Source organism: Erigeron canadensis, chromosome 3, assembly GCF_010389155.1.
Source record: "Erigeron canadensis isolate Cc75 chromosome 3, C_canadensis_v1, whole genome shotgun sequence".
Lineage (NCBI taxonomy): Eukaryota > Viridiplantae > Streptophyta > Magnoliopsida > Asterales > Asteraceae > Erigeron > Erigeron canadensis.
In genome coordinates this window covers 28,499,575-28,571,663 of record NC_057763.1, presented here as the reverse complement: position 1 = coordinate 28,571,663, position 72,089 = coordinate 28,499,575, and the positions used below count along the sequence as shown (strand labels likewise).

At 32.1% G+C, this 72,089-nt stretch overlaps 5 protein-coding genes and 1 pseudogene across 5 annotated transcripts; 3 read left to right on the top strand and 3 right to left on the bottom strand.

The window, feature by feature from the left end:
* The first annotated feature begins 5,782 nt into the window (after positions 1-5,782).
* Positions 5,783-8,472, top strand: LOC122593584 (protein CHUP1, chloroplastic). Its single transcript, XM_043766014.1, has 5 exons — positions 5,783-6,488; positions 6,683-6,999; positions 7,220-7,331; positions 7,507-7,638; positions 8,161-8,472. The coding sequence occupies exons 1-5, from the start codon at positions 5,877-5,879 to the stop codon at positions 8,239-8,241; spliced, it is 1,254 nt and encodes a 417-aa protein (XP_043621949.1). The 5' UTR covers positions 5,783-5,876; the 3' UTR covers positions 8,242-8,472.
* A 17,467-nt stretch (positions 8,473-25,939) lies between these two features.
* Positions 25,940-27,339, top strand: LOC122593661 (protein SOB FIVE-LIKE 5-like). The gene is made up of 4 exons (XM_043766095.1): positions 25,940-26,447; positions 26,718-26,807; positions 26,895-26,968; positions 27,068-27,339. Exons 1-4 carry the CDS (start codon positions 26,070-26,072, stop codon positions 27,096-27,098), a joined length of 573 nt encoding a protein of 190 aa, XP_043622030.1. The 5' UTR covers positions 25,940-26,069; the 3' UTR covers positions 27,099-27,339.
* Positions 27,340-33,784: 6,445 nt separating this feature from the next.
* LOC122591844 lies at positions 33,785-39,358 on the bottom strand (annotated as a pseudogene).
* A 6,876-nt stretch (positions 39,359-46,234) lies between these two features.
* LOC122591843 lies at positions 46,235-50,828 on the top strand. The gene is made up of 2 exons (XM_043764073.1): positions 46,235-46,808; positions 50,449-50,828. The coding sequence occupies exons 1-2, from the start codon at positions 46,235-46,237 to the stop codon at positions 50,826-50,828; spliced, it is 954 nt and encodes a 317-aa protein (XP_043620008.1).
* Positions 50,829-51,253: 425 nt separating this feature from the next.
* LOC122593691 (serine carboxypeptidase-like 17) lies at positions 51,254-55,405 on the bottom strand. The gene is made up of 13 exons (XM_043766135.1): positions 55,172-55,405; positions 54,761-54,906; positions 53,865-53,941; positions 53,593-53,715; positions 53,405-53,507; positions 53,150-53,187; positions 52,921-53,022; positions 52,737-52,823; positions 52,399-52,572; positions 52,242-52,313; positions 51,971-52,119; positions 51,712-51,883; positions 51,254-51,615 (listed from the first exon to the last, which is right to left on the bottom strand). The coding sequence occupies exons 1-13, from the start codon at positions 55,330-55,332 to the stop codon at positions 51,532-51,534; spliced, it is 1,488 nt and encodes a 495-aa protein (XP_043622070.1). The 5' UTR covers positions 55,333-55,405; the 3' UTR covers positions 51,254-51,531.
* A 2,980-nt stretch (positions 55,406-58,385) lies between these two features.
* LOC122593692 (serine carboxypeptidase-like 13) lies at positions 58,386-65,421 on the bottom strand. Its single transcript, XM_043766136.1, has 13 exons — positions 65,199-65,421; positions 64,951-65,096; positions 60,884-60,960; positions 60,664-60,786; positions 60,477-60,579; positions 60,349-60,386; positions 60,149-60,250; positions 59,970-60,056; positions 59,577-59,750; positions 59,422-59,493; positions 59,168-59,316; positions 58,909-59,080; positions 58,386-58,815 (listed from the first exon to the last, which is right to left on the bottom strand). The coding sequence occupies exons 1-13, from the start codon at positions 65,333-65,335 to the stop codon at positions 58,732-58,734; spliced, it is 1,464 nt and encodes a 487-aa protein (XP_043622071.1). The 5' UTR covers positions 65,336-65,421; the 3' UTR covers positions 58,386-58,731.
* Positions 65,422-72,089: the final 6,668 nt, after the last annotated feature.

Genomic DNA, 72,089 nt, shown 5'->3' with positions numbered 1-72,089 from the left:
TGACGATTTACGTACTGGTCAATGGGCTTACAATTATTTAGTATCTAATTGGGTTCCGAGAAGAAGTCCAAGACATGGCCCATAAAGGGGAGAACTATTGGAACTCACTGAACTTTTATCTAACATACATTTGATTTGGGCTTGAACATTGGATTTTCGTTTTTCACCCTCGAACATCCCAGGATGTTGGAATACTCGTAGAATAGGCTCAAAATCGAACTTATCAAGACCCGTGGATAAATGAAGGTTCATTCAAGTACAAGTTTAAATGAAATTTATATATTATGCTTTAACACTTATATACCTTTTATAGCACATATGCATGTATATATGCTTTTCTTTCTTATATCCACACATACATCATACATGTGCACATGGGTGGTACCACATGGGGGGCAAAGGGGACAATTGCCCCCCTCAAAATTTAGATTTTGTCATGTATTTTTAAATTTTTTATCGATTTAAAAAATTTCTTATAGGTTTCTAACATTTTGACCCTTTTTATATTTATATTTCACGGATTTTTTAATTTTGCCCCCTCTGAAATTTTTTTCTGGTACCGCCTCTGCATGCACGAACACACTAAAGCAAGATGTAAATCTTTCTTTAATGTAGTGTTGCTCAAAAAGACCATGACGAGAGATATTTAATAGGCGGAGTATTTTGGAACCGTGAATGTTTGAATTAATTAAAAGCTATCTTCCATACACCAAAAGTTCTAACTTCTTACATATATCCTACAACTCCAGTGCATCTACATTTTGTGTGTTCTAAGTAAATGAATAATTTCCATTAAAAAAGAAGTAAATAAATACTCGTATATAATAGGCCATTTGGTCTTCAACTCTTTGCGTACAATGTGTCACTGCTTCAACTATTGCCAACAATTTCATGAACCCTCCCAATATGTTAATGGATATCTTGTTTGAAAAAAATCTGTACTTCCATTGACAACATAATAACAATAACGATTAATTTACAAATATAGTTTATCGATATGCTTAAAAAAATACCCAAAAAAGACAAGAAATAATGTGTACCCAAGATTAAAACTTCCCTTGTACTTGGGGCATATGGCACTTAAATGTCCTTAATAAATTTGCTCAACTTTCTAACAATCCACTACTACTCAAATCAAAGGCCAAAAACAAAGTAGACCTCACCTCCATTACTATAGTGAAAGTTTCCTTCACCACAAGGCAATTGAGATTGTTTTCAAGAAAATGATAGGCCAAATAATGGGCCATCTTTTGAATGTGACCCATAACCCTCATGCATTAAAAACCAATTTGACTTGGCTTCAATCTTTGAAAATCTGTCTAGGAATACATAGGTATTATAAGTATTGTGTAATAAACTTGCAAGACATGATATTAACGAAAGCGAAATCCAAATGGTTCGCCTCTCCAAGTCTTAAAAAGACAGTTTATAATTAACCTAACTACTTAAAATATTGGTGAAAATTCTTTTTGGTTTTAATATAAAAATTCTGCTCAATTGATGAAAAATGTACACTTATAACGCAAAAGATCGAGTATAGGACATTTATAATATAACATTTTAAAGAATACATCTAAATGACAAGAAAGAAAGTTTTAACAAAATTTCAAAAATGATTAATTAACTAACAAATAAAAAAGGCCCCGTAAATCTTTTACACATGCCCAAGCCCAACCCCCAAGATAAGGCTTTGTGTAATTCCCCCCTTTTAATTTTTTCTTTCACTTTTTCTTTTACAGGGAACAAAATAAAATCACGTGGGTTTGACTAGGGGTGTAAGAAATGAACCTTCAAAATTTCTCACTAATCGAACCGAACTGAAACCCAAAAAACGGTTCAAAATTTCTAACTAACCGAACCGAACCGTTTACAGCCCTAGGTTTGACAAACTTTGAGGCGTATAAGATCTTACCTTTTGCTAACTCCTAATTTCACCAAAACACATAGGTCATGTTTAGGTATACGAGTTGATGATAAATTGATAATATTCATAATGGCTATCGAAATTAAACTAATCACACCACGGTGATTAGAAGTTAGACGTCATGATGTATTCATAAGACGTATTACATTTTAACGTTTATAAATACACATTTTGGGGATGGTTAGAAAATAGGGTTTAGTGCGACGGAATGCAACTAACCATGCTCAAAAAGTTATAGTGTGCACCAACTAACGTTTTTGTTTATTGTATGCATAAACTTAGTAAAAATGTTTATATCATGTAACTTTTTGTGACCGACCAATCAAAACCTTACACGTGGTCTGTTTTAAAATTTTTTTTTTTACACGTGGCAGCTCATATGGGCTGCCACGTATACACATTGCATGATTTAAATATTTTTACTAAGTTTATGCATAAAATAAACAAAAATGTTAGTTCATGCATACTATAACTTTTTGGGCATAATTTGTTTCATACCGACGCACTAAACCCTAGAAAATATGCTCGAGAACAATCACAAGTAGAGTGGTTGGCAGCATATATATAAGTTAAAGCTCGTCCTACTCTGATAATTTAATATAGAAATAGGAAAATGATAAATCATCCGTTTATATATCTTGCTAACGAAATTAGACTAGTTCTTTACTTTTAATAATCATTATGCAAAAATACAAGGTATTACTAACCATTAAGTTCGTCTTTCAGCTTTAACAAATATACTAGCAAGTAGTTAAATGTTATGAGTTTAATATGATAGAGCTAGCATCGACACTCGACAGTCTCTATCTTGGAGATTTTTCCTGTTCTTTATTGTATATCTTTGAACTTTGGCTCCACTAGTTTAGAAGAAATTGCTAAGACAAGTTACAAAGATTTGGATTACTCAACTACAGTACATTTTTAGTATCTATTTATATATCGAAAATCAATTGTCTATTGTTTATCAAAAGTTAAGTATCGCTATAATAATTGATTGTTTAGAGTTATATTAGAGGTTGGGTAAGATGTATGAATCGAGGTCGGCTCCTTTTTCCAATAAAACGTCTTAATCACTTATGAAATTATTTCTACTTTTTCACTTTTTAGGTTATTGCTTCACAAGTAGTAAAAGAATATTAAAATATCATGACTCATCATTTCCATAAAAGTGCCACTCTACCAAGGGTAATCCGTCCATGTGGTTTGTCTAAATAGTTGGGTTTCGTCATTTAATTTTCAAAACCTCATAGACCATCCTTTATAGACGAATAATGTTCACACTTGATCCTTTTCGAAAACGGACATCAAATGGATTCTGTTAAGTCCCTCACGTGCATTTTACGTGAGGGTACTTTTGTAATTTATTACCCTTTGACTTCAGTCTCTTCTTTCTTTTTTCTTCCTTTATTCTTTACACATATATGTGCATATATCCTCTCTTTTTTTCCCCTTTATTCACTACTGGAAAAGAATCATCTTCACCTAGATCTCAATCCACTGCCATTCACAACCACAACCATGTACCATCTCAATCTACATAACCAAATCTATAACTATATTTGTGCGTATATATGTATGTATATATAAACCCATTTTTCAGATCTATAACAAATAAGGAAGAGGAGGAAGGAACAGAGGGCGACGGTGGTTGTGGTTTATAGAAGCTTCGGCCGGTAGTGGTTGTCTGGTCACAGGCGGCGACGGTGCTCTCATCTATATATTCACTCGGTATATATACCCGTGTGTGTTATCGTTGAAAGTATGGTCCCTGACGGTAGTGTTGTTTACTCGCCGTCCATCATTCGCCGCACCACCATCATCGACCTTCCTAAATAGTGCTAGATTAGTTTTAGAAGTAAGCCACTTGAAGCAACGGGCTATTGACATGACTGATTCTCTCTCACTCGAATACATGTGTAAGGCGCGTGTCTACTACATCCATGTCATTCTTTTTTAGTTGTACTTCAATCAAGTTGGCCGGTGTTACAAATTTATAGTAGATTAATGTTACATTATTCTAAGGTTTTCGGGAAACCAATGGTATTATAAATTGATAGTGAGATTGAGAATAATGTGATGAATGTAATGAGAATGTAACGTGATGAATTTTGGAGTGGTTTTTGGTGGTGGTGTGGTGACTAGAAGTAGCGAGTGAAGACGACAATGGTGTGGAAGACGAGAAAAAAAGAAACAGAGATATAAGGAATCATTCTTATTATTACTAAAAAGTTTGTGTGTGTGTGTGGATTTGGTTGTAAACAAAAGTCCACCCGTAATTTTGGAATGTAAGTTTGCACATGAAATTAGGCCATGCTTGTCTCTGTGTAAATCTGGAAGAGATCTAAATTTTTAGATCTTATAAATGTATAATATTTGAATATGAAATTTGTAGATTCTTAACTTATGTATTTGAATGTCTACTTTTTTAGATCTTAAAATTTTCCAGTTAAATTATCATAAATGGTCCTTTAGCATTGGAAAAGACTCAAATACCCTCATGCGGAAGTCACGTAAAGGTGTTAACGGATTCGAGTTGACGTCCGTTTTCAAAAAGGATCAAGTGTGAACATTATCCGTCTATAAAGGATGGTCTCTGAGGTTTTGAAAGTTAAAGGACGAAACCTGACTGTTTGGACAAACCACAAGGACGATTTATGTCGATCACTCTTTATAATAACTTAAATAACCAAAAATTATTTTAAATATATTAAAATGTTTAAATTCTTTTAAAAAATATACTCACTAAATCACAAACACCGCAAGGTTGTGATTTAGACTTTTTATAATTTTTCGAATAAGATTTTTTGTAAGCTTGATTGGACGAAACATGTATCATGGCATCTAACAGTGCAAAGTTAATTAAAGCTTTAAGTCATCATTCAAGTAAATTACCTATCACTATATTAATAGAGTTTATTTGCGACTCTCTTCTAGAGTGGTATTTATAAAAAAATTAACGTTGCAGGTGTTATTTGTTTAACATTTTAACTTATTATTATTTAATTTCACAAAAATTCATGGGAAAATAAATAAAAAGCCAAAGGTGCAATAGCGCAAGGAAATGTTACGAGTACATTTTTGGTCAAAATGACAAGCACTATTTACGATTTGCAGTACCATTTTTTGGTATTACGGCCCCAAGTCTCACAAACCAATAAAAGTGAGCACCATTCCTGGTATCATTCTTCATTCGGTACTACGAGATCGAAACTGTGTTGAAACGAAATCGGAATTGAGAAATTATATTCATCCATACATTTTCAATAAAATGAGTGATGTATTTTGTTTTCTAAAGTCAAGTTTTCACACATGTATTCACGGATAAGAATTAGGGTTAACTATCTGGAAGTGTAATTAACTTTTACATTTTTTTCTATTGTGTGAATGTAACTTTCATTTGGTTCATTGTATGTAACTAACCCGCTAAATTTGAATTATTAATGTAAAATTTTTACGTTGATCGACCAATCAAAAACTTCTATGTGGCAGCTCATATGGTGTGCCATGTATACACTTTTACATTAATCGTTTAATTTACCGAGTTAATTACATACAATGAATCAAATGAAGGTTACATTCACACAATAAAAAAAGTGTAAAAGTTGCTTATACTAAAATTAAATACACAAATCTTTTGTTTAATTGTTCATTTCGAATATCATATTAACAAAAACTTTTGCCCTATACACACGAAGTCTAGCAAAAATAACAAAATATGAATGATGAGGTATTGTCTAAAATACCCCCGACTAATGTCTATCAAAGTATCAATCCATTCCAAAACAGCCAATTGGCAATTTAGTCAAACTACACCTTTTGTTGGTGTAGGTGAGAACACTCGGAACTTATATTAGAAGCAAGTAAACACTTTGGTAACATTTGGGATCCCAAACCATTTCCCTTTTCTAGTCTCCATTCAGTGCCATTGTCACAAAAAAAAAAAAAAAAAAAAATGCCGTCTGGAGACGATGGCATCACCATCACTTTCCTAAAGAGAGAACTCGAAGCATCGTTGATCAAGATCGGTTCGTTAGAGAAAGAAAACCATGAACTAAAGCAAGAAACGAGTCGTCTCAAAACACAAATAAACACACTTAAAGCACATGATCTCGAAAGGAAAACAATGTTATGGAAGAAGCTACAAAACACAATGGATTGTGGAAAACTTGCTCTAGATGAATCATCACAAAAACCAAAACCTCTTCAAGTAGACGTGCAAAATGCACAAATGAAGAAACCGAATTTAGCCCATATAGAAACAACCGTGAAACCAACTTTAAACCATACAGAAACAACCGTGAATTTGCCAAAACCACCACCTTCGCCACCACAATGGTTGCAAAGACGAGTAGCCGGTCCACCACCTCCACCACCACCCCTACCTTCGAGTCCAATTGGATCAAAGGCAGTACGACGTGTGCCAGCAGTTATGGAGTTTTATAGATCATTAATGAAAAGAGACACGCAAAAAGATAATAAGAATGGGGCGACAGGGTTCGCCCCAGTTACATATTCCCGAGACATGATTGGAGAGATAGAAAACAGATCAACTTATCTTACATCCGTAAGTTCATTTGGTCATTCTGCAAGTATATATACTGTTACTTGCAGAATACGGCTATTATTTTGTTTTCTTAATATACTACCGAATCCTGTTTAGTTTTTAAAAAAGTTATTCATATATATATATGTATGTTTTGAAACTTATGTAATTTTTTCTAATCTAACGATTAAAAAATATAATCTTGTGCCGGCCAGATAAAATCAGATGTCGAAAAATATGGTCAGCTGCTAAATTTTTTGATAAGGGAAGTCCAGAGTGCAGCATTTACGGAGATTTTGGATGTGGAAGGATTTGTTAAGTGGCTAGACAGTGAGTTGTCGTGTTTAGTAGACGAAAGGGCTGTACTAAAACACTTTCCACAGTGGCCCGAAAGAAAAGCTGATGCATTACGTGAAGCTGCTTTCAGTTACCGAGATTTAAAGAATCTAGAATCTGAAGTTTTGGGTTTTAAAAGCAGTCCAAAACAACCATTGATTCAATCTTTTAGGAAGATGCAAGCACTGCAAGACAGGCAAGTATGTAGCAGAGTAGTATATATAGAGTAGTTTTGACATTAGTTTAAATACTATACTTATGTTTTCACTCTTAAAAACTTATAAAACATAATTAACTCGTGTGGAGATCAATTTGGTACTCTTGATTTCCTAATACTTTATCTCAAGCGAGGGAGTTTGGTATCAAAAACAGTTTTTACAAGCTTATGAAATCTAATATGTATAATATGCATACAGAGTGGAGTCAAGCATTAGCGGATTGGAAAGAACGAGAGAAGGTATAAGCAAGAAATACAAGGAGCTTCAAATTCCATGGCAATGGCTGATGGATACAGGAGTTGTTGGACAGGTAAGTGCAAACAACCTACGAGTATACTTATTATTCCCTTTATTAGCAAGCAAAGCTTAATTAAATGATAATAAAACTTAATTAACACGAGATTCACAAAATCCCCTGTTATCCTTATGATGAGTAACCATAAATCTTGGTTGTAAAGCTAAGTTTATGACATTTTTTGTGACAGATAAAACTAAGCACACTTAAACTTGCAAGAGAATGTATGAGAAGGGTTGCGAAAGAATTAGAATGCAATGAAGCTTCACGAGACGGGGATCTTTTACTTCAAGGGGTTCGGTTTGCTTTTCGGGTTCACCAGGTAAGAAAACAAGTGATTGCCGGGAAGTCTCTAAGACAGAAATGCAACATACTTTCACTTTTTCAAGTATACAAGTAATCTACATCCGTTTAAAAAAAAGCTAAATGGGTTGAAACCATCTTGTCCCACGTACCATCTTGGTACTAAGAGCACACACACTGCATAGAACTTATTCTCGGTGACTTACCATTTTCACACATTAATCACAAGATATAATTTTTCCACTTGTCTTTGGCAAGATTTGAACGTGTAACTTACACATTCATCTGTGAGGCTCATGTGATCATATGATAACGTACCGGTTGATCTATGATCAATTGATATCTACTTCTGTTTTTTACCACTTAATATACCATATTTACATTTTGACGCACTTGTATGTGATATAATCGGCCTCAAAAACCAATGGCCACATAGGTATATATATAAAGAAATATTGTAGTATGTTATATCTGGACAATTAAAATTGGAAGTACGTTACATACAGGGTAAACAATATGGTAAAAGTATGTTGGTTTCCAGTTTGCAGGAGGTTTTGATACAGAAACAATGAATGCATTTGAAGAGTTAAAGGAGATTGGAAGCAACATCTACAACAAGTAGCAGTATAGGTTAAGGATATGAATGGCATGGTTAATGTTGTTTTAACTTAATGTATATGTGTTGTATGTATGTATATGCATATGGAGGAAATGATGAAGTGGCATATGAATGCATATCTTCAAAGGAAGCAGAGTTATAGTAACAAAAAGAATTTGGGCATTCATTAGCCAAGTAATTATTCATAATTGACATTGGTTTACCATGTTATATATATATACTAGCAGCTATAAACATCTTTGCCTATAACTTTAGTAGTTAAACAGTTTGATATATTCTGTAGTTCAATATGTTAAACTATATTTTGTTGCAATTGGGTCATCTAATTTGTAAATTTGTCTCAACTTAAAACCAGATGAAATATAAGTTTTGCGTTGCATACTGATAAAAATCTAATGAATACATACATCAATTTAGAATCGTCTATGCAAAGCATCCTACTTATGAGTTTGAAACGAAACAGAAGCTAATATTTGGCATGGGCCATGTGTCAAAAGTCAAAACCCATTAGCTATAGGATAAATTGACAAAAATCCCCCAACAAACCCAAATCATACCAATCATTTTTGCTTTCTAGAAATCTATCCTAGCATTGAAACTAAATTCGGAAGGGAATATAAACATCCTCACTTACCATTTTCTCGATACATTGCGCATCATTTATCTTTTGACAACACACTTGAATGTCTTTATCTAGACAAGACACAATTTTAATGGACCAGACCTAATGACAATATAGATAGTCTTTTTTTTTTCCGGATAAAAACCAAAGTTGATGCAAAAGTTGTATGTTTTTTATTCAAGCGGACACTTATTTTAGGACAAACTTAAATGAAAGGCAGACACTTCGATCTTTTAGGACGGAAGGAAACATAAGCTAATATTGTACGTAATTAGACACTGACACATCATCCACTGGCCACCACCATCCTTGAAACCACCTACAAACGAGGGTCGAATTTTACTTCGCTAAGGTGGGTTATAAAATATGCAAGTGAAAACCTCTTCACATCGAATTATGTCTGCACTCGATGCCATGGGCTTTTCAACACTCCATTGCTCATTATCTCAAGCAAATCGCCAATATTGACTAGCAAAATAAAATCGTTGGGCAAAATTAGGGTGGCCCAACCATAGCCCTTATGTACAGTGGCTCCAAGTATACTTTTAAATTGCTTAGAAGTGTATGCTTAAGGAGCACAAGCTCTTAAATTGTTTTATTAAAAAATTCAGATTGTAGTAATAATATGGTTCTTTTAGCATAATTAATGTATTAGCTATTTAATCTAAATTTTTATGATATATACACTGAAAAATATCCATTCCCAACCCATTTGTTCTTGGTTTGTGACCCAACTGCCCAATCAATCATGTCAAATGTAATTCATAGCTATTTCATTTTTTTCAACAAAGAAAGTCAGTCGAATAAGCTAACATTTGCCTATAAAAGTAGCTATATAATTTATATGTTTATTATATATCCTGATAAATGATCCATTTATATTTACATCCCAACCCTTTTGTACCTGGGTTGTGACCCAACTACTCAAGCAATGAAGCAATCATGCCTTGCAGCAAGTTTTCTATGAAGATATATCATGAGAAACAATAAGTTATTAGTTCTCCTATAAAAGTAGAAGCATTACTATGTGTGGTAGCTTTTTTTGGATACAAAGAATTCACCGGCAAGATTTGAAAGTATAGACTCAGTATGTACGAGCATCCAATCAAAAGCAGAAGAGGATGACAAGATGAGCAAATCCATGAAGAAAGTCTTACTTGTTTTGAACTGCATAATTCTAGCTGTAGGGAACTCTGGCGGCCCTATGGTAGAGCGCCTTTACTTTGTAAAAGGAGGTAAATGAATATGGTTGTAAAGTTGGTTATACAAACAACCTGACCATCTATCTATCTTTATCCGAGTAATTCTTTCTTTTGTTATATCGAAAAAGATATGGAACCGTGAAACCAAGTTTTTTAGTATGACGTCAACTATTTTTATTCATTGTATTGTCATTGGAACTTTGACTGTTTTGAAATTTTATTTGGCTGCATATGGTGTGTTTCTTTACTGCTTGTTTCAACATATACTCTTATTATTGCCACCCAATGACCATTAACAATTGAATGTTTCACAATCAATTTCATATATAACTACAAAGTTACTAATTGTGAAAGCAGAGAACTTTTGTTTAACTAGAATAAACGTAAATTCAATCAAGAAACACCATATGCAACCAAATAATCATCTAAACGAGTCAAAATTCCAATGACGGCATAAGGAATAAAGATAGTCGTAGTCATGGTAAAAACTTGGTTTCTCGTCTTCCATATCTTTTTCGATATAAAAAAAAAAGATTTTTGGGATAATGTTAAATGGCCAACCGGGTGTTGGTAACCAGCTTGACAACCAAATTCTTTTACCTCCTTTTACAAAGTAAGTTGTTCACCAACAGGCCGCCACAGTTCCCTCTAGCTAAAATTATTCAGTTCAAAGCAAGCAAAAATATTTCTTCACGGTTTTCCTCATCTTATCGTTCCCTTCTGCTTGTTGGATGCTTGTACGTACCGAGTCCATACTTTCAGATCTTGCCGGTGAATTCTTTGTATAGAAAAAAGAGCTATCATATTATACTAGAACATGTATACAACTCTGTATGCATGCATATTGAACACACATAGTAACGCTTCTATTTTTATAGGACAACTATTAGCTTATTGTTTTTCATGATAAATATTCATAAATAACTTGCTTCAAGGCATGATTGGTTGAGTAGTTTGGTCACACACAGTGAAGGAGTTATGTGGTGGCCAAAGGTGGCCATAATTTTTATAAAACTTTATATTTCTAGTACTATTTCTGAGTATTTAATCAGTTTTAAAATAATTGCCAATACTATACTAAAGTAGTAAAGTATATGAATTTTGTAGTTTAATTTTACACTTCTTAATATCATGAAAATTGTTTGGCGACTACATGATAAAACTCCTGGCTCTCCTACCTGCCATAAGCCAAGTACAAATGGGTTGGGATGTAAATATAAATAGATCATTTATTAGGATATATCATAAAAATATAAATTAGATTGCTAATACATTAATCAATCTCAAAGAACCATATTATTACTACACTCAAATAGAGCAATTTAAGAGCTTCTGCTCCAAGTAGACTTAGGCATAATATTCGGTTCCAAAAAAACCGATCCCGATTATCCTAGAACCGGAGCCGAAAATAACCGGTTCCTTAAGAACCGATTCCGATTTCTTGGTTCTTGAGGAACCGATAGATCCGAACCGATTTAGGGTTTTTTCAAAAAATCGGTCCCAAACCGATTCCTCAGAAACCAGTTCGGAACCGATTTTTTTGTCCCTGATGGAACTAGCTGTTAGAAATAACCGTCTTTGGTCCTCAGAAACCAGTTCCAGAAATCGATCCGAGAAAAAAACGTTAGTTACCGTTTTTTGACCCAATAATTACTATTTTGCCATTATACAACTAGTATATATATGTAGCATCATTTTGGATTGTTTTTACGCATCCATCACTTACAACCACTCTATATCTTTTACAAAAACACTATATATTCATATATCTCTTACCAAAATCACTATATCTCTACATATTATATATATATATATATATCACAAAATATACACTATATACACTATATATATAGTATATATCAAATCTCTTACAAAATAGAGCATAATTTCGCTTCACAAACGCAATCTACTGGTATTGGTTCCACAAGTGAGCCAACGGTGGTGGCTGTAATAACGGATCATAAAAGAATGGCTCCCGTGTTTGAACACTTTCAATTAGTTACGTTGTCGAATGGTGATGTTGAGGCTCGGTGTAATTATTGTCACCATTTTTTTTATAAAAAATGCAAACTCGACTTTGGGGAAACATGTTAAAAATCATTGTCCGGTGAGAAAAGCACAAGAAGCGGGTACCTCCTCACAAGGTCAACAAATTAACATTGGCAAATGATGACACTATTTTTCATTATTCGACGGAGTCGGTTCGTGAGACACTTTCCAACCTTGTCATTAAAAAAGCTTGGCCATTCAACCATTGGGATGATCCAGATGTCACTTCCGCATTTCAAAACGTACTCCAACCAAGGTATACTACTCTAACTCGCTCTACATTAAAATGTACATGTATGAATAATTGGAAATTGGCTAAACAACTACCTATAGCGGAATTTGAAAATTTAAATGATAGTTTAAATTTGACAACCGATGTTCAGAGTGCTCCTCATGGTTTTCCCGGTTCTTACATATGTGTTACGGCGCATTGGATAGATCCTAGTACTTGGCAAATTATGAAGCGCACGATTGCTTTTGAAAATTCTGAAGAACCTCATACAGGTGAAAATCTATACTGTAAGTTAAGAGATGTGTTTGCATACTATAAATTGAACAAAAGATTTTTTCAATATCATTTGATAATGCAAGTAATAATACAAAAGTGGTTGACCACTTGAAACTAAAATATACTCCTATTTGTGATGGTATTTTTTTATATCATGGTCGATATGTTGCACATATTCTTAACTTGGTTGTGCAAAGAAGTTTGGGTGAAAAGGTTATTGAAATTGGTAAGCATGACTTTGTAAAAATGTTAAAGGAAGTGTTTTTATTGTGTCCCAGAAGAGTATCAATATACCAAAGTATAATGAACACATACAGTTGTAGAGGGGGGTGAATACAATTTTTTCTTTTTCCTTAACTAACTTTTGATAAATAGTTTTAACGACTCAAATATTAATATAAGCAATGTAAATAATATGAATCAATAGAACAATAAATCAGTAAATAAACATTCTTGAACACAGATTGTGATTTTCAAATGTAATCTTTTATTAAGATAAAATTTGTACAAAGAATTACAGGGTTGTTGCGGAATAAAGATAGCCTACAAATATCTAAACAACCCTTTGAAATGACAAACAACAATCAGAAAAGTTCTCTCTTAAAAGAAGCAGCCCAAGCTGACTTCTTACAGACTAAGTTGTGTGTAAGAGCAGAGAAAACTTTATGTGAAGAATGATTCAAAGTTTTGTCACACATATGCATACAAGGAGTGTAGCTTTTATAGGCGAAAGCTCATTCTTCTCTTGGTATACAATTTAGTCACGTATTCTTCTATTGTTGGACGATCAAGGAATAATCAATCGTGCCTTCATCGTACTTGTGGTCCCCCACGTATAGCTGCACATTCTTCATCGTCCAATAAGAATATGAACACGCATATGTATATCTAACCACCAACCTGGATCCTAGGATTCTTCCTAGTCACGTCATTTATCATTATCTTCAATTCAGGTTGTTATATTCACTTGATTGTCAGACACAGATTGGGCTGTTTGTCAACGCACCAATCTGCCTAAGTGTTCCAAGCTGACTGCTAGTCCCAAGCTGCCTTCCACTACCAGCTTGGTCCTTTATCTTCAATCCTCCTCTTCGAATTGGATTGAATGCTTTAACAATGTTGATGCAGCTTGAATAACAATTGCTTCCATAAGATATAACATTACAAAACATGAAGTCTGATCTGGGTCAGTTACAGATCACAAGCTGTGTCAGCTTAGTCTGACCCAGATCAGATTATAAGAACCAAAAGACTACTAAGTGCTTATAGGGCAGATTTGTCATCATTAAATTTACAATTAACATTGGGACTCAACAGTTTTTAAGGGGTAAGATTAGAAATAAGAAGTATATCAAATTGTTGAGTCTTACCCCCGATTCGATATATTTGACACCTCATTGGGATTGTCCTACTAGATGGAATTCCACTCTTACAATGTTTGAATGTGCTTTACGTCAAAAAACTACTTTAAAACATTTTCATGATGATCTAGTTGACAAACGTTTGACATCTTCTAAGTTTGACCATTGGGAATTTATTCAAACTTTAGTAGATTTACTTCAAGTGTTTAAAAATGCCACGATTTGGTTTCGGGGGTTTATTATTCTACTAGTTATTTGGTGCTTTATTAAATTTATGAAATTGGTGAAAAATTGGTAGAATATGAGTGTATGGATGATGGTATATACGAAGTCATGGTGAAAGCCATGAAAGATAAAATGAAAAAATATTTTATGGAAATGCCCCCAATTTTTGTTTGTGTCGCCGCAATGAACCCCACTTTAAATGTTAGCGGCGTTGAGGCACTTATTGAAAAATATGTGATAGTTTGGAGTGTTATGGAAAAGGATGTAAACTTTTCCATGAAGGCAAAAAGTGAGTTTAATGCGAATTTAGAAAGATTGTATAAGGTTTATAAAGCTAGATATGACTCAAGTTCTTCTACTACTCCTAGTCCTTTTGTTACTACCAAAAAAAAGCAAGGATTCAAAGATAAACCTATACAATTATGTTGTCCAAGCAACCACCAAACGTCAAAGAAATGAGGCTTCAAGTTCCAACAAGAACACCGATTATCATAGGTATATCAGAACCATCTTTTTGGTGAGCCTCGGAGTTGATGATGTATTGAATTGGTGGAGGGAAAGGGAAAGTCAATTTCCCATTCTATCTATCATGACACATGATTTACTAAGCACTCAACCTTCAACGGCGGCTAGTGAATCCGCATTTTTAACTAGTGGAAACGTTTTGTCCATAAGAACAAAACTTACACCAACATCATTGGAGATGTGTATTTCCTACAAAGACCACTTGGACCCCATGGAGCGTAAACAAAACGTATCAAGCCTTGAAGATACTTTGGACCTTGAAGAACATATTCACAATGAAGAATTTGAGGAAGGTACATCCTTATCACTTTCCGATGAAAAGATTCAACTTGATGAAGCTCAAGCTCAACAACAAGTGACCCCACTAGACTCTGATTGAAGATGAAGATGAAGACGAAGACTTTTATTTGATTGAAAAGTTTTTATTTGTTTCAAGACTTTGTATTTGTTGCAAGACTTTGTATTTGTTGCAAGACTTTGTATTTGTTTTTAGACTTTGTATTTGTTTCAAGAAGACCATTTGAAGACCAATCAAGACAAATGAAGATAAATGAAGACAAGTTGAAGACAAATTTGAATACAATGAAGATTGAAGACTTTGAAGAAGTTGCAAGACTTTGTATTTGTATCTAGACTTTGTATCTGATGATATACGCCATACAGAGCCCTACCTTCGTATGTAAATTTGCTATAATGAATGCTGCTTAAGGATGTTTCCGCTAGAAATACGGAGCTCACCTCCGTCAGAACGGAGCACCTTAGTCAGGATAACAGAGCTCACCTCAGTCAGGATCATGGAGCTCCCCGTCAGAATGGAGCTCCGACAAATATGGAGAAAATCTCTTATTTCTTCATCCTAAAGAAAAGGTATTTATTCATATACCTTCACCATTAAAATATATTAAATTATATGGCACGTAAATCCCCTAAACATGTCATACGTATCTTTACCCCAAAAGCCTTAGCTTTTCCTCCAAGATTTTACCCTTTATATAAAGAAGAGATATCATACGGCACATCATCATATACAACCCTAAAAACACATAACCTCATTCTCTCCAACACCTAAGGTGGTCGGCTTCTATACTATGGTGAAGTCTCCACCCCAACATAAACACTTCCAACACAATGGCGTAAAGTGGCTCTATAGCTCTTTACCGGAAGGGAATCGCCAATAAATCATTCAAACCCCTCCTTGTTCTCTGTTAGAATATGAACACATAAACATATAAATAATCACAAGTGCGCAACAGAATAAATCAAATATGAAATCATATTAATTCATAAAGAGAGAATCGAATGGTGTACCTTATACAAAGCTTCCAATAATATTATTAATAATAAGATTATTATTATTGTAGGGTTTTCAATAATGTATCTCTACGATCGCACACTAGACACCCCTATACCGTATGCTAGTACCCAAATCATGATCAAAACCCTTTGTTTATATCCCTAAAAGTCGAAACCCTAAAACCCGAACCCCTTGGGGTTTTCCTTGGTTCGACCGAAAGAAGAGAGGGAGAGGAGAGGAGAGAATTTCATAATTGATTGTATTGTGAAGATGTGTAAAACCCTTAAACCTATGTCTCTATTTATAGGCTTAATTAGGAGAGTTTTAAACTTGATGGACAAGTAATATCAAGGCCTGAAGCCCTTGAGAATTCTGGCCTTATGGTGGAAATTAGGAAGTTTTCGTAACCCCTAATTTTCACTTCCTAATTTCCACTTAAGTCATCCTCTTTTAATTAATTAAATACTATTAACCATTTAATTTAGTTTAATTAATTAATTCGTGATTATATATTAATTAATATATTACTTTAATATACTAATTAATAATATAGAGTTATCGTATCATTTCGTGTGACCCCGTAGGCTTAAATTATTTTCGGACATACGTTTATTATAACGTGATCACATACCAACATTCCCAACCGAAGGTCCATCCAATCCTTGGATCAAACAAATTGGCGTCGTGGTACCTCACGTCACCTTTTATTAGGTCCATATTTACTGGACTCCCTCCAGACGAGACTACTGGAGCCCTCTGAAGATATGTCCAGAAATTATGTGAAGACCAGTGAACCATTTACTTATACATGAATCTGGATTCCACCAGATTGGTTCACTAGACTTCACTCTAGTCAAGATCTTTCCACTGAAGAACATCCTCACTGAAGTCGAAGACTGAAGTCTAAAGAAAGAAGTCTGACAAATAGCGGAGCTCACTGGCAAACTTACCAGATCTCCTGACTGGAATCCTTGACAGTGTTTTAGACCTTACAAGTCTGAACACTGATTACGAGGAATTGACTTTATGCCTTTACATGCTTTTACCCGGACAATCCATTTGTCCTTTGTTAAAAGCCTTACACGCATGTAAAGGTGGTTGGTTAATTAGAAGACAAGTCACTATCAAGTGACTTTATTCTTGTACTTTAACCAATGCATTTAAGGAATTAAAGTAGTTTCCTTAAATGCATGTAACCATATTTGTATGACAAATTAAAAGAATATTATATTTATTCTTTTTGCCTATAAATACTAATTCATTTCCCTCGTCCAAATCACACTTTTGCAATTTGGTGCATTTGCTTAAATACTCTCGATCTAAACAGTTATACTTCACAACTTTAAGTATTTCGATCAAAAGAGTTTATTTAGCAAATATTAGATCACTTGTAATTCATAAGGTTGTTTAGATACTTACTTTGTAATATCTTAGTTCCGCAACAACCTTGTATTTTATTTAACATCAATAAATAAAATACACTTGAAAATTACATTGTGTCTCACCATTACTTTAATTGCTTATCTTTATATTGCTTAAGTTACATATTACTTTATATATATATATATATATTCTTGCATTTATATTTATTGTAATACTAGTTCAATCTAATGCATACTTGACTTGTTTATTCTACACTTATGGGTTAAACCATCAAGTGAGAGACTTCACACCCTTTTTCTTCCAATCGTTTTCTGACCAAAATTCTTTTCACAAACAAGTTGGATTAAAATAATCCATTACCCCATCCATCCATGATACCACGACAAAATAAAAAAAGAGTCTAAAAATCTTGTGTCACCTTCTTTCACCCCATCACCTCCCGGCTCCCGCTAACATAATGAAACGGCTCAGCCCGAGCCCGATGAAAAGGCTGCTGTTTTCAAATAACTTTAAATCTGGGGGCTGTCAAGGATCATTAATTATACATATTGGACGTGGCTAGATGGAGCATTATACAAGTTTATTATGGAGTCGGTTAATATCAAGAGGAAAGGATGCTACAGTATCGAAATATAAGTGGCCGGTGATGGTCTTGTAAATTACTAGCCAATTAATTTGTCAAGATCATAATTTAAGAAGTTTGATCGTGATGTGGAGCTGCCAAAAGCAAAAGGCTTTTCGTCTACTAGGAGCCCAAAAAGAGAGAAAGCCCAAAGAAAGAAGCAACGGCCCACGTCTGGAAAGAAGGAAGCCCATCAATCATATGTCCTTAACGCACTAGCTCTTGAACCACGGGAATCTTGGTGGTATTAAGTTCATCATGTTGGTCTATAAATGTGGCCTCATGAAAATAAATGTCTTGGAATTCTTCACTGATAAGTGTGGCTTTAATTAAAAATGATTATATGCAATTAATGATATGGTTTGTAATTGGATCAGAGAAGACAAAATGTGGGACCAAATATCTTTGACCCCTTCTCACATGTAAATGATGATGAACACTATCACATTACGGTATTCGCTCAATGGGCATTGGATCGGAACCGGTTCCAGTCAACGTTGACTGAAACCGGTTCTTCAAGAACCGGAACCGGTTCTTAGTCAACGTTTGACCATATTTTTTCCGTTTTTTTCGGTTCGGAACTGATTGGAACCGGTCGAAGTGATTTTTGGATCCAAAAGTGGAACCAGTACCAAACTGACAATTCTTGAGGAACCGTAACCGGTTCGGTTCCAGTTCTTAGATAATCCAGAACCGGTTTCTTGGAACCGTTTTTTTTGTTCACGTCTTATGGCCTTAGTAATTAATGAGGACTATAATTGAGCCATGATCAATCTATCTTGGCCCAAAAATATGTAAATGGTTTAGTCCAAATATTATAATCAAGCTTGAGTGCTTGACTATTGAGATTTGAGAACTCTGATCTGGCATCATATAGCGACAAGCCCATCAGTTATGATTCAAGAATAAGAACCATTTAAAACGTCATTTACGTGCCATATCGTTTATACCATTTTATTAGTTTTGAAGCGTTATAGTTTCTGGCCATGCAAACATCATATATATATATATATATATTTTTAATAATAAATACATTCACCCACACACGTATAGTACAAAATAAACAAAATAAATAAATAAAAATACCCATGCTATAAACTTGTAATCGTGGTGTTTATACTAAGAAATATATATATGGGGTACTCTCTATTTAAAGAGGAGAATTACAATTTGGTGAAGAGCAAGATATATATATATATATATATATATATATTATACTTCTTCCGTCTCATTTTAATTGTCCAATTTTGACTGGTCAAGTTTTTTTCTTCCGATTTTGACCGTAAATATCTTTGTTTGTGTATATATTAGTTGACGAAAGTTATATCAATGAAAAGTACATGTAAAACTTAATCAATTCATATATGTTATATCAAATATTATATAACACAAACAAAATTATTTACGGTCAAAGTTGGAAAAAAAACACAAAAAGTCAAAATATGACACTTAATATGGGACGGATGGAGTATGTGAACTGCACATTAGTCCTGAAGATTTGATTGAGTCAACTACACCCATTGCATCCTTAATTCTTGTGTCTCTAAAAACATTATCACCATATATTAATTTATATGGAAAAAGCTGCTTAATCTTCAGAATTAATCACTCATCATATCCAACTTAAATTGTTTTTTCCGAGTATTCTACCATGTGTCGGTTATATATTTATATTTATTGATCAGTATTGTAGTTAATCAACGAACAACAATGGTGACTTTTTTATTATATGTAACTACATATATATGTACGTGTAATTATGCATTCCTATTTAATATTACACTAGTATATCTACCGGGCGTTGCCCCGGGAGAAAAACATAACTCTGGTGATAAAAGTTACAAAAACATTAAGCCGAAAAACAAAATTTGCGTGACAAAAGTTAAGAAAATAAAAGTTGTGGTTCAAAGTAAAAAAAATGAAACTTTGGTAATAAAATTTAAAAATCAAAAGTTATATTGTAAAAGAAAATAAAAGAAACTTTCAGAGCAAAGTTTAAAAACAAAGTTATATGAAAAAAAGTATAAAAGTTAATTAACTTTATACCTAAAAACAAAGTTTGTATGTTGAAAGTTTAAAAAGTAAGAACTATGTGACGAAAGGTAAAAAGGGAAATGTAAAAAAAAATTTGGTGGAAAGTTTAAAAAGTAAAAGTTATGTAGTAAAAAAAAGAAAATAAGGGTCGTTAAGTCCGTCACCTAATAGTCGTTAAGTCTGTTATCTAACCGTCGTTAAGTCCGTTAATTATGTTGGATGATTTAAAGGCTTGTACCTTATGCTAGGGGGAGTACTTTTAGCTACACTAATTCCCCCTCACATCCCAACTTTAGTTTTTAGTGTATATATATATATAATTTATTCTTTTTGTAATTGTAATGAAGCCACAACATCTATTTATTTGTCCCTTTTTGTTTTTCTACATTGTCATTTAGAAGAAGATATGGTTAATGAGTTTTAATCTATTAATAACTTACGAATAATTGTTTGTTATTAATTAGCTTTCGCGTATCTATATCTATCTATACTATATTAGCAAACAAACTATTCTCTCCTCTTTTCAATTCTCTATCTTTAAAATATCCAAAATATCATTAATTTTCAACATATTTATAACTCACACGCTAAATCTACCCAATATATCTTTAAAATATTTACACCCATTTTTATTTAAACTATCTATCTTCTTTATTAATTAATTTAAATATTTCCATCTAATATCTCTATAATATTCTTAATAAAGTTATTTATAAAAGATACATCTTCTAACCATAAAATAACTACGCTACCATTTATGCCAAATACTTTTAGATTAATAATCACATCGTTACCACCACCGCAGCTAGCATCACCCGTTGCCGTCACCGCCGCCGCATTGAACGGGTACGTATCTCGTTTTCTTATACATAAAGTAAACTATCAAACAAAGAAATCTTTCGAATAGGTTTTTAACTAAATCTATTAATGATCCCATACATATAAAAATTTAGTTTCAGTTAACGTTCAATTTTTGAATCCGGGGAAGTTTACATAACCCAACCAAAGAATTTAAGGAAAAAAACTCATAGACTTGTCACTAATTATTAATGGAATCGAAATCAAAACCTATGAAGAAGCTTTCTCACAGTTTCAGGCATTTGCCGGTTGATTAGCCCCTTCATTAATTAAAAGTGGGCATGGTTCTTGCACAATTTAGCAGCTAAATTTGTTAACTATGAATAATGATAAGTTACCGCAAGTTTTGATTTATCTAAATTATATTCAATTTCTATGATAGACTGTAGAAGTTAGTGATTCATAATTAGGATGGATTTCTACCAACGATACGTAGCTCAAATATTGGATAAAATTAAAGAGTAGGGACAATTTTTTAATTGATAATATAAAGTTTTGAGTTCGATCATGCTTCAAATATAACCATTGAGTTCATCATGTATATTTCACATTACAATTTACAAATAAACCGATTATGAGCCTATTTGGTTGTCCGTTTTCGGTCCTTAATCTGCAAAACTTGTGGTAGCTTGTTAAACGAATATATGGTATAAGTATCCGCTCTCGTTAAATATTAGTTACTCCAAGTAATAAAAAGAAGTAAATAAGTAATCAAAAGGTATGAAAAAGGAAAATAGAAATAGGGGTGTGTGTTTCAATTCACGTGGTTTCATGTGTGACGAAAACTGAAACCTAAAACTTGCCATGGTTGCATATGGCACACGTGGACGCATGTGTTTGTGTGTGCGAATCCGTGTGTACTAAAAAAAAAAAAAAATGGCATGTGGGATTTATGAACAAAAACGCAGAGTCAAGAATGACAGTACTCCACGCTCCAAGAATTGTACCTTCCAATTAATACTAATATTATTGTGTTAACCTAACTTTTTCAGTAAAAGAATGTTGCCCACACGTGCATTCCCACCTTCCACGGATCCTCAAGTGTCACTCGATCTTTTCTACTATACAAATATTTTCCCATAAACGTTGTTTTAACATTTTTTATTTAATTAATCCCAATTTATATATAGCATTTGCTTGATTAATCATATATGATCGATTAGCTTTGTACCAAACAATAGATAGATGTGTGCTTGTAGAATGTTTATATCTTTCTTGACCATGATATATATTCATATACAAATATGAGGTTTTCAGTTTGTGTGTTTTATCTGGCTACTATTGGATTTGAACCAATGAATTTCGTCATATGAAATGATACTCTAATCATGTGCTTATAGAAAACTTATTTAACTAATCCCAATTTATATATAGCATTGCTTGATTAATCATGTATGATCGATTAGCTTTGTACCAAACAATAGATAGATGTGTGCTTATAGAATGTTTGTAACTTATATCTTTCTTGACCATGATATATATTCATATGCCGACAAAAATGAGGCTTTCAGTCAGTGTGTTTTATCTGGCTACTATTGGATTTGAACCAATGAATTTCGTCATATGAAATGATACTCTAATAGTTATTATCAGTCAAGTAGGCAGAGTCAAGTAAGAGAAAACTTATGTGATGTATTACAATGTTTATGTTGACATATTGTGCTTTAAGAAAACAAGTTCCTTTTAATGAAAACAAACGTTTAGCTAGCATTGCCGACGACATCAATATTTGTGCCTGCCCTAGTAATTGGTCCTCAAAGGTAGACATTGCAAGGCTAATGGATGAATATAAATAATGGTGTTCTTTGGAACCACTTTTGGCCTCCAACATAGACTTGCAATTAACTTTATTTTGCAAGGCTAATGAATGTAGATAGTATTGCTTCTATGATCATCTTATGACGTACTCTTACTATTTACTAACCAATAGGAATTAGTTAGTTATTATTTCGTCCATCCTATTTTAATTGTCCTATTTTGACTTGTCAAGTTTTCCTTTTCTGATTTTGACTGTAAATATCTTTGTTTGTGTTATATATTAGTTGATAAAAGTTATATCGATGAAAAATGCATTTCAAACTCAACCAATTCATATATGTTATATCATGTGTTCTATAACATGCACAAAAATATTTACGGTTAAAGTTGAAGAAAAAGACTCAAAAAGTTAAACTAGGACACTTAATATGGAACGGATGGAATAATTTTACATAGAAGGTTTTTGCAAGACTCTACACATCACATTAAAATACGGTATTTGCATTATATTTTTTAATTATACCTATGAGGAGGCTATGATCAAGTATATCTATACTTGATTTACCTTATAGGGTTGTCTAGATCATATTTAAGAGAATGACTCGATGATAAGAAGCTAGATTAAGGGGAGTAACTACTATTTAGTGCATGTTTTATACAGCAGTAGTGTAATATGTACATTTGCTTTACATGATTAAAATATTTTGTAAATTTATCACTCCCATAAATTAAAGGATAAATGTGCTTGTGTGATGATTAACCACTACTTGTTAAGGAGTCATCCAAAATTCAATGTTTTTGTCGTTTCGACATAGGATGTGTCATTTTCTTTGCATGACAAGATAGAAAGTTACAAAACATATGGTCAATTAATAACAATTCGTGTGCAGCAGGCACATTATATACATTTGTGCTTAATATTTTGGCAAGATACACGAAAAACTTTCTTCATTACTAAAAACATTTAAAACACTTTTAAAAATATCTAATCGAGCTCACACGTTTACAAAAATTTGAAATTGGTTAATTTAATTGTGTAATATTTGTTGGGTACTTCATTTTGTTAAATAATAGTTGTTGATATGTGATAATTGATGGAGATAATGATAAAAATCAGAATAATATAAGAGTTGCCACGTAAAGAAGCCCATGAAGTGGGGGCGTTTGTCTAGGTTCATCTGATCTTTTGTGGCCCATCTTCATGGTCCTAACACCAACTACTACTAACCTTAAGGTGCTTCAAAGTGTACAACCCTTAGTGTCATATGTACAACTTCTTATTCCATTCATATAATTATTGACCCGAAGGCCACCGGGTATGGATAGGTGGTGAAAGTGTTTGGCCATGGCTAGTACCACTATGCCTAGCTGTCCTCCATGTGATTGTATTTGTATTTCTTTTAGTAGCTATTTTTGTTTTTTCCTGTGATATCTTGTTAATTAAATTTATAATCTAATTAATTAGATGTGGATATGCACAAATTTATCCATAACCACATATAACCATTAACCACATATATTAATCAAATAACTGTGGTTGATTAAAATAAATAGTCAAATTCAGACCATGTCATGGATTTAAGTATGTTACCCGGGTTCCTCCTTTCAACGCCCTATTCATATATACCGAAATTTTAAATAAATTATTTCATTGCATGAAGCGGAAGGAAAGAATAAAAGAAAGAAATTGTCAACTACCGTTTTCTGTAGATTTTGAGCCCGATACTTCGACGGTGTATGGAGAAGTTCCACCTAAATGATATGATAAAAAATGGCCTCCAGATTCTTTCTTTCATTTTATGAAAAGAAATATATATATATATATATATATATATATATATAGCTTTAATCTAAAGTATAAATAAGAATGAACCTTTTAATTATCTCTTGTACCGCATCGATATCTACATAACCATTCTGTAAAGTTTTGGTGTATCCAGGTGAATGCACCTAAGTGGATGTCATCACATGAAGTCGATTAAATCTGGTCTGAAACGAAAATAGAAGCCACACCAGTTTTTTGTTAGGCTACACTTACAATGAGGCTCCATATAAGTGATGGGAGATGGTAACTTGATCTATGGCCAAGTGGTTAATATGACATTAATCTAAAAAAAAAAAATGTTAATGGGGAGAACCTTAACCACGACACTACAAATTGAATATCCACCGACTCACCCCATGATCCATATGATGCAGGTTCAATACCTTAATCCTAATTCCCACATGATTTGGACAACCCAAATAATCGAACCTGCATCTTTAGAGCTTCACATGTGGACTTAGGTTCATTGTTAACGAATACATTAAAGAAATTATTTTTTGTGTCAAGTAAAGATCAAACTTGAGACCTTAAAGTTACCAAGTGCTTCTCTTATCACTAATGATAAGATGATAATATATATGTTAATAATTTCATTATCAAGTTGTCAAATTCAATTTTTGGAACGAATGTTTCACTCGGATCGGATGATGATTAATCTTAGTGATTAGTGAAAGCTTGCATTTCCAATTATCTCATTTTACTACCATGTTAATTTTAAAAGAAAATAAAAATAAAACTTGAAACAAAATTTTGAACTTCTTTTCTTTTTCACAGATCAAATATCACAATAGAAGGTATAGACTAGTAAACTATGTTATCTTAACCGAATATGCGTTAAAAAGCTCATTACCCAATACCTATTAGGAGGAAAAACCCCTAATATATAGTTTGTCCAAGGGCACGATTGAAAAATCTTCCCCTCTTAGAATGAAACCCGAATCTTCCAAATCTAAGTCTTTATTGAGAGACTTTTTTACTATTAAGCTATCAACTCGTAAATGAAACATTTTCAGCTATATAGACCTTTCAAGACCATGGTCTAAAAATATAATATCCGTATATGCAAAATGGATTCAATTATTTGATCAATAACACGATTTCAACAATTGACTATTACGTACATGATCATTTTCTTATTAGATTTCATACCAAATTAGCTATAAACAAATGAATTTTATACTATGAATAGAATAATAGAGTTATGTTAAAAAAATTCAGTCTATATATAGTAACAGTAATTAGATAGTGAGACACAAAAGAGACATACATAAACACCTACAGAGACCAACCCAACTGGCACTTTATGATTTACTCTCGAATGCAATGCTGTACGTCACGACAAAATTAGTCTAAGATTTCCCTCTGATTTCTCCTTTGTTTCTTCTTTCTTTTCATTTCTTTATTCATAAAACCATAGTCAATATATATATGCACATCTCCTACACATATATCTTCCATCCCCTTTTCATTCTTCTTCTTACTAAATTCTTCAAAAAAAAAAAAAAATCTCTCTAGACCAAAAAAAAAAACAACTTATTTAATTGATTCATATTTTACAAAGTATAATGGAGGAAAATTATGGTTCAGAATGTATAAGTGGATGTGAGTCTGGTTGGACTTTATACTTAGAACACTCAATATTGTATCCTACACAATCTTTTGAAAATCATAACAATACTAATGGTGATGATTTTATTTATAAAAAGAGCTCATTTTCATATGAATATGATGATGAAGAAGAAGATATGTCAATGGTTTCTGATGCATCTTCAGGCCCACCACATTTTCAAGAGCAAGAAGAAGAACAAGAATGTTTTAACAAGATTATTACAAATGGTAAAAGACAAAAGATTCCTAAAGAACCAAGTTTATGTAGAAAAGTTCAAGATTTGCCTTCTTTTCTTGATGACACTGCTAGCTCCCCCCTTTTCAACATTTCAAATGTAAGTTTTTCGTTTGAAATTGCGTTTTAAAATGATTGTCTGATTATTGCAGTTTAAAGACGTAGACGGACTTTTCCAAAAAAAAAAAAAAAAAAACTTATTAGTGGTTTCTTATAACAAAATATATTTTTGAAAACGTAAAATCTATTTTGGAAGTATGTGAAAAGAATAAAAAGATGGTTGTTATGTGAATATTTATGGAAATCGCAATGTGGGTTTTGGATGAAAATGGTTTTTGTCTAATGGGTATTTTTTTTGTTTTTATAACAGAACAATCTAACAGTGGGAAACAAGAATGCTTCATTGGAAGAAAATGACATTATAGACTACTCACAAGGCTATTCCACAACCTACTATGAGGTACCTTTTTTACAGTTTCTAAAGACTATCAGTCTTGATTTTACTACAAATAGTTTGATTATGGTAATTAAATTATTGATTTTTTAGGGAAAACCTGCATATCAAGATCAGTTTGGGTTTTTTCATCCCTCTGTTTCTGGCACTCAACTGCAACAAAACCAGTTAAGTTTATAGTACTTTTGTTACTGTTTTTACTATGGGTAATATGCATTGTAAGGGTGTACTTTTGGCTAATAAAATTTACATTTTATAATGCACAGATGGTTTGAAGAAAAGAGGTGGGGAGTTTAGAAGAAATGCAAACGTTTTAACTTATGAGAGCATGAGGAATTTAGATCCAAAAGGAGGGATCTTGTTCCTTTTTATTTTATTTTTTCAATTTTTCTCACTTTTTATTTTTGATTTTAAAGGTTAAATTGTAAGTTGTAATGAGAACAACCTGAGGAGAAAAAAATCTGGGAAATAATTTTTCGTGTTCCTTGGAAGTCATTTTTCTTTCTTGTCAATAAATGCGGTTGCAATTTGGTCATTATTTCTCAAAGTTACTTAGCACATAGAGCTATATCCAAAGAAGTTGTACGAATCTTTATTCATTTGTCACTTTGTCAGTCCTGGATTTTCTAGAGCTATAAACTAGGAAAAATTACATATTAATATCGTTAATATTATATTAAATGTTATGCCAATTTGAGACATATAAACATACTTAACCATAAAATTTTTTATGAGTTAACATTCAGTATTAGGAACTGTAGTACGTAGTTAAGGTGCGTATTATGCACTCTAGTTAAGGTGCATATTATGATACTTACCATAAAATGCATGAATTAAACATTTGAAGATACAGTTTTTTCATACACGTTAGAAACAGATTCCTTTAAGTTATCCAACCTAACTAGTCTGGTGTAAAAATCTTGACCTTTGATTCAAAATCAAGGGTAACTAATCTGATGTAAAAATTTTGACCTTTGATTTAAAATCAAGGGTCAAGATTGCTCTAACTTGACCCTTCAAGTTACTTCCAACTTGAGAGGATATCCACCCTCTAAAAATTGCATTTAATAATAATTAATTAGTGACTTATTGGCAGTAGTTAATTAACAATTCGCTAACATAATATATAAACCAAATTTGGAAGTTATTGGGGAAATGCAAGTGACAATTGATCATTATCAGTTTAACAAAGTGAGCATAACATATAAGGATTTTATGTTCAACTTATATAAGATGAGAGCCTTTTTACTTGAAAGATGTATATGGTCTAATCAAACGTTCATGTGACCGTTTCTCAACCATTTGGTAGCCGTGTGACAGTTATTTCATCTAGCAAGCCTTATAAGGATATAGAATAACCATCATTCCAAGACGATGTCCTTATATTTCACGGGATTAAAGGTTTTCATTATGCCAGTTAATAGTTTTTGGAAACCAATTAATAAAGACTCAATGTATTTAATATTTATCGTATGATATTGATGTTCTTTGATAGATGTATGACAAATATCATTCGGTACATCTTCATAAAGATATATCCAAATTACCATTCAAATACGGCATACATGATACTTGCATACATATGGTTTTCATGACATCAACACCCATACTATTGTATGGTATTATTATTCTGGTGCTATTTTGTTCTGTATTGATCTAGCCATTTCATGTCGTGTGTCATGAAATTATCAAATTTTTAAAATTAGAAGGTTACCGCATATAATGGACAACCTTTTTATACCAAATTACCAATGTAATGAATCACAACAAAACTTTTACAATAATTGCTCTTAATTTAATAGACCATATGAGCAAAAGGTTTGCCAAAAAGTGAAATAATATTTAGACAATAATTGGACCTACACCATCAACTTTCCAAAAGATTTGGCAACTTTTTCAGTTTTCATATGCAATGGGAGTGGACAAAACTGCAAAACACTTTACTAAATTAATAACAACAACGATACAATCATATACATTCGTTGTTTGCTGCATATATAAATAGTTTAACTGTTTAAGTTATTTTTCTCCCACCTTAAAATCACACATGTATATATAACATACACTAGTCATGGACCCGTTTGGACACCGGTTCACCGATTTATAAATAATTGACGGAGCATAACTAATAAATACTACGGAAATGATTTTATACATAAAACACGTACTATGTATTATGTTTAAATTCTTGATATTATATTTATATGACATAATATTTTTATATTTCTAATGGTTAGGATTTATTAATACTGCATTTATTATGTTAATATTATATACATACATTATATTCAAGTTAACTTAACTAGCTAGTTTTTTTTTTTTTTTGAAAGTATTTCTCAATTATTTAAACACTAGCGAGACGAGAATCACTATAAAAGTTAGTCAAATTTCATTGATAGACAGTATTCACTCTCGTCACTCGGCACGAATACAATGCATAGTATAAAACTAATTAAAGAATCAACTTAGACACAACCAAAGGGTAAAATGTAAAATGTCAATAGCAAAAATACTTAATCCTATTATGCACATAACTCATGTGGCAACTGGCAAACCTAAAGATTATGTTGGACACCATTCAAGAAAACAACAATTTTATTGAAGATATATTCGAATTACAAGTAAATTAAGTACTACTAAACAATACAAGAATACAAAATAAAGAACTTAACAGAAATAGAAAGAAAGTCAAAAAACGGGCTGAGAATATGGTTAACAGAAATAGAAAGAAAGTGCAAAGTGCGCCAATAAAACGCCACATTACGCCTCATCGCCCCCGGTCTCGGGCACGGGCACGGGCGCGGGCGCGTTAGCTCACTTGGGGTGTAGCCCCTTATAAGGAATTATAATTCCCCCAACACTCCTCCTTATAAACATACTTAATGTTTATTCTTCTACCAATGTGGGACACACTCACATTAGTTAATTATTCTTTCAACTCCTTTTAACATATCTATTAACTTGGATATTCTATGTTATTATATAAAATTTCCAACAGATTACTAATTTTCATTGCATGAAATACCATTTGGCAGGACTAAAGAAAATTTTGGGGAAGAGGCTTGTTGTCTCTAATATTGACTTGGATGCTTGTCGCTTAATGTCAAGACAGAACTTAGCCTCATATACTTTTGAAGTTATTAATTTAGTTGAAAAATAGAAGATCTGCAATCAATTCTTTGTGAGTTTCAAGTCCTTGTAGTTTATGATTGTCATTTAAAAAAATCCATGTAACAAACTTCAAAGATTCTTGGGTATCTATTAAGACAAGAAAAGTGAAAAAAAACCCGAAGATATAAAAAACAGAGACAATGTGCGATCATGACAACATGCGAGATGGTCTAAATGTCTGATTAGACCTTGTTAACCTTGTTTGTTAACAATTTCAGTATTTGTGGATATGATTTGATTGACCATGTGATCAAATGGACTCCCGGATGAAAAGTACATGTCACAGGTTTGAAACTAGCTTGCCAATGGCAAGTATAGAGACTTTATTTTATGATATATGTGTGAAGATAATGAGTCACTGGGCATGATTGATTTCCACCTGCACTTACATTTGTCTTCTTCTTTTTCTTTTTATTTGATCAACGACGGTGCCCACAGACAATGTTAAGTGCGACTCATCCTATATATGTATGCATTTCTATCTAAGGTATCACACTTCCAAAATGTCAAACGAAAGTTTTAATTAAAGAAAGACTATAGTTATAATGTAATAAAATATCGTATAATTCGGAATAATTTACTAGCTGGTAGTTAATTGTGGCTCTAAAATACGATTAGCAAGGTCTGTAAAGATATAACAAGATGGGTTATAGATGTGCTTTGAGAAAACCACGTCCGCATTTAGATAAGACAGATATAATGTCGAAGGAAAGGGTCAAAATATTTCACATGGCATCTTGATGACATTTTTAACAAGAAGTCAAAATGTTTTAATTATATGCACATTTTGCAATGAAGGCTGTATATTTGTATCTTGAAAAACACATCATCTTGATAAAGACCTGAGATCCTGCTTGATCCAATGGAACATGCTCATAATTTATCTCATTTTTGGAAGTATCTTTATTAGTCAAGACCTAACATTTTTAAGTCCCCTTTATTCAAATTTGTTTGCATATAATCCATTATTATTTGACCTTTTGTCAATCCTTTTCATTTGTTTATAATTAAATCAAATGACCTATGTATGATTATAGTACATACTTTAGACATTTATATACAATCCGAAATAAAAATCGGTCCGGTACCCATGTCGCCGTCGGCCTAGTTATGAAAGAGCAACACGATGAACGACATACTGGGATGAGATCACGGTTAGAATTGGTTCAATGCACATCACAATGGTGGCTAGCTATAGGTAGATAAGAATCCAAAAGGGTATGGGGAAAAACATTCTTGTCTAACCAACAACCTCCAAAAACATTTGCTTCAATCCCTGTGACACTTCATTAAAATCGGTACCATGTCACTGCTACCAATGCAGAAAAATTACCTACAAGTGTTCCCAATTGTTATAACATTAGTATGTTCTCCCATCACACCACAAATGTTAAATGGCTTCCATTCCCTTATCCCTCTGACCATAAAAAGTTTAAGCTCAAGACAATTCTGCCATTTTCAGGTCCACAACCATGTGGTCTATTTCAGATTTCATCAAGAAAAATATGTACTACCATTGTTTGTACAACTAGTACAAATATTTTGGGGGTTACAAACGAAATTCTACAACTTTTTCTTGTCTACCTCCTACTATTCTAATAAGTAAAAATCCGAACAATACTCTTAATTATTAGTAAATGCTAGCTTAGATGTTAAAAAAAAACACACACACACACCTCTAGTCGTCTAGACAATGACTTGACCCGGCAACTAAAAAGGCCTAGAATGGCTTAAAAGTATTGGAATACATAGGAAATGAAAAGGAAAAAATGCAAAATAATTCACATGCCCACTTGATTATTCCTATCAGAAATGGTGAAATATGACAAGTTGTGATATTTGAGATCTAGAAAAATTTGCTGAAAATACACAAGCCCCATATGACAACAGCCTGGCTCCCATGAGAGTTAAGTTAGGAGAGGTTGATGACATAAATTGGAGATGCATCAATCTTTCATTGTCTTAGTACAAGGAAATCCTTTTGAAATCATTGTACCTAAGCAAAAATCTAGTACTACTTCTCAATCATATCTTTGAGATTGTGCTGATACACAAGATAAGTAAATAGCCCTTTTCTTGGTTAAGAATATCAACACTTGCATCATCAACTCATCAAGTAAAAAGGTAAAAAAGGTGTTTCAATTACCAAATATAGGTTAATTTCTGATTATGATAAGGTAATTAATATTAACCTCAACATACACTTATATGGGATGAAGAGCCCAAGATTGAATGGCTTTAATCATTGGCCAACTCATATTACAAAAGTAGCTCTCACTCATTTTCTTCAACTGTATTCATTAATATCACCTACAAGGTTGTATAATGAAGCATATATGCACTATAGACCTATCTATTCCAAAATTTTAATGTAGCAAGAGAGTAATACATAATGAAATTGATAACACCCTCTATAAAAAACTTACTATTAATAGATATATAAAAGAATTCGTAATGTTATTCAATGATCTTTAAAATGACAAATTATGGACCTTATAGACCTATCTATTCCAAAATATTTAACATTAATATATATATATATATATATATAGCAACCGATGATGGACGTTAAATGACACTTCTATATTTGGCAGGTTGGTTAATAGATATTTTAATCATTAGTAAAAAACAAGGGAAATGCTAAATGCTTAGGGCTATATTTAATATGCATAAAAAATTTGTACCTTCCATGTTAAAAGTCCACCTTCTGAATTTTATTGTAAATGTACAAATAATTTATGCACCTTAGGGTTGTATTTAGGCATTTAGCAAACCCCAACAAACAATAACCATGTAGCTGATCATACATGATTTACGTTCTTCTTCATTTTTTACCTAACGAACAAAAATAGGTGAAAACCAATATGTTGAGAAAGAAATAAATAAGAGGGTTGACTTCAGTACAGAGCTGGAGTTAAAAAAAAAAGGTTGGGCTTGATAGGTGGACCAAGCTATCCGAGGTTTATTGTCATGTCGTCTGACCCATCATCTGAGAAGGGCCATCTCAAACTTTATTGGATATATATGGCAGGCCCAGTTAAAATAACCCAACCATTCTCTTTTTTTTTAAGCGGTCTCATCTCATATTCTCATCTATTAGTTGCCGGAAATTTCGTGTGCCCACATGCAGAGACGGAGCCAGAAATTTCTCTAAGAGGAGGGCAATTTTAAAAGTCGTTTGTCATACTTATAAGAGTCGTATCCGATAATTTAAAAAAAAATGGACCATAACTCGAGAATAGAGAATGGACCCTCAAAATAATTTTGTACTCCACACCGAGTGTAACGTTCATATTTAAAAGTACCAGTTTTTTTAATAAATAAAAATCATATGTGTCGGACTAGGTCTTATTAAATGAAAACATATCCAATTATAATGCAAGAAACCAATATATATATATATATATATATTTATGAAATAATTAGCTTGTATTATATACTTCCTACATAACGATTATGATTATTATACATTTTTGTTTGTGATAAAGATATATAATAGTTTTAATGAAAATAGTTTTTCCGCAAACTACATTATTTATGTACTACAAATATATACCCAAACAAAAGAAAAACTTTTTTCTTCAACCCTTTTTTCATTCTTTCTATTAAAAATCAAAATTAACAAAAGGTTTTTATTGTTCCAATGGAGAGATCTATCTCAAAATTAATGCTTCGATAACCAATGATTTCAAAAGATTAAGCTTATGATAACAAAGGTAACATTTTTATGTATTTCTTATTTTTTTTAAAAATTATAAATATATCATTTAAATTTTAAAAAATTACATTGTACCAAAATTGAAGTGGGGTAGTTAACCCCACTGCCCCAAAATGACGCCGTCCCTGTCCACATTTGAAACCGTCATGTCATGATCTCCACTGTTAATTTTAAGGTTAAGAAGAACAAATAATGTAAGGGAGTATAGAACAGGATTAGGGTCAAGGGAGCTGAAATGGGCTGACGAGAACGTTAATACCTCAAAATCAAAGCTCGACATTTTCTTTTGCTTAGCTTTTCGTGATAAACAACGCTACTAATTTAAGAACGTTAAACTCGTATGAAGGCATTGAAGGTTTACCATAATTGTACTTCATGTCCAGATTACATAGCAACCACTCCTTCACCGTTCCCTAATATACATAATTTGAAAGAAGCCGCATGAGGTTTTATTATAAAACAGAATAATGCACGAACATTTTCATTATGTACAACGATTTTCAGTTAAAAGGAAATGATTATTTCATTTGTTTTACTTTAATACTTATTTTAATTGACCAGAACCTCGATAAATTAAAATATTGATCTATATCGCCTTTATACAATTGGCGACTATACCTTTCGTACGTTAAGTGCATTCATAACATTTTCGTCGTTGGCCCAAAGGGTTGCGTAGGTATAGCACGTACCCTATCAAAATAACAGAACATAAAAATCATTCACCCAATGATGGGGTGACCAAATACAATGGCAAGAGAGTGAGACATTACTCGACAAACTACGTTATCCTTCAGCATAGATCGGGCAGGAAGCATTTCAATTTGGTTATTGGCCCGTAGGGTTCTGCGAGTTTCTTTTAGAACCGCATTCTCACCTCTAACCAAATTGGTTGCTGGCTCACAATCAGGATCCAAAATCTGTTAGCATGTTTATGCCTCCAACACGCTAACATTGTAGAAATAGAGCCAAATATTAGATTGTATGGGTAATTTAAAATGAGGAGCATGATAGTTTGCCGTTAAAAAAAAAAAGAAAACAGCTATGATTTATGTGTACCCTGTTGACTTTATCAATATCGGACATGCATTGAACATTCTTACAATCTGCTTTTGCATAATTTCCTTTGCAATCAATTAATCTTCGTCGCCTACAACAATCGATCGAGTAAATTAGCCTCATCAATTGCATTTTATTTTTAATGTTACAAGCACAAATTAAAAGGGTTTAATATTTGGGGTGTAAGAAACTTTCACATGTTTCCTATTATATGTTAGAATCAAAATTTTTGTACATTGTATGTAATCATCTCATTTAAATTGAACACTTAATGTAAAATTTTTACGTTGACCAATCAAAAACTTTTACGTGTCAGCTTATTTGGTTGTCATGCATACACTTTCACACTAAGCGTTCAATTTAATGGGATACTTACATACAATGTACAAAATTTTTGATATTTTTGATATGGCTTTAATCCTTCTTCATTACCTAATAAAATCCGAAAAAGCAGAAAAGTTTTATTAATTGTAACTTTTTTTTATAGGGAATTGATATATCCACAATAAAAATTTACCATTTATAACAAGTACAAGCATTTACTACACAATATATAACCGTTTAAAGCAGACAATTCATGAATATATCACTTCCCTTTTTTATAAACCGTGTCGGGTGAAAATGAATAAATGATATTGTAAATTAAGTATAAAATTATACCTTTATATAATTCCTCGGTTATTATTGGTATAACTATACCAGAATAAGAAATTCCAGTAACATACATTGGGTTTTTTAGTAACTTTGGATGTTCTTTAACAAACTGCAATGCAAATAACGAATATCATATATGAAAAGTTCTATTTGAAACTCTATGTATTTAAGCTAATTCAATTTCACTAACCTTCCTTATAAATTCAGCAGTTTGTAATGCTGATAATGTATCAGTAGACCGCACAGCTTCATGAGTTTTCGTATATGAATAACCCGTTAATGTTGGTGCGTCTAAATATATCACGTTCGCGACCTTGCAATTCGAGGGCCCGTAAGGAATTACATCGAAAGATAACAACGACGTTTGTACAAATACTAATTACTAGATTTAGGCCCACAAATATTTACACATTTAATTACATTTTTTTGGAAGGGGTGTATTTCAAGGGTGTTTTGTCAAACAAGTTTTCGAAAAAAAAAGTTATAAAACCAGTTAATCCGGTATTTGAAATACCGGATTCAAATTTTTCCCTAGAATCCGGTATTTCAAATACCGGATTCAGACTTGATGTGACTGGGACACAGGTTGCTACAATGGTCGATGACACGTTTTTTGAAACCGGGTTTTCAAATACCGGTTTCAACAATTACGAGTTTTTAGAATATTTGTTGTTGCAGATTTAAAACTAGGGAAATATCTATGCTTTGGTTCAGACACTTTGAGTGTGTATCGTGAGAGGTTGGACAAAATAATCCGAATGCACACACAATACGAAGGAAAGTAGATTCTTGTATAGCGTTGGGGTTATGTGAAATCTTGCATGCAAGATTTCAAAACTCATTAATAGTGCTATTCACTCAAACGTCTAGTATTTCCTCCAAAATAATGAAAATGCTTTAGTTCCTCACATTTCCAATCTTTATCCTTTTTGTAGCATCTTTACCGCATGTCCGCATCAGAATAGGGGGATAGTTAAATGTGTGTTTTGGGTAGAAGATAATGTTCAAATTATTCTAATGCTAATATCTGACACTGTACTAATTATATAAATAACAGTTAAAATGTCGACTTCCAATTTTACTCGTAATTGTTGAAACCGGTATTTGAAAACCCGGTTTCAAAAAACGTGTCATCGACCACTGTAGCAACCTGTGTCCCAGTCACATCAAGTCTGAATCCGGTATTTGAAATACCGGATTCAAAGTTGCTTTTTTGAAACCGGTATTTCAAATACCGGATTCGAGGAAAAAATTTGAATACGGTATTTCAAATACCGGATTAACTGGTTTTATAACTTTTTTTTTTTTTCGAAAACTTGTTTGACAAAACACCCTTGAAATACACCCGTTTTAAAAAAAATTTCTGTATTTTCCATACTGAATTTGCATAGGACCTACGAAAACATGTCAAATTAGTTCCCATTATACGATTAATGTCGGGACTCACATAAAAATGAGTTATATATGACAGAAAATAGAGATATTGAAATTAAAACGTCATTTAATATGGAACTAGAATGTGTTATAAGAGGACTACGGCTTAAGCTATTATTTGTTCTGTTTTGTTTGAAGTTAACTAAGACCTTAATCTAAACAAATTGGAAGAACCAAATTAAATGATATGTTTGTAAGAGTTTTACAACAGTTTTTTGGAAGTTTTAACTTTAATTTTAAACAAAAAGTTTTATTATGTTAAACTTTTTATTTGGATGTAGATATTTTTAGCTTCTATTTAAAAAAAATTTCAAAATGAAACTCTAATGAAGTAAAGTTTTGAAAAGTTTTTTGTTTGGTTGAAGTTTTTGGTTTTTAAAATTACATAAATATATCTTGAAGTTGCAGTTACAACTACATACCAAAAATATTTAGAAAATAAACGTTCCAGCTACTTACAACTTTGTTTAAAAGTAACTTACTACTCCACTAAGATTATGTTAGGCAAAAATAGATGTAGTTGGTATCTGTATCTTTAAAATGGAGCTGTAAACAGTAGCTTTTATAAAGTTTTTTTGTTTTTTTCACAGGTCATGGGTGCTAACACTATAACAAATTTGTCATTTGTTCACACTCATTTATTCGCATTTTTAAAAAGTATTCAAAAAATATTAATTTGTTCACACTAATAAATATGTGGGAAAAACTCACATTTAAAAGTGTAAATATTTATGGTATTTCAATAAAATGTGTTAATAAGCTTTAAACTTTGTAATTTAATTTCAAATGTATACACAAACCTAATGATAATACAGTAAAACCCCTATTAACTTAGTGATGCGATATTATTATATTGATAAATTAATAATTTATTAAATTAAAGAGGTTCATATATGATATTTAAAATTTTTATGTGCAATTTACATTAACACATCAGGTGGCATATTGGTAAGATTTGGTGTAGCGAGACTAATAACTCTTAGTCAATAAACAATATCAAACGCTCTTTAAAGATCATCGTAGTTCTTATCAAAACTTCCATGTCCAACTTTCATTTTTTACAAAACAACGGTAAAATCTTGAAATATTTAAAAAACTATTAATTTATAATTTCAGTAATAACAATATATTTACACGAGGTTTTTAAAAAAATATTACCTTGTCATTTTATCGAATGAGGTTCAATTTATACTGATTCTAAGTTGGAACCAGACAAAGTTATTACATTATCAGTATATATTAATTTATAAAGTTTGTTTGTAGACGTTATACTGTATATGAATGTTTAATTAGACGTATAATAAAACCATACTGAGGAAGTGGTAGTCATTATAAAAACACATCTAGATATCACACGGATGGAATTGTGTAAAACGACATGACAAGTGTCTATTTAATTACGTGCACGTATTCGATGTAATTAACAAAAGGAAGTCAAGTACACAAGACTCGTTATCATATTGGTCCACTAACAAAGACAAATATCTAACTTTAGTTAATGAATTTTTTATTTAAGTTTGACTAAAAATATACCCGTATCTTGTTTGTATAGCTATGTCAGTGTTAAGTATATATGTTAAACTCAATCCGTATATATTTTATATATAAAGCATCATATACATAATCACAAGTCAAATTTAAAAATCTAATAGTTAACGAAGGGAGTGAAAACGAAGTAAAAAGATAAGAGGACCCGGCGTAGAACACGCACATTAGTCGTTGTATGCTTTTAAGTTCTCTTTTCTTACGGCCTATATATATATTAATTACAAGTTTATAGACATATTTTCACAACTTAATTTTTAAACGCCAATGTTTAGGTTTGAATTTGAAACTTTTAAAAAGGCAAAATGCCTCTCCTGAATAAGAGTTCATTGGCATTTGCGAGAATGTTTCATCAAGATTAGTTTTGATTTTTGAGATTTTAATTAATATGCATGTCTCTACGTGCACTGGACATACCAATTTCGAAAAAGAATGCCCGGAGAGTGCCGCAACCGGGTCCTCCATCTAGCCAAATAATAAGCGGATCTTCCTCCGGGTTCCCTTCTGATTCAACGAAATAGTAAAATAATTGCACTGCTTCATCTTTTCCCACCTCGATATACCTGCTCGAAGTACGTTTCAATCGTTTATTTATGCATATACATATACATGTTCTTCTATTCTTACAGATTATCAAAAGTAGTAGCTTACCCTGTTTCTAGCTTGAATGGGAGAGGACCCGGATAGCCAGGCAAGGATTTGACAGTTGTTTGTGAGTTGGCAAATATTAGTGTTGACGATGAACAACACAGAATGAGGATGATGAGGGAGATACACATAATCTATACTCCTTTATTAAAAATTATCAACTCATATTGAAAGTTTACAAAATTTAGGACATGAGATTTTACCCTTTTACCCCTCCTTATTTTTTCCCTTATTCTCTACATTTATTCTCCCTATTGTTTCCTTTTTGCCACAAAAATACACACACCTCCACTCCTGTCCTCAAAACCCAACCATCACCTCCAACATCCATCGCCTCCACCTTCGTTCAACACCTCCACCGCCGTGGAACAGCTCCATGAGACCCACATCACCCCTCGATCTAGACGTCATGTCAATGGTATTCGCCGCAACGCGTGGGTACCATGCTCATGGTTTCTAAATGATTATTGTTTTAATTTACACTTTTGTTATATCTAAAAATGGGCGATCAAGGGAAGGATGTTTGTTAACGAAGCTATACCACAATAAACGTTACCTGTGCAATACGACAATGTGGTGGTAATGGCGACGTCGAGTTGGTAATGGCGGCCACGATTGTTGGTGATTATAACAACATCGAGTATTTTAGCTAATTGATTTAAAGAGGTTGCCGCTTCTAAAGATATTTCAAAAATAATGGATTTGTGATGCAATCTAATCATTTAGGAAAATTTGGACAATTTGTATATCACAAAATGAGTAACATTTAAGGTTTATTTGGCAATGGTGTTTTATGACCTTAAAAGCACAAAGCTTTTAAAAATAAGTCTTTTTGAAATGATAACTCTAAAAAATCTTTAAAATTTGTGTAAGAAAAGTTAAAATAAAAGGCCCAACTCCTAGTCTCATTTTCCAGCTCCAAGCCTCTAAGCAGTAAGCACAATTCCAGCTCGAATTTTTTGTGCCATATATACCATTAAGGGGTTGTTTAAAAAAATAAAAAATAAAAACAACTTAGGAAGGAGATATAGTTTTTAATGAAATGATAATATGTGTTTGTCATGTACCTAAGCTCAGATATAAACACTATCACATCCTAAAAATTTCATTAAAAGGTGGTATATCCCAAAAACGATCATGAACACAAAATAAAGCTTGATCATTTATTTGTTCGTGAACCATTTATTAAGTTAAACAAACGTATATGTACAAAGTCTTGTTTATGTTAGTTTACGAGCCTAGTGAAGCACATAAACTTCAAAATAAATTCATTCAAACGAGGACTAGCGGATGAACTTTTAACGATATATAGTTTTTGTTGTTGAAACATGTATTTTTGAAAACTTGAAATTTTACCGGTGAATTAGGTACGTCACACGTGATGTAGATGGACAACGGATGAGTAGTTGGCTTGACATTTATAAGATATCCAGTTTATTCGCAGGTATGATACGTGGATTTGATTAATCTCGATTCTCGACTGTTTGAATATGTCGTGAGTAGTTTCAAATGGTGCAAATACGAATATGTGAAACTGTAATAGGTTTAGAAAGTAAAGCTTAAATAATTGTATATATCTACGGGATCTACATGTCAAAAAGTTTACTAGTATAGATTTAACATTTAAGTTTGAGTAGATTTGAAACGATACCCAATTACCCACATTTATTATACATTATGGGTTCTATATAATTCTCTGTACTTTTAGGCGGTGACATCTTTGAAGTTTGAACATGAACACAGAAGGGCGAGGTCCCTGATTCTTTCACAATACAAAGGTTTGGTTCGATCGAATCATACATGTGTTCTATATTACTCGTATTTAATATTTTTTGTACTTAATTTAAGATGGTGATGACATCTTTGAATATGAACCACAAGCGCGAGGGCCCCAATAATTTTTTCACAGTACAAAGGTCTGGTTCGATATTTATTAAACACGTTATATGCAAGGATATAATATAGGCGGCTGGTATCCCGACCAGACTTTTTGTAATTAAACCAGACTATCGCTGCAAATAGTGGTGGTTTTGTCCATATCCAACTATTTGCAGCGATTACTGACAGCGAGTCCGCTATTTTTTGTCAGATTTGCCATTACAGACAGGGAGACCCATACTATTTACAGTGACTATCGTTGCAAATAGCAAGTGTAGTCGAGATACCATATTGGTTGGGATACAGTGGGCGATAATATATCTGTCGAAGTAAAGTCCCTGCCCCCAAGTGAAATGCACTTTTTTTCATGTTAATTGTTTTTAATTGTCTTTTTCCTTTCTTTTATCCTTTTTTATTTGTTTATACATATAATCAAATGAAAACAATCTATAATATACACGGATAAAATTGAGAATGATTAAATAAATTAAGTTATTATTCGATAATGAAATATAGGTTAACGAAGTTTGCATAAATGCTCAGTGTACATATATCGTATTCAAATTAATACGTACAGTATATGATAAACTATTATATATGATAATTAATATTTCCTTAAACAGTCATATATACATATAATGCATTAACATGTTTATAAAAAGTAGTTACAAATTTATATTTTGAAGGATTTCGAAAAAGAATGTTCGGAGAGTGGCGCAACTAACCAGGTCCTCCGGCTAGCCAAATGATGAGTGGATCCTCTTCTGGCCGGGTTCCCTTCTGACTCAACAAAGTAGTAAAATAGTTGCACCATTTCATCTTCTCCCACCCCGATATACTTGCTTTCATATCGATCGATTTCAACATATATACATTTTAACATCGTTTACAAAAAAATTAAATAGGAAGCTCCATGCATGCATACACTATATATGTATAATATTAATTATATATTATTAGTATTATTATGTTTATACTTAGAAAATGATCTGGATAGCCCGGTAATGTTTTGACAATGGTTTGTGAGGTGACGAAGACGAGTGTGGAAGAACCGAAAAGGAGACCGATTAAAAGAAACCCGATATGCGTTATTGTAATCAATTAATTATTGGTTTGTGCATCTTTGATACTAATTATAAGTCCGAGTTTGTAAATATAATTACTACGTACGAAGTAGCTAAAATTTTAATTTGTTGGTTTTATGAAGGAAAAACATGTGTTTATTTTTTTTAAAGGATAACGGCTGTAAATAAAAACCACATTTCGATTAATTCACAAAAATAACAGTGACCTTTAAAAGTTTTACTTTTTAGAAATAAAGTTTCATTTATTTTCAGAAATAGTAACACTTGACACATGTACATGATGACATGGACATTTTGATTACGTGTCATTTTAATGACGTGACATTCTTTATAACTACAGAATATATAAATGATCTTTCGAGCAATTTACGAAAATAGCAGTGACATTTAAAAAGTTTTACTCTCAAGCGATAAACTCTTATTTATTGTCGGATTACTCCAACACCGACGGCGGCGGTGTTGTAGGTGGAGGTGGTTTCTTGATTTCTTCAATTAATTTAGAAACTGCCAGCGTCTGTTTGAGTTCAAGCTAACCTCTAAACCTCCGCTATCTAGAATTATGTTATTCGTCGACGAACTATTCTTAAACGGCTCTAATTCGGTGTATGAAACTCTTGTCTCACCTTAAACATCCTCAAGATCTCCCTCCGGCTAAAATGACAACGTTTTTGCATCCTAATTTACAGATCTTAAATCTTGAGATAAACGAAGAAGTGCTAGATTTATGTCTCCTTTAAGATCTTCATAGACAGCTTTTCAACTTTTCAATGCTTGAAATAGGAAGAGACTCAACAAAAATCAATGAAATCAAGCTGAAATTAGTTTCAGAAGAAAATGACTAGAAAAAATACCTTACCGAAACTGAAACTGAAATAGAGTCATGTCATTTTTGGAGGGAAATGACACAGCCGATAAAAATCTTCTATTATACTAAAACACAGTTGCTCTAATAGCTTATTGACCAATCATATTTCTCAATTTTTTTAAATTCTCAATTTTGACTTTTCTTGACTTTTTATTATATAAATTAAATAATAAATATATGTAAACATATATATCAATTTCGACCTAACTAAAGATAGGTATTGCATTAATTATAATTATTATAAATTAATCTAACTAAAAATAATTATTATTGTGTGTTTAAATTTTGTACGCCTCATACATTTATTTAATAATATAATATAGATAAATAAATCCCACTAAATAATATATTTTTAGGTCCGTGTCTAATACACGACTTTATCACTATTACATGTTAATTTATTATGATATAGAATCCAGTTTATTATTTTTAGTATTAAAAAATTAATCTATATAAGTGATCATTTTAAATTTTGTTCATTTGAACGCATCAACGACTTTGCAAAAGATGAAAGAGGATATATGTTTCTAATTTAATGTAAATATATCACATTATTTTGTTTTTTATTTGCTATCATTTGAATTAAACAGTTAATTTTTACGTATATCTTCAACTTTGAAATTATGAATTTTCATAAATTGAATGTATGAATATCTAATATTGATAATTTCATAGTTCTCGTGTCCAGTGTTGGACACGGATCTAAAATCTAGTTTCATAATAAATAAATAAAGAATAATGACATGTTATTTAAAAATGCCATGTAATTACATGTTATCATATACACGTTTTAAATATTACTATTTTCAGGAATAAATAAAAAGTTTATTACTAAAAAGTAAAACTTTTTTAAAGGTGTATTTTATTTTGTGCAGTTATTTTTTTCTATTTATTTATTGAAACCACCAAAGTATTGAAAGGGTAACATATATAGATAGATAGATTATACTGTAGAAACTAGAAAGATAGATGTTTATGTTACGTACGTACAATAAACTACAAAGATAGACGGTCTATTTGGCAAGTCAAACATCTAAGGTTTCTTATTGGTGCTGGCTAATCCCTGCCGGCCGGCTCAATATTTTGCTTTTGGTCCACGTTACGTCTCCTTTTTCGACTCTTTTGATTTTAAATCCATTATTTTGGATGCATGACACTAGTTATTTATTTTTATCTCGTATTATATTATTTTTATTATTATATAGGAAAAGGATATATTCATACTTGATTATTTTGGATGTATGTAAAGCTATCAGCATCAAAATTAACAAGTTAGTTGGAATGCATATTATATTGCATGTGTATGACAATTGACAAACCTCATTTGAACTTAATAAATTATGATTTAAATTGAACAAAACTGGTTACGTGATCTACAAAGATGGCTATCTAATTTAAGTATCTCACTAGCATAATTAATTAATGGTTTTAGTATATTACTTTGCTTTCTAATTAAAAAAATACCAATGTCTTTGATACGTGATATCATAACGTACTGCTTGCGTAATGCAGATGATGATGACGACGTAGGACGAATGTTGTAAGATCATGTAAATGTGTAATTGAGATACATGTAAATTGTGCATGTAACTTTGCATTCACAAACAAGACTTGAATCAAGATTCCTCTTAACTACATAATCGAGACATTTAACAAAATGAATTTAATTGGAGGAAAAAGAAAAAAATTGTATTCTATATATCAATTTCAGTTTAATCACTGGATACATTATATACTTTCTTTTTTGTACACGGTTATATAATATCAAATTTTATTGAAGTGGAACACTCTTATACTTTCATTTTTTGTACATGGTTGCATAACGTGATCGGCTTTAGCCTATAAATTCTATTTTTTGCACTAGACCAAGTTGACTTTTAAGTCAACATAATATGTTTCAAACTAGCAACTTCAAGATTGAATAACTTGTAACCGAAACACGATCCAACCAAACGACTTTCACACATGTATTCTCTAGCCCCCAATCTATATATATCAACTAAGTAACAACCTTAAAACTTGCACAATCAACCCGAAAACTAACCCGAAAACCTTACGAGAGCACATAAACTAACTTTCATGCGAACGATCAGATGGTAACGAAACTTCACCAAACTTTACACATAACTTAATGGTAACGTGTAACTTTTGCGCAACACATATCTAAAGTTTAAGAACACTAAAATGGCAACAAGAGATATACTCAACCAAATCACAAACCGTAACTTGCAAATGACTTTAATAACATTAACTAAGAGAAACACACTGAATTTAAGCAATAATGATCAGAAATTTGGACTGAAATTGAAACGAAAGTTTAACTGGGTCACGTTGTAACTTACAAAATAAACAACTACACAACTAGAAACGAAAGTTTCTATGAGTTCGTTTATGTTTCATTAAGTTATGTGTAAAGTTTGGTGAAGTTTCGTTACCATCTGATCGTTCGCATGAAAGTTAGTTTTTGTGCTCTCGTAAGGTTTTCGGGTTGATTGTGCAAGTTTTAAGGTTGTTACTTAGTTGATATATATAGATTATTGGGGTCTAGAGAATACATGTGTGAAAGCCATTTGGTTGGATTGTGTTTCGGTTACAAGTAATTCGATCTTGAAGTTGCTAGTTTGTAACATATTATGTTGACTTAAAAGTCATCTGGGTCTAGTGCAAAAAAATAGAATTTACATGCTAAAGCCGGTCAAGTTATGCAACCATATCATGTATAAAAAATGAAAGTATAAAAGTGTTCCACTTCAATAAATTTTGATATTATGCAACTATGTACAATAAATTTTGATATTATGCAACCATGTACAATAAAGAAAATATATTGTGTTTTAGGTTGTTAAACCCTACCAATTTTATGTAGGAATGGGAGAGTAATTTAAAAGTATACTACAAGAACTTGATAATATTCACATAACGACAGAAAAAATGGCCGTCACTTTCATCCCATTAGCAGACGTCATATACGAAGTAGGTGGATAAATTGTTTTGTGATATGAGATGACTTCTTAACACAATCTTTTTTATCGTGCCTTAGGGGGTTGGAATCGGTAGGAAGTTGGGCGCGTGGTCATCGCGGCGCCATCACGGAACACCGCCACCATCAACCCACGACGCGTCGTGGTATCAAAAGGCGTGGTCACACCACGCGGGTGAACTTGCGCGGGCTCCAAAAACAAGGTGGGTTCCAACGGTTACTTAGACTTCCAACGTTAAGTTGCAGATTTTTTTTTTCCTTTTGTTTTTTACTTTATATATACTCCCAACTCACAACACAAAACACACACACACACACTACAACTACAAAACACACATACCACATTCACTTTCTCTTTCAAAAAACACACTACAACTCAAATATACACACACTAAAAAAATGCAAAAACATATTGGTTCCACCACAATCATCGACGAACCGTTTGAATGGTCCGACGATAGTAGTTTAGAGGTGTTTGCGAACGCCATTGAGTCCGAAGAAGCCGAAAGTTCCACGGCCCGTTCACATGCGAAACGTAAAGTCGTGAACCGTAACCGTTGGACTGCTTCTGAAAGGTTGCACCGCGACTACTTTTGTGAGGAACCGAAATATGATGATGATTTCTTTGAATATACGTATCGTATGCCTAAAAGACTCTTTCTAAAGATCGTGCAAGATCTTGAGTCGAGATACGCGTATTTTCAAGACTCGTATGATGCCCGGTTGGCCAAGAGTTTTACACCGATACAGAAGTGCACATCTGCCATCCGACAACTTACAACCGGTAATCCTCCTGATGAGTACGACGAGTATTTAGAGATGGCCGGGAGAACATCACGTGAATGTCTTCAAATTTTTTGTGACGCTATCGTTGACACTTACAAGACCGAATATCTGCGTAAACCAACAACACATGATCTCCATCGTTTGTTTGAAGCACACGAAGAAAGGCATCACTTGCCTGGAATGATCGGTTGTAACACCCCGCTAAAGCGGAATATACGGGATGCACAGATAAGCACAAGCACGCACAGTACAAGTTCAAACACAACCAATAACATTAAAAGATAAGAAGTATCATAAGTTATTACAGAACATGGGATATACCTAGAATAGTCAATATCAAGAAAGACAGAACAATTGTCTTTACAGAACCAAGTCTTGAACTGAATTGAGCAAAAGGAAGTCTTCACAGCTACTAATCTTGGACGTACGAATGATCGCCAAAGGGGTGAGCTTAGAGAAGGAAGACTCCTATGCTAAAGGATCTACTAGCCTAGCCTGAAAAACATGTAAGTTCAAAAGGGTCAACTACGAAAGTAGTGGTGAGATTCACATCAAGTACTTTATAGTTATACATAGTAACAATATGTATATTAAGAACAAGTCATAAGATCGGTACATATATCATAAGTACTTTATAATAGTAAGAACAGTTTAAGAACAAGTAATGCACTTTGTATGTATGTATGTATGTATATAATCACTGCTAACCCGATTGGCCAATGATGAACAATAAAGTGCCAGTAAGCTCACATAATCAAGTAAGCTAAATATGATCTAGATCAGAACAAGTACAGATAATATGCATCCTCCAGAACTATAGAGAATGAGGGTTGACCTACCCTAACAGCGCTGTCCATGATTACCTACGGTTCATTCCCTGAACTGTGGGATATGAATTGATAGCAGTGGAAATAGTACTCATACATAGATCAGTAAGTGCATAACAGAGAACAAGTGTAGCAATATAAATGCATTAAAGATCCTGCCAATTCAAGATCTAAATACACTTTAGAAGATAATTCAGAATCATTTCATAAGTATTTTCATATGATCATAAAATAGTACGTAGACAGTTCAAGCACATATATATATTTATATATATATAAGTACAAAATAGTTTTCATGCTTTTCAATCCCCGATAAAGAACTTGAACAAAATGTACGAAAAGGGGATGAGTGAACTCACAGTGATCTGGTACACGCAAAGTTATTGAGTAGAGAGAACAAGCACAGAGATAGATAGGTTATGTCTATCGAAATCCAAGCACATCTTGACAGAAACCTAAGTACACGTTGTTGATTACATAATATGTACATATATTAGTCTTGGTTATTATTTAATCACAGAAATGTTCTTGATGATCCGATGATTTGGTCCTTGAAGAACTTAGAACGTTTTGTCTCGAAAAGATTTTGAATGTACTTAAGTACTCGAACAGGACTCAATTAAATGTCTTTGAACACACGCACAAGGTAGACCTCATGATAATGAGTTTAATCAAGTCTTGTGTTAATGTACCTTTTGTCTTAAAATCCGACTAGCTGCTCATAATATTCGTACTTTAAATTAATTGAGGAGACAAGGAAACTAAGAGTTTATCCGGTAATTAAGTACGTAGTTAGATCGTTTAAGGTTCAAGCGCAAGGAATTATAAGTCAAGTTCGTCTAGGGTTTTGGTACAAGGTCGTTTCTCTGGACTAGCGTTTAGGTCGTCCCAATGGTTATGTACTTAGATCGTTCTTGTGGTTGTTTAATTAGATCGTTCCTGCCTTTAATAGTTTAGCAAAATCGGTTGTTTCAGGAGTTAATCACACAAATTCGATTGTTTCAGGAGTTAATCACACAAATCGTCCTAGTGTTTCTTCCATCGAATCGTTCCACTTGGTCTTGCAAAAGGGATCGTTTTGGTGGTTCACAAATCGAATCGTCCTGGCTCTTGTAAATTAGATCGTCTTGGCTTCTTGAAAATTGATCGTTCTAAGCTTCTTGAAATTATATCGTCTTGGAGGTTTAGCCAGTTAGGTCGTTTTAGTGTCTAGCTAGTTAAATTGTTTCAAGGTTCCACACTTTAGATCATTCTATAATTTTGTAAAGAGATTGTTTTATTTATTAAATTAGATCGTTTCAACTATAGATAACTTAGGTCGTTCTAGGAGTCTAATGAACAAATTGTTCTTGAAGTTTTAATGTATAGATCGTTCTGATTTCAGTACTCAGGTTGTCCTAATGTTCAAACACACAGATCGTTCTAGGTGATCCCTCAATTAAGATCGTTTTACTAGTTCAGTTAAAGGAGATCGTTTCATTACTAGCAATTTAGATCGTCCCACAAGTTCTTGGCCAACAGATCGTTTTACACTTCATCCTGTTTAGATCGTTTTAGACTTCTTCTTCAAAAGAGATCGTTTTATTTCATGGCAAAGAGATCGTCCTTCATGATCTGATCATTTAGTTCGTTTCATAGCCATGACTTAATTTGATTCATTATCCGAGCGAAACCGATCAAGAGATCAGTTACCCAATCGATTGAACCAACACCACACAGCACCAAACATCATTAAGTAATTAGCACAAAACGATCAGAAGCAGCAGTTTGGTCAGACAGGTCGTTTTAGAAGGCATGAACACAAGCCAAACAGCCACAAATTAATTCAATAAAGGTGTAGGTCGATCTTAGAACGAGTTAGAACGTAGTACTAATACATATTAACATAATAATAATACTATTTCCTTAACACAATTTCAGTTTTCAAGATCAAAATATCACAAGAACACTTGGTGGCTTCAAGAACAAGTTATGTTCATATTTGAAAAATGGGTTATGTAATTTAATCATGTTATGATCCAATTTTGTTCACCAAAATGTTGTTAAACACATTTAGACACAAACCCACTGATTATTAACACGATTTCTACACAAAAATCGGACCAAATCATCAAGAACATAAAGTTGAAAAAGTGAACTTTTAATTTGATCAAAAACCCATAATTTGTTGTTATTACCTGCGATTTGATTCCAGAAACGTGTTTTGATCGTCACAAGGAACCCAAAAGTACAAACGATTTCAATCAAACAACCCAAAATCAAGATGGTGATTTTTAGTGTGTGTAAATAGGGGTGAAGGTATTCCTGACTATGTGTTTTTAGAGAGAGAGAGAGGTGTTTGGAGGTGATGATGAATAGTGAGGGTTTCTCACTCTATAATTTTCTATTTATACCTTTTTAAATAGATGCACTAGGTATTTACAAGGGACTATTTGTTGAACATTTTTGCACTAGAACATTCATGGACATGAACATTTATGAACCGAACCTTCATATTTTATCGAATTAATTTATAATCCGTCACATAAATCAAGATTTAAGATCAAATTGACCTTCAAATAAGCACATATTTTACGTCTAAAGTACGTCAAGAACTTAAATAAATTGGACTGACTAGCCGTTCAGATGGCGAAAGTACGACCTAAGGAACTTAATTAGAATGTTTATAAGGCGGTTGTTACATCGGTAGTCTGGATTGTACACATCTTGTTTGGAAGATGTTTCCAATGGAGTGGAAGGGGCAATACAAAAGAGGTGATCATGAATACCCCACTATTATGTTGGAAGCAACGGCGTCTCAAGATTTATGGATTTAGCACGCCTTTTTTGGTCCTCCGGGTGCTTTAAACGACATCAATGTACTGCAACAATCTCCCTTGTTCCTCCCCGAGCGAATGGGCACTGCTCCTTACGTTCCATTCAGTGTAAATGGGCGTACTTATAGACGTGGCTACTATCTAGTCGATGTCATATATCTTACATGGTCTATGTTTGTTAAAGCGTACAAATACCCGACAGACGAGAAAGAAAAAATGTTCAAAACGGCACAAGAGGCGGCTCGCAAAGATATTGAACGGGCATTTGGTGTTCTCAAAGGAAAATGGCATATCATTGATCGACCGTTTCGACAACGGTCACTAGGTACAATAAGGAACTTGGTTTATGCGTGTGTGATTCTGCACAACATGATCATTCAGGATAGTGGTCGTGCGATTTGCCCGGTTTATATAGGAGATCCAGTTGTCCGCCCAAGTAGTCATTGGGACGCCTTACCGGAGATACAGGACGAGGAGACACATTTCCGTCTCCGGTATGATCTGACAGACCATCTAGCGGGTCTAAACTTACCACACCTCCAGCCGAACGATGATGACGAGTAGTCGTATTTCTATTATTTATGTTATATCTTTTAAGTATTTCTAGTATGTTTTTTTTATTTGTTTTAATTCCAAGAATTATTATGTATAGTTTATGTATTTGAATATTTTTAGTTTAATGAAATTTAATGTTTAAATAAAATGAAAATTGTAGAATGAGTGGTGAGTGAGTGGTCGGATGCCAATGAAATTTGAATGAGTGGTGAGTGAGTGGTGAAGTTGAGGTGGCATGTTGTGATTGGTTAGAAGTGAGTGGTGAGAAAAATGGTGAAAGGTGGGTTGTCAACCCTCTTATAACACGTCCCAAAAACTTACTTATCTTTGTCTACAATATTATACACGTCACAAAACAAAGGCTATATTTTATAACAAAAAAAATTATATATATAAACTCGTATATCATTTTAATATAAATGTATGTTAAGAGATACCATAACACATAATTATTGATTTGATTGTCTTGGTACAATGTACAGAACCATACAACAAATGGAAGATCACCAAAGAATAAATTAGCTATGCATTTTCAAAATCAACCTACAATAAATATTAACTGGCCATCTCACTTTTTTCTCCATACAACGTTGTGATGACAAATTCATTATAATCACAGCGAAAGTCTAAAGGACAAGCTACCCGGCCTAGCTAGTTGGAAACTTGGTTTGAGTGACATGAACCATAGATGCTAATTAAGACATTGGTTTAATTAGATAGGTCTATGAGCAAACCACCTTTTAACCATCTCAAAACATTCTTGTGGCTTGAATTCTGGAGCTGTATGACCTGCTCCCTACACAAGCAACAAATCGAAGAGAAATTTTATTTTTATGTCTACAACATAATATCTTCTTGATTTATTATATATCAAAACAGAGTTATTTTGTACCTTTACAGTAGCGAACACTAAGGAATAGTTATCACGTTCGTATGAGGTTTTGTATCCTGCATCTTGACCATTAGTGTACCATGCGTCCCAATTACTATCTGTAACCGTCAAATTAAGAGAATTTATCCAATTTCGTGTGCCCACATGCGGAACCATCATGTCATGATCTCCACTGTTCCAAAGTAATACATGTTAGAAGTTGATGTAACAAATACACATTTTGGAAAATCAATACGAGTAAAAGGGAAACATTTCAAACCTAAAGATCAAAGCTCGACACTTTCTCTTTGTTAACCTTTCATGGTAGGCAATACTACTTCGGACATTAAATTTGTACTGTGGCATTGACGGTTTACCATAGTTGTACTTCATGTCCAAATTACATAACAACCATTCCTTCACAGTTCCCTAATTAATGACAAGAAACAGTTATATATACTAATTAAGTTATTTCCAATAATTATACTCTAAAAGGAACAAAAAGGTGTAAAATTACGGGTCTAAAATTACGGGTCTATTTGTTACTATACCTCACGTACTCCAAGTGCTTTCATGACATTGACATCATTGGCCCAAAGGGTTGCATAGTCATAGTACGCACCCTGTTAAAAATAAATCATTTATATCCTTTTCGCATCAAGGATGAAAAAAATACAATGGGAACATAGGAATTAAGTGAGACATTACTCGACAAAAAACATTATCTTGGAGCATAGATTGGGCAGGTTGCATTTGAATTCGATTATTTGCCCGTAGTGTTCTTCGATTACCCTTTAGAGCAGGATTCACGCCTCTAACCAAATTGGTTGCTGGATCGCAATCAGGATCCAAAATTTGTTGAATGTTGATGTCACCAACACGCTAACAATAGAAAAACAAAAAACAAGGTCTCATTAGGTGAGGCTAAAGTATATATTAATCCAAAGATAATTTTCTACTTTTTTCAACATTTTTGTAACGATACCGGCCACTTGTAAAGGAAAAATGCTACACTTGAAAAAACCATTCAAATGAACTACGCTTACTTTGTTGACTTCATCAATATCCATCAAGCATTGCAAATTATTATTGTCAGCTTCAGCATAGTCCCCATTGCAATCCCTTTTTGTCGCCTATAAATGTTCATGGAGTGAAATAACATGTAAGATGCATTAGAGTATGAATCAGAAAAATCAACCGGATTTTCCGAAATATGTAAATGTATATTACCTCAAATAACTCACTAGATATAAGTGCGACACGATAAGCATATTCGAGTCTGGAGTTAATATCACCAGTTTTGTCTGTCAACGGGTTTCCTCCCATGTATCCCTATGGTTCCCATCACCAAAATCATTAGCATTAATGTAATCCATAAGAAGTCTATTAACACCAACTTACCTAAAACTTCATCAAAGTTAATACTTAGCTTGTAATTATAAGTTTATAACCTACTTACTTGAATGTTTAGTTTTGGCTCCAGTCCTTCATCATTACCTTTTAAGACGAAAAATTAAATTCATTAGTAATAATTAGACATATTAATAGCGGGGTAGTGACTGTACACCATCAGTTTTTTGCTATACACCAATTTTATTGTGTTATACAGTACAAACCTATGAAGCACACTTAATGGTGTATTGTCAAAAGCTGACAGATCACTTCCCAATAGTAAAGTGAAGGAAAAAGCAGGTAGGAAAGTTGTTTTTTATACCTTTATATAACTCCTCAGTAATTATTGGAATAACAATACCAGAATAAGAAATTCCAGTCACATATAGGGGATTGTTCAAAAACTTCGGATGATTCTTAACAAACTGCGTTGTATATATCATTGGTAAGAATCTTGCATCAATAACTTCACACAAGTATATACTTACGTATTTTTAAATTTTAACTAACCTTTCGTAGAAATTCGGCAGTTTGCATTGCGGATTCAGTATCACTAGAGTGCACAGCATCTGGATTTGTTGTATAGGAATATCCGGTTAACGTTGGTGCATCCAAATATATCACATTTGCCACCTTTTAATTAAATAGATGTTATTGAAAGTTAATCGATCATCACAATCAATATTCAACTAATTAACAAGAGATTTGGGAGTCTTAAAGAGTAAACAAATAAAATAGAAAAATATACAATGTATATTATACAGATAGACAGATCATGGTACCTTTGTCCATGAATTCGGGTCCAACTGTAATGCAGGGACATCATTTATATAATTTCCATACTGAATTTGCATAGGACCTGTGGAAAGATATATGAATTCAGCAATCAGCATGTCAACTCACCAAATTAACTCCAATAAATTACATAAAATTAGGATTAAAAAATCTATATAAATATGTAAAATGCATATTTTAAAATTTATAAATTGACATAAAAACTTATAAAATGTATATAAAAACTTATTAAATATTAAGTATATTAATTAAAAAAATAAATGGGCATTGTCATGGTAACAACTTTTAGTTTTAATTTAGTAATAACCCTTTTAAAACGGATGGTGTATTCCAACCAAAGTTTTTGGTATCTCAACCATATCCTTCCAAAATAGTGTGGGTCTCTATGTCTGTAATGGCAAATCTGGTAGGGTAAAAACCGGCCTCGTGTCATTAATAGTCTGATCGGGTTACCAAAAATATGGTCAGGATATTATACGCCTTTTAAAATTATAATCAGTCATAAAGGTTAGGTATACTTTTCATTTCCCAGAAGATAACTAAAGCAAACTGATGCAAGACGTTCTTTGTGGTCTTTATTCATCCATTGTACTTGGCATTATTAATAATTATCCACCGTACAATAAAGAATGAATAAAATACTAATTAAAGGTAAAAAGTTAAAAACATATATATTGTCACAAAACATGGATAAACCTTTTTAATTAAATCCTTATTAATCAATTTTTATTATAATAATAGTTTGTGAAAAGTCATCATTATACAACCAAATACGTCATGTGAAAAGTCAATTTTGAAACCAAAAGAAGTAGAGAAGCAATAACACGGTAGCATTCTATTCTTGAAACATTGACCAATTAAAGAAAGAAAAAAATAAACATACCGATTTCGAAAAAGAATGCCCGGAGAGTGCCGCAACCGGGTCCTCCAGCTAACCAAATAATAAGCGGATCTTCCTCCGGGTTCCCTTCTGATTCAACAAAGTAGTAAAATAGTTGCACTGCTTCATCTTCTCCCACCCCGATATACCTGCATGCAGTTAGTTTCATTCATTATTATTATTATATGTTCTATATATATATATATATATATATATGAAAAAGTGAATGTAAGGTCCGTCACCTAAGTGGTATGAAACTCTAATTTTTTTAATACTGATAATTTGATCTCATGTTTTTTATGAGTTAAAAAATAAGTACGTGTCAGACAGCCTCATATTCATATTCTCTTCCCTATATTGTGGTGATGAGAAAAAGCCATCGCAAATAACAAAAGTACGTACTAAGTTAATTACCCTGTTTCTAGCTTGAAAGGGAGAGGGCCCGAATAACCCGGCAAGGATTTGACGATTGTTTGTGAGTTGGCAATTATTAGTGTTGACGATGCACAACACAGAATAAGAATGATGAGCGACATAGACATGGTTCCTGAATGATTATTGTTGTATCTTTGCATCTTTTTTCTTTTTCTTTTTTTGTAACAGTACTTTTCTTTTTAATATTATTGTGGGGTGATGAAGGGAATTGTAAGATGTTTGGTTTTATAGTACAAAAGAAAAAGATGTTTGGTCTGGCGTGGTGCTAATTGATGGGGTTAGGTAAAGATATATTCATGGTTTTTGGTTTATATTTATTCGGGTGACTTCTTTGAAAGTCTAGTTTTTAAGTTCTGAACACGTTTAACATATGCAACTAACTATGTACCCTAGAGAAGCGTTAGCCAATTTTGATAGGCATAGCATTGCAACCAAATAGAGCAGAGAGCTTATCCGGCGGTATGCAGCACTAGTTATACGAAGGAATGTTAACACAATACAAGCGATGGTCACTCTGTAACGAAACCTCTCACAGTAAATAAAGAGGTGAGTTACACTTCCCTATATTAATATTGAGATTTGATCATATCTTTTATACATGGTAAAAAGGGACTCTTATAGCCGAAGACTTAGAAAAATCTAAAGAGGCTTAACTTCTCCTATTAGATTATTCTCCCCTGTAAAAGGGAGAACCCTAAAGCCCTCAAGGGGGCACGATCGAACCAGATCACACACACATATACTTTGTTGGCGTAAGGAGACAAAAATTATACCTTCGGGGAATCGTCAATAAACAACCATAATACCAATCACCCCACTCTCAGGCCTCGGCCTAACTTCAGTTTGGTGCACAATCAGCAACGATATGATCAAGAAAACTTTTTAAAAAAAGACCACTTAATTTTTTTCAAATTTTAATCATTATGAGTAAATGCTAATTAGGAAAAAGGAAGAAAGGTTTGCTACAAGCCTACAATCTTAATTTCAACATATGGTATTTTACTAGTATGTTATTTACCTTTTTCGTATGGTTTTACCCGGTCAATATAAAGTCCCCAAGAATGCATTTTTGTCATCTTTCTAAATTTAGGCGTGGAATTAGGAGGGAATTTGGAAAACAATACAGTAGTTAAAAGAAAATACAATTTTTTTAAAGTAATTACAACAAGTAGATTAGAGGCCTATATTCACGTGTGAACGTGAGAGTGGATATGACAAAATTATCGATCAACGTGGTGGATAGATTGTATTGGGATATGATGACTTGTACACTTGTAGTGAAGGTTGGTAGGCGCCTAGGCGGTCCGTTTGTTGTATTGTAGGACACGAAATACAGTACGTAAGTATTAATCAGTAAATACATCGTCTTAATTCAAGTTTTCATTCTAATCTTTTACTTTTTGTTGCATATTTTTAAGAAAATTTTGCCGCTGTTCTGCTTGTGTTTTTCTCTATTTTATTGTCGGGTTGAAACTTTGAAACTTTTTATTTATTATTATTTTTATTATCACTTCATAAGTTCATATCAGTTTAGTATATATTAATATATATACTAGCATGCAAGCATTAACAATTAACGTTGGGAAATTTGTGTGTTCCGGGTTTGAATCTTTGATAGAATCCTTTAACTAATTTTTTCTAACAACTTGACCATTATGAATATTGTAATATAAATAAAGGGATTAATACTTCAAAATGTAAACAATTTACATAAATTGTCATAGTATATATATCGAACTTCAATCATGTGTATTTTATGTAACAAATTTTTAAATCATGTGCATTGTATGTATCCGAGTATATGTGACAATCACATACGTTATCACTTGTAAGTTTTTTATTAGTCGAATACTTACAATGCACAGAATTTGAAAATTGATTACATATAATACATAGGATAAAAGTTCGATACACACTGTGACATTCGTGTAAAGTTATTTACATTTTAAAATATGAATACCATAAATAAAACATATTGTATTGTTTTGGTTTAGCAAATTATGTGTGATATTTGTTAAATTGTAAGAACATAATTGCATTGTCTGATATCATTATTTCATAGTCTAACTTGTTATTTGCATAAATTTTTTTTCCCGAATATTCAGTCGGTATATGGCATCAAGGAGAAAGGTGAAACTTTGCACATACCCAAAACATTAAGATATTGACTATGGATCGTTACAAGTTTTCGGAAGTAAAAACTCCAAGGTTTGTCATCCCTAAAATAAACCTTAGGTAAAACCTACAACTAGGCTAGACATACATATCAATTTTACAAGAGTGATAAAATCGGTGCTAAAATTGGTAAAATGTGATCAAGAAAAGCCTTGGGAATGTGCACTACAAGTAAAATGGAATTGATCAAGGTAAGTCTGAGTCACGTCCAAGTGAACACATGCTTGAAATATACCTAGAGACTTTTTTCTAGAGACTTCTGACATGAATCATGATGTCGCTAAGCACGTCTCTAGCTTCAAATTAGTCGCTAATCAAGACGCTAAAGGGCTTTTTTCTTGTAGTGGCCTTAAATTTTGAATATGTAGTTATTCCACAAATATAAAGTAATTACAATGCATGGATGATGGTTTATTTCAAAGTTATTCAAGACAGCTGGTGAGTTTATCATTCGAATGTATTTAGAGTTCGAATTAATAATGATTTAAATGCATCGATCTAGATATAAATCTGTTCCCATTTCAACTTTTAACTCATAAACATTGACTACGTACGTGTCTTAGTACTTCACGCCGAAATTTTTACAAACTCTTTATAATAAGTTTAGAATCTCCAAATTTAATTAATTAATAAAAGGACAAGTTATGGATATAATCATACCTTAAGATAAGGTTATTACCTGGATTAAAATCGGAGAATCACCAACTTTTGTTCTTCTTTTTCCTTGTAAAGTTGTATATACCTCGGCATCCACACAACACCCCAAAAAAGTTAACTCTAATTTCCTAATTACTTCGGTTGGACTACTTTAATAAGAGAATTTAACTAAACGTTTGTCTTTTGGTGATTGAATGCAAACTTTGGATAGATTAAGGTTGAAGAAGAGGAGGTTTAGTCATAAGGGGAATTGGCTGGGATTATATCATCAAGCCTCGTCTTGTACAAAAATAAAACGGTATTATTATTCCCACTAATCATTAAAGTTTCAACCAAATCAATACCATACTTCAAGTATTCCTGTAATTAGTTAAAGCTAGTTAATTTAAGAATGTAAATACATAAAATATTACTTTATTCACGGATTCACCTTTAAAAAGACGGCATGTTACATAGTATAACGTACAAAACCATACAAGAATGGAAGATCATCCATTTGCACACTTCCACCAAAGAATAAATTAGCTATGCATTTTCAATAATAACCTACAATGAATATTGGCCATCTCATTTTTTCTTCATACAACGTTGTGATGACAAATTCGTAATCCCAGCGAAGGTCTAAAAGGACAAGTTACCCGGCCTAGCTAGTTGGAAACTTCATTCGAGTGACATGAACCATGGCTAGCTGGGCGACACTGATTTAATTAGATAGGTCTATGAGCAAACCACCTTTTAACCAGCTCAAAGCATTCTTGAGGCTTGAATTCTGGAGCTGTATGACCTGCTCCCTGCACAAGTAACAAATCATAGATTATTTTCAATTTTATGTATAAAACATATTCTTCTTCATCTTTTGTATCTAAAAATGACATGCTAGGTACCTTTATAGTAGCAAATACCAAAGAATAGTTATCACGTTCGAATGAGGTTTTGTATCCTGCATTTTGACCATTGGTGTACCATGCGTCCCAATTACTATCTGTAATCGTCAAATTCAGAGAATTTATCCAAGTACGTGTGCCCACATGCGGAACCATCATGTCATGATCTCCACTGTTCCAAAGTAATACATGTTAGAAGTTGATGTAACAAATATACATTTTGGAAAATCAATACGAGTAAAAGGGAAACATTTCAAACCTAAAGATCAAAGCTCGACACTTTCTCTTTGTTAACCTTTCATGGTAGGCAACACTACTTCGGACATTGAATTCATATTGTGGCATTGAACGTTTACCGTAGTTGTACTTCATGTCCAAATTGCACAATAACCATTCCTTCACAGTTCCCTAATTAATGACAAGAAGCAGTTATACAACATTAGTTTTTTCCAATCATTATACACTTAAAAGGAACAAAAAGGCCTAAATTTACTCGTTTATCTGGTACTATACCTCACGTACTCCAAGTGCCTTCATGACGTTTATATCATTAGCCCAAAGGGTTGCATAGTCATAGTTCGCACCCTATTAAAAAGAATAAAATATTTAAATCATTTCCTCATCAGGCACGAACAAATACAATGGCAACAAAGGAAGTGAGACATTACTCGACAAACAACGTTATCCTTCAACACAGATCGGGCGGGAAGCATTTGAATTGCACTATTAGCCCGTAGTGTTCTCCGATTACCCTTTACAACTGGATTCCCACCTCTAACCAAATTGGTTGCTGGATCGCAATCAGCATCCAAAATTTGTTGAATATTGATGTCACCAACACGCTAACATTGAAAAGAACAGAATCAAGGTCTCATATAGCAGGCTAAAACCTTAATATCGAAAGGATAATTTTCACAAAATAATCTATCAGCAATAGGAAAAAGAAAAACTTTTTCGGTTTTGTAATCATTTTTGTAACTTTGTAAGTATACTTGCTACTTCTAATACGGAGGATAAATGCTACACTTCAAAAAACAATCAAAAAAATGAACAATGCTTACTTTGTTGACTTCATCAATATCCGACAAGCACTTCAAATTGTTATTGTCAGCTTCAGCATAATCCCCGTTGCAATCCTTTTTTGTCGCCTATATATATTGGAATATTCATAGAGTGAATTAATATATAAGTTGCGTTAGGGCATGAATCACAGGGAACCGGATTCGTAAATGTATATTACCTCAAATAATTCATCAGAAATAAGTGCAACACGATAAGCATATTCAAGTCTGGAGTTAATATCACCAGTTTTGTCTGTCAACGGGTTTCCTCCCATGTATCCCTATGGTTTCCATCATCAATATCATTAGCATTGTCATCCATGAGAAGTCTATAAACATCAACCTAATACTTATAAGCTTGTAACTATAATACACTTACTTGAATGTTTACTTTTGGCTCAAGTCCTTCATCATTGCCTTTTAAGACAGAAAAAAAATATCATTAGTAATAATCACACATATTAGTAAAGTGAAGGAAAAAGGGGGTAGGAAAGTTGTTTCTTATACCTTTATACAACTCCTCTGTAATTATTGGAATAACAATACCAGAATAAGATATCCCAGTCACATACATGGGATTGTTCAAAAACTTTGGATGATCCCTCACAAACTGCATTAATTTTTTATATATCATTGTTAAGAATCTTGCGTCAATAGCTTAGCATGAGTACATATTTATAAAACTTTAACCAACCTTTCGTAGAAATTCAGCAGTTTGCATTGCAGATTCTGTATCACTAGAACGCACAACATCTGGATTTGTTGTATAAGAATATCCGGTTAACGTTGGTGCATCCAAATATATCACATTTGCCACCTTTTAATTAAATAGATGTTATTGCAAGATAAACCGCAAACAATTTATAAAAGTAAAATACATAGCTAGATAGTCTATACAAGTACCATACAAGTACCTTTGTCCATGAATTTGGGTCCAACTGTAATGCGGGGACATTATCTATATAATTTCCATACTGAATTTGCATGGGACCTGTAGAAAAATATATGAATGAAACTCAACAAACTCATATCAATATAATTTCCATAAGTTTTTTAAAACATAAAAAAAAAATTGTAGTCTGATATTTGCATATTAATTACACGAGGTGTTATATTCATTGTACAACATTTTTATTCATCTTTCAACAAATTAAACATAGCAGCGGAGTTATGTTTATCATTTCCTTAAAATAAAATTAATTCTAATAATTGAATAATCTATAATATATATGGGGCATAAATATCATGCAAGACCAATTAATATTGAATGGATATGATGCATGATGAATCTTATCAGAAAATTTGTTTTAATGAGAAAAAAAAAAATTCATACGTTTCATGCACCGTAAAATGTTTGTGGAATAAAAAAAAAACTCTGATACGTTTCATGTACTATCAGATTTGACAAATTCATATTTAATGATGAGAAAAAAAAACTCTAAATTTTCCTTTATTTGACTATCGTGAACTGTTTTAATTAATCATCCTATGCAATACGTACAAAAAGAGTTGCTGTCTTGTTGATGTTGATCGTGAACCAATCAATTGTCACTTATTACTTGTATTACTCGTAAAATATATTTTGTAGTGACAAAGACAATCTACTCTTTTGGCTTTTGAGAAATAAAGTTGCGATATGTGGTAGTGGTTTTAATGTTGTATCACTCTTTAGTGGGCCTAAAGCACATATTTGAGAAATTCTACATATTTACATGGGATAATAATCAAAAATGCATAATTAAAAAAAGTTATTTTTGTCCCTAGAAATTTATAAAATGCACATTATAAACTCGTAAAGACAACAACACCTATCATGTGGATGCTGTTATATTATTAATGCCATGTGCCCATTGTATAATGATCACTAAAAAAAAAATTTCATTTATTCATACGTTGTTATAAAAAATGTGAGGCAAAAGTTCTAATTTTTTCACACTTATAAGTGTGTAAACAAATCTTTTGTTAAATATTTTCACACTTAAAAGTGTAAAAGTCAATTTGTAACACATTATTTCTTCACACCCTCCATGTGTGAATAAAATAAGTGTTACAAATTAACTTTCACACTCTAAAGTGTGAACAATTGATATATTTTTACTCATTTGAAAGTGTGAACTTTTCTTTTCCACATGTATAAGTGTGTAAATATTGTGATTTTTTAAATTTTTTCACACTTTGAAATGTAAATTATTTCTACACACTTTTAAATGTGAATAAATTTACAAAAAATTTCACACTTTTTAAAGGTATGGAAAAACAAGTGTGAGTAAATAATATATTTGTTGTAGTGCGATAAGTATAACAAACCCTTTATGACTGATTAATAATTAACTTATCAAAGGAGTGTTAGAAGTATATCATGTAAGAAAGAAAATACAGTTAACACTCTTGCCTTTGGAGACAAAGTTTAATGGTTCAATGCCCACCCCATGCAAAAGCCGGAATTTTTTTTTAATCATACAGATAGAGCCTGCAACTTTCTCATACATCGTCAAGATATTAGGACCTAAAACTCGTAAAAGACGCCATTTGGTATTACATTTACATGTAAGAAAGGAAATAAATTTACATACTCTTAAGAAATATACGAAAAGAAGTAACTTAATGTTTAAATCTAGAGGTGTGCATGAGTTGGTTAGGTTCATTTATGACCCAAAACCGAACCCTGACAAAAAGTTTTGGTTAATATAAAATCATAACCAACGAGTTTGGTTATTTTTGGTTCGGTTGAAGAGTTTGTGGCGAGAATTGTTCACTCAAGGGTGATCACCGATGTCTACGGGAAAAAAAAAATGTACATGCACTTAGGAATGAGCAAAAAAACCGTTGACCCGCGTCCGACCCGGAACCGACCCGGAACCGGCCCGAAGCACGGGTCAAGCTTTTGGTGTTTTCGCGGGTCACGGGTTGGACGGGTCGAGTGAAGGCAAAAACCAAAAAAGTGTGATGGAAAGCCGTGACCCGTCCGAACCCGACCCAAACCGACCCGTGTCTTCACGGGCCGGGTCACGGTCCACATTTTCATGCTCTCACGGGTCGCGGGTCGGGCCGGGTTTCGACCCGTGCTCATCCCTATATGCACTACAAAAAAAATGCATTTATTCACACTTCCTCTAAAGAAGTGTGAAAAAACTTCTTAATTTATTCACGCTTAAAAATGTTTAAAAAGTATACACACATTTAAGTGTGAAAATTTTTGAAAAATTATAATTTTTTCACACTTATGTATGTGTAAAGAAAAAATTGACACCTAAAAGTGTAAACAAATGTTAAATATATTCACACTTAAAAGTGTGAAAGTCAAATTGTAACACCAAATTTCTCCACACCTTCCTTGTGTGAAGAAATTTGGTGTTACAAATTATTACTTACACTTCTAAGTGTGAACAATTGATATAGTTTTACACACTTAGAAGTGTGAACTTTTTTTCTCACATATATAAGTGTGAAAAATTTATGAATTTTCAAATTTATTCACACTTTTAAATATGAATACCTTTTAAATATTTTTAAGTGTGAACAAATTAAGAAATTTCTTCATACTTCTTTAAAATAAATGTGAATAAATAACATTTTTGTTATAGTCATGGTTCTGAATTTTACAGCCCATCATAATAGTCCCCTGGCCCATGGTTTGGATTTTTCCAGCCCATCATAATGACCCCATTGACATTTTTGAATTTTACAGCAACCAAAAACATGAAATTTTAAACATGAAATTTTAAAAGAAAAATTATTTATGATATTAACATCGTTTTTGTTGGATAATGTTGCTCTCACAAACTCATTTAAATCAATTTTTACGCATATCAAAAAGCCTTATGATTTTTATAGTTTGTGAAAGCAACATCATCTAACCAAGATGATATCATCTAAGTTATCCCCAATTTTAAAAGTCAAAAAGATAATACATATCACTCATACAACACTAAAAATAACGATTAACAAACTTTGACCAAATCTATGTTTCAAAATACATACCAATTTCATTCATTAATCTGATTAGGTATAAATCTATACGTGGTTTGGTGATCAAAGAGCTAAAATTTTGAAAAAAAGCCATGTTAATTCGTACCTTTTGAATATAAATTTATATAAAAAGTTGTTTTATTTGGAAAAGATCAAACATCCTCTATCTCCTACGAGCTTTGCCTGATAGAAAGGAAAAAGATAGTTGGTTTTACAGCCAAAAAAATGAAATAAAATTATATGATAATGAAATAAATAAAAAAAACACGAGGTGTAGGACCATTTGGTAGGGATGTATACGAGGTTTTTTATATTAATTACGACTTTACGGCGGATGTATAAGAGACCAACTTCGTGTTGTTCACTTTCAATGGGTAATTTCTTTGAAAGTGGACCATAGTTTAATTCTTTCATAGTTCAATCATTTCAAAACGTTTACATATTTTTTATGCATACGCAACGATATGTTATTTTACTTTTTTTTTTTTTTTTTACCTAGTAAAAGTAAAATATATTACTGTTATGTTTATGTGTTGATGGTCTTATATATATATATATATATTCTTTTTCCTTAAAATCATGTGAAAACAATTTACAATACGGATGAAGATTGTAATTGTAAGATTTATTAAAACGAAACAAATTAAATACAGCATGGCAGAGTTATTACATATCCGATATATCAAAAGTATATTTACTCCTAGCAAATTGTCAAACCCCATATGCTATATAATATATTTTCGTTTTATTTGTATTTATATTTATATTTTAATTTTAAATATTTTATAGATAAAGAAATTTATTAATGTATCTATAAAAAAATAATATACTAGTTTACTAATCGAATGATCATATATTCGAATAATTAAACTAGATTTACATGCTTATGACAAGAAATATATAAATAAAAAATTTTATAAATGACAACCACATTATAAATCTATGCTCCAAAATTAAAAAAGGTCGGGTTTGTTTTAAAAAAAAAAAATTAAAATTAAAAAAATTAACATACCGATTTCGAAAAAGAATGCGCGAAGAGTGCCGCAACCGGGTCCTCCAGCTAGCCAAATAATAAGCGGATCTTCCTCCGGGTTCCCTTCTGATTCAACGAAATAATAAAATAGTTGCACTGCTTCATCTTTTCCCACCCCAATATACCTGCTCGAAGTACGTTTCAATCGTTTATTTATACATATAATATGTACATATATTGTATTTATATTTTTCTATACTTGTAGATTATCAAAAGTAGTAGCTTACCCTGTTTCTAACTTAAATGGGAGAGGGCCCGAATAGCCAGGCAAGGATTTGACAATTGTTTGTGAGTTGGCAATCATTAGCGTTGAAGATGAACAACACAGAATGAGGATGATGAGGGAGACAAGTGACAGACACATGGTTGTTTAATGATTATTCTTTTTCTTTTTCTTTTTTTTTAACACTTTTGTTATTTTTTTTTAAATGGGCGATCAAGGGAAGGATGTTTGCTTTTTATAGCTAAAATGAATAGGTAGGTTCGTGTATGTTGATATATAAGGGGAAGGAGATTAGGTAGAGATAGATTTATTCGGGGTTTTTTCGTTTATAATAAAAGACCAACTTGTACTTCCACTTGCAGTGTAAATAGTCTCTTTGTGATGGGTGAGGTCTTAGGATCAAACCTTGAAAGGGCAGAGTTTTATCCTTAATTAGTGTTGTGGCTTTGGGCGGCTATTAGGGGGTTTTCTTCTTACTGAGTATCGGAGAATGAGAAGGTATGTAAAAATAGCTTATGTTAGAGCCTTCGCAACGATGATTAATCCGCACTTTAAAAAAAAAAGACCAACTTGTTGTCGTTGACCCTTAAAGGCTTATCCATTTTACCAAGTTAATTTATACGAGTGTATCATGAACTTATACAATTAGTGTACTTGCGCAATATAACGATATGATGGTAATGACAGCGTCGAATTGGTGGTGGTGGCTATGATTGTTAGCAATGATAGTGACATTGAGTGGTATAAGTAATTTATGTAAACAGTTACTAGAGATATTTCAAAAGACAAATGATTTTTGGTGAAATATAATCATTAAAGAAAATTTTGACGATTTATATATCTCAAAATGAGTAACATCTAGGGTCTGTTTAGCAATGGGTTTTGGGGTTTTTATGAGCTTAAAAACACAAACTTTTTAAAATAAGTCTCTTTTAAAATTGTAGCTCTGTTTGAATATGCATTTGAGATCAAAAGCATCAACCCTAAAAAGCTCTTAAAAATCTCGAAAGGTCTTTATAATAAAAAACTAGTGTAAAAAGATTTACGTAGAAAGCTTAACTCCTAGTCTTATTTTCCAGCTGCAATCCCCTAAGCATAATTCCAACTTGAAATTTTTGTGTCAAACATAGAAATATAGTTTTTAATGGAATGATAATATGAGGATTTCATATAGCTAGCTAAGCTTAAATATAGACACTCTCATAGTCTCATCTGAATAATTTCATTAAAAGGTGGTATATCCCAAAAACGAACATGAACACAAAATAAAGTTTGATTATTTATTTGTCCGTAACCCGTTCATTAAGTTAAACAAACGTACATCTACAAAGACTTGTTTATGTTCGTTTAAGAGCCTAGTAAAGCACATAAACTTCAAAATAGTTTCATAATTAAAACGCGGACTAGTGGATGAACTTTTTTACAATATATATTTTTTGTCGTTGAAACATATATTTTTGAAAAACTTGAACTTTTCCAGGTTAATTGAGTACGTTTCATATGATGTAGACGGATGGCTGATGAGTAGTTGACTTGATGCTTATAAGATATCCAGTTTATTCGCATATATGATAGGTGAATGTGATTAATCTCGATTCTCGACTGTTTGAAGATGTCGTGAGTGGTTTCAAATGGTGCAAATACGATATGTAATACTGTAATAGGTATCCAAAGTAAAGCCAAGAAAATTGTATCTACGGGTCAATTTTACATGTCAAAAAATTTACTTGTATACATATACATTTAAGTTTAAGTAGATTTGAACGATACCCACATGGCCACATTTATTATACATTGGTAAGTAGACGGTATTGGAAAAAAAATTATGAGGTGACAAAACTAAAAATTTCATTAAAAATAAATTTAAAAGAGTATAAAATGTTAAAACCCTATAAAAAAATTTTAAAAAATTTATGAAAAATTTAAAATTATATAACAAAATCTAAATTTGGAAAAACCCTCCTTGCCTCCATGTGGTACCACCTTTTTGGGTTCTATATAATTTTCAGTACTTTTAGAGGGTGACATCTTTCACAATACAAAGGTTTGGTTCGAAATTCTTACATGTGTTCTATATTATTTTCCGTACTTTAATCAAATGAAAACAACCTATAATACGGATAAACATTGCCAAGGATTAAATCGAGATAGGATGTAGCATGGTAAAGTTATTATCCAATATATTAAAAGGGATTTGCTAACTAGTGCCCGTAGTGCATTAGTTAAGAAGCATTTAATGAACCGGTTATTAAAGTCCAGCTTTCTTAAAATATGAAAATTTGTATTAATTATTGATTTAAATATAAAAATTGTTAAGTTGAATTAATACACATTAAATATAATTTTTGATTAATAAAAAAATAACTGGTTCATTAAATATTTTTTAACTAATGTATAGCAAATCCCATATTAAAATATAGGTCAACGACGTTTGCATAAATGATTACGAGTAAATGCTTAGTGTGCATATATTGTATTAAAAAAAACTGTCACTAATTATACGGAAACATGAAAAGTTCATTAAAAATTCTACATCTAAGAGTGGAAAATTCTATTTAAACTAAATTAATCCATATACTATATTTAGCAATAAGTCAATGCTCATATTTTGGAAGGAAAAAAATAAAAAAGATTGACTTCGGAGTTGCTTGTCGTAACTCGTAAGTGCTCTGAGTTTTTTATTTATTTAATAATTTTCTAGAATTTACATTTCGTTTGATGTAATGACAAATCAATATGATGATCTAATTCCAGCTTAAATTAATGCAACACTTGCATGTGGGTGACAACCCCCACTTGTACTCTAGCCAACTTTGGAATGCTTCAGATCCAATATATTATATATTGGTACCGATTATGATTAATGTCTTACTGATATTATGAGTCCTGATATGATATCCTTACCAAACTATATATAATTAAATATACTTACTATTTATACGTATGAGTAGTGATATGATATTGTTACCAAACTATAATATACTTACTATATTTGCGTATTGCTTATTAATAATGTGTTAATTAGAATTGCATCATGCGTTATCGCTTCTCATACGTCATGATGCACAGTCACACACTAGCTAGAGAATTCTTTTTGGGCTCTCCATGGCGCAGCCCACGACCTCTAATTAATTTATTTTACAATTGAATTGTCATGCCTGGTGACCTACCTGTCCATCGAAGATGTCTTTTGGTTACCCTTAGTCATATTTTATAGCATTAATGCATTATTATTTATTAGTGTCTTAGACTCTTAGTCGTCATACATTCTTAGAAACTAGCACGACCCGGCCGGGCATGATGGAACAGCATATTTATATTTATTACTTTTTAATTAATTTTACGGTAATATATGAGTGTTTTCTAACAACATATATTTGTGTCTTTATGTAATAGTGATTATTACGGATGAAAGAAAAGAATAAAAGAAAATATGACAGTATAAAAATTCAGTCGACAAAATTATGTTTTGCTACATAATATTTATTAACTAGTGCTCAGACCCGTCCAATGGACGGGTAGTCTCAAAATATTCTATCAACTTCAAAAATTTGCTAGCTGAATACCCACTCCATCGGTCAAAATATTTCTAAAAATTTCCACTCGTTCACCATTAACTGAGCCATGTATGGTCGTGCCATACAAATACCAAAAAAAATATGAAAAAATCTGGTAAATTTTTTTATAAAGTTTCTATGTATTATTAATAATGTACCTGTAGTCGAAACAGAGCTTTGCTTTTATATTAAACTATATACCAATCAATACAAATAAACATATATTAATAATTAAAAAATAAAGTAGTTGCATTGCGTACGAAGATCAAGTACTAATTCTTGATGGGTAAGATTCTGTTCATCAATCTCTATATATATTCTTAATAAATTGATCGTTGATGACAGTTTTTTATGTTCTTTTAGTTAAAGCTAATTTAAGAGTGTTTTTCTTATGCAACGAAAAACTAGCGAGCAAACAGTAATTTTTCTTTTGGTTTCCATCAAATATAGACGAATTAAAAATTTACACAGTAATGTATGATTCGAACAACCATCAATATGACCAGTTTCACAACTTAACCAATACGAAATCTAAAGAAGAAACATATGAAAATTAACTCCAAATAAATATTGAATCCAATTTACTTTTTTTTCAACTTTAGTTAAATAAAAAGAGAAGCAAAAAGTGTACAGTATATAATTTGAAAAATACATACCAATTCATCAACAAAGACCACCTCGAACATTTTGATTTTTTTTCGGGTTGTTCTACTCTGAAACAGTCCATACATGCACAACACGGAATCGTAGTTGATGGTTAACATGTGTAGGCTTAAGATCTTCAAAATGTACTAATGTGGTCTTATTTTTTGTTGTTGAAAAAGAAACCATAATGAACCTATAATGGAAAACAAACTAAATTAAAAGAGATAATAATAAGAATGACATAAGAATTCAATATTAAATAATAATAATGATTAAATATGAACAAAACATATAAATAAAAAAACCTTTTTGGTTTTAGTTTTGGTTGACAATATGTGAGGGTTTTTTCTAGGTGGTATATATTATAATAATAATAATAATAATAATAATAATAATAATAATAATAATAGAGGATTAATAAAGAGGAAGTATTAGGCTAAAGAAAAGGGATTAAGGGTGTCAAGTGTACTCCCAACCCCTCGTTTATTTATATTATAGATAACAAAACTTGAGTTACAGATAAATCAACTTAATTAGTTGTATTATTACATAAAATTCAGGGAGGGGAGAGGGGGGGGGGTGTTTGATACGAAACATACAATTTTTTTATACAGTTTATTAAGAGTCATTAGGCTATCATAAGTAAATCCTATTTTTAAAATATTAATAGATTAAGGTATTTTAAATGGTAAATATTATTTTTATTATACTAAACACAGTTAAACTAATAACTAATTAACCAATCATAACTTTTAATTTTTTTAAAGTTGACTTTTGTTTTTAATTTTAACTTTAATTTACACTTTTATGTTTTTTTATCACAAATTTACAAATTTTACCTAATACTTAATAGATAAAGAATAATAGTCGATATATTTAATAGAATACTTTATACTTTTTAATTTTTCATTACAAATTTATACTTCTTAACAAATAATAATTCAAATATAATAAATAAAAAATAATAGGTAATATATCTCCAATAAAATAATTGTCGATATATATTTAATAGAATAATAGCTAATACGTTATCCTAATAGTACGTTTTATTATATAAATGTAAAACTAAATAGTTAATAATAAATAAAATTTAATGTGAATATATTAAGATTCTTAAAAAGTAATTGTACTTTTATCCTTATTTGAAGGGTTTTTTTAATTAATTATGATGACACATATAAGAAAAATAAAACATGTAGAAATATAATTTTTATAGGAAACACATATAACATTGTCATATTCTAATTAAAAATATTTATGATATGTTTCATTTAAAAATAATATTTTATGTTTAATCTATACTCCTTTATAAAAATTATCACGCACACATCTTTATAAATAGTTACACAATAATTACGTACGAAATTACTAAATTACCCTTAATAAACATTCACTATGAAAAGAGTTTTTATAAAATACCAAATTTGTCGTTAATGAATTAATTTACACTCTAAACTTTTATTTTAATATTTAACACTTGAAGCCCTTATCTTATAAAAAATTCCAATATCACAATTACATCAAACTACACCACTTGACACCACCACCACCACTGATAATACAATCACCGATACCACTAGACCACCTTTCCCACCACTGTCGTTGTATTGCACGGGTACCATGCTCGTAGTGTAAAATAAGAATGTAATATACCATGTGTAACAATAAAACAAATAAAATAATAATGACCTATTATGATTTTTTATGTTCAATTATCATTAAGTATATCAAAATACATAACTTTGATGAACATATTATAGTTTTGTAATATTCAAATATCGCTAAGCATGTCACAATAAGTAACTACGATGAACATATCTTTAATAATTATTTCAGTATAAAACTAAAAGTTATACGAGTAATATATAGATCAAATTTTTATTACTAAAAATATTAAACTGAGTTTTGAACCATAATAAATTAGCATGCAATATTGATAAATCATAAGCCCTTGTATTATAGATGGACCTAAAATCTAGCTAGTAAATGATTAACATAATAAGTTTTTGGGTTTTATTATGAAATATACAAATTTTTTATGTACGTTAAATGCATCTATAAAAGCCATATTTAAAATATAAAAGCCAAATTTAAAATTCTTTTTAAGTTTTGAACAAAAATTGTTATTTGATAAAGTGATTATTAAATGTGATAATTAAACAAAAGGAAAAATAAATATGCTGCTTCTAGCATTCCCTCTCACTATATATAAATTTTTTTTGCATGTCTTCACATTAGTTTCACAGTTGATTTAGGCCTCGATGACTAACTAATAAAATCTAAAATGATCAGTGTTTTGTGCTCCATAAATTTTTCTTTGAGTCTTGGAGGGATCTGAAATGTAAAAAAGAGAAGTTATGCCCACATCTATGATCTATTATTCTATTTAGTAAAATTTACACTAAGCTCAAAGTGATGATATACAAGGTACTATTATACTTTTAATCAGCTTAATTATTTGTTTATCTATACTATTATATTATTACTAGGTCTTTTACCCGCACAATGCGCGATTATTCAAAAATGTTGATAGAAGCGTTTGATCTATAGTATTTTAGGTAGACATTGTTCATTGGAGTTTAATTTTGTACCGGTCCCAAGTTGGGACCAAACATACTATTAGTTCTATCGAGGTTATTAATTTATCGAGTATCAATTGGGATCAGACAAATTATTAATTTATCGAAGTTATT

Coding starts and splice junctions, on each gene's coding strand:
- LOC122593584 (XM_043766014.1), top strand. CDS start 5,877: ATGCCGTCTGGAGACGATGGCATCACCATCACTTTCCTAAAGAGAGAA. Junction 7,332..7,506: donor ATACAGGAGTTGTTGGACAG/GTAAGTGCAAAC, acceptor TTTTTGTGACAG/ATAAAACTAAGCACACTTAA. Junction 7,639..8,160: donor TTGCTTTTCGGGTTCACCAG/GTAAGAAAACAA, acceptor GTTGGTTTCCAG/TTTGCAGGAGGTTTTGATAC.
- LOC122593661 (XM_043766095.1), top strand. CDS start 26,070: ATGGAGGAAAATTATGGTTCAGAATGTATAAGTGGATGTGAGTCTGGT. Junction 26,448..26,717: donor CCCTTTTCAACATTTCAAAT/GTAAGTTTTTCG, acceptor TTTTTATAACAG/AACAATCTAACAGTGGGAAA. Junction 26,808..26,894: donor ATTCCACAACCTACTATGAG/GTACCTTTTTTA, acceptor TTGATTTTTTAG/GGAAAACCTGCATATCAAGA.
- LOC122591843 (XM_043764073.1), top strand. CDS start 46,235: ATGCAAAAACATATTGGTTCCACCACAATCATCGACGAACCGTTTGAA. Junction 46,809..50,448: donor TCACTTGCCTGGAATGATCG/GTTGTAACACCC, acceptor TGTTTGTTAAAG/CGTACAAATACCCGACAGAC.
- LOC122593691 (XM_043766135.1), bottom strand. CDS start 55,332: ATGCAAAGATACAACAATAATCATTCAGGAACCATGTCTATGTCGCTC. Junction 53,023..53,149: donor AGCCAAAACTAAACATTCAA/GTAAGTAGGTTA, acceptor TGGGAACCATAG/GGATACATGGGAGGAAACCC. Junction 51,616..51,711: donor TAGTGTTCGCTACTGTAAAG/GTACAAAATAAC, acceptor TTGCTTGTGTAG/GGAGCAGGTCATACAGCTCC.
- LOC122593692 (XM_043766136.1), bottom strand. CDS start 65,335: ATGTGTCTGTCACTTGTCTCCCTCATCATCCTCATTCTGTGTTGTTCA. Junction 59,494..59,576: donor AGGATAACGTTGTTTGTCGA/GTAATGTCTCAC, acceptor TCTTTTTAATAG/GGTGCGAACTATGACTATGC. Junction 58,816..58,908: donor TGGTATTTGCTACTATAAAG/GTACCTAGCATG, acceptor TTACTTGTGCAG/GGAGCAGGTCATACAGCTCC.